Genomic DNA, 60,948 nt, shown 5'->3' on the forward strand with positions numbered 1-60,948 from the left:
ACTGTAGCCTGCAGACTCCTCTATCCATGGGGTTTTCCAGGCAAGAATACTGGAGTGGGTAGCCATTCCCTCCTCCAGGGGATCTTCCTGACCCAGGGATCGAATCCACATCTCTTATGGCTCCTGCATTGGCAGGAAGGTTCTTTACCACTAGTGCCATCTGGGGAGCTAGATATAATGAAATATTATACAGTTATAAAAAGGAATGGTGTTCTGATAAATGCTACAACATGGACGAAACCTGACAACATTATGTTAAGTAAAAGAAGCCAAATTCAAAAGGAAAAATGTTGTATGATTCCACTTACATGTAGAATTTAGTATAGTTCAGTTCATAGACACAGAAAGAATGAAACTACCAGTGATTCTAGGCAGGCAGAATGGAAAGTTAATCCTTAATGGCTACAGAGTTTGTTTGACATGATGCAAAAATTTTGGAAATAGTTAGTTGTAATAGCTGCACAAAAATGAAAATAATTAATGTCACTGAAGTGTATATTTTAAAAGGTTAAAGTGAAAACTTTATATTATGTATATTTTATTAACTAAAAAAAAAGATGTAATATATTAAAAAATCATTTCTGGTAAGTGGATGAACTGAATAGTATATAAATTGCATGCCAATAAACCTTCAGGAACAAGACAAGGGTGCCCACTCTCACCACTACTATTCAACATGGTTTTGGAAGTTTTGGCCACAGCAATCAGAGCAGAAAAAGAAGTAAAAGGAATCCAGATAGGAAAAGAAGAAGTGAAACTCTCACTGTTTCCAGATGACATGATCCTCTACATAGAAAACCCTAAAGATTCTACCAGAAAATTACTAGAGCTAATCAATGAATATAGTAAAGTTGCAGGATATAAAATTAACACACAGAAATCCCTTGCATTCCTATACACTAACAATGAGAAAACAGAAAGGGAAATTAAGGAAACAATAGCATTCACCACTGCAACAAAAAGAATAAAATATTTAGGAGTATATCTACCCAAAGAAACAAAAGACCTATACATAGAAAACTATAAAACACTGATGAAAGAAATCAAAGAGGACACAAACAGATGGAGAAACATACCGTGTTCATGGATTGGAAGAATCAACATTGTCAAAATGACTATACTACCTGAAGCAATCTATAGATTCAATGCAATCTCTATCAAGCTACCAACAGTATTTTTCACAGAACTAGAACAAATAATTTCACAATTTGTATGGAAATACAAAAAACCTCGAATAGCCAAAGTAATCTTGAGAAAAAAGAATGGAACTGGAGGAATCAACCTGCCTGACTTCAGGCTCTACTACAAAGCCACAGTCATCAAGACAGTGTGGTACTGGCACAAAGACAGAAATATAGATCAATGGAACAGAATAGAAAGCCCAGAGATAAATCCACACACCTATGGACACCTTATCTTCGACAAAGGAGGTAAGAATATACAATGGAAAAAAGACAATCTCTTTAACAAGTGGTGCTGGGAAAGCTGGTCAACCACTCGTAAAAGAATGAAACTAGAACACTTTCTAACACCATACTCAAAAATAAACTCAAAATGGATTAAAGATCTAAATGTAAGACAAGAAACTATAAAACTCCTAGAGGAGAACATAGGCAAAACACTCTCCGACATGAATCACAGCAGGATCCTCTATGACCCACCTCCCAGAATATTGGAAATAAAAGCAAAACTAAACAAATGGGACCTAATGAAACTTAAAAGCTTTTGCACTACAAAAGAAACTATAAGTAAGGTGAAAAGACAGCCCTCAGATTGGGAGAAAATAATAGCAAACGAAGCAACAGACAAAGGATTAATCTCAAAAACATACAAGCAACTCCTGCAGCTCAATTCCAGAAAAATAAATGACCCAATCAAAAAATGGGCCAAAGAACTAAACAGACATTTCTCCAAAGAAGACATACAGATGGCTTACAAACACATGAAAAGATGCTCAACATCACTCATTATCAGAGAAATGCAAATCAAAACCACAATGAGGTACCATTACGGGCCAGTCAGGATGGCTGCTATCCAAAAGTCTACAAGCAATAAATGCTGGAGAGGGTGTAGAGAAAAGGGAACCCTCTTACACTGTTGGTGGGAATGCAAACTAGTACAGCCGCTATGGAAAACAGTGTGAAGATTTCTTAAAAAACTGGAAATAGAACTGCCATATGACCCAGCAATCCCACTTCTGGGCATACACACTGAGGAAACCAGATCTGGAAGAGACACGTGCACCCCAATGTTCATCGCAGCACTGTTTATAATAGCCAGGACATGAAAGCAACCTAGATGCCCATCAGCAGATGAATGGATAAGGAAGCTGTGGTACATATACACCATGGAATATTACTCAGCCGTTAGCCGTTAAAAAGAATTCATTTGAACCAGTCCTAATGAGCTGGATGAAACTGGAGCCCATTATACAGAGTGAAGCAAGCCAGAAAGATAAAGAACATTACAGCATACTAACACATATATATGGAATTTAGAAAGATGGTAATGATAACCCTATATGCAAAACAGAAAAAGAGACACAGAAATACAGAACAGAGTTTTGAACTCTGTGGGAGAAGGTGAGGGTAGGATGTTTCAAAAGAACAGCATGTATACTATCTATGGTGAAACAGATCACCAGCCCAGGTGGGATGCATGAGACAAGTGCTCGGGCCTGGTGCACTGGGAAGACCCAGAGGAATGGGGTGGAGAGGGAGGTGGGAGGGGGGATCGGGATGGGGAATACGTGTAACTCTATGGATGATTCATATCAATGTATGACAAAACCCACTGAAATGTTGTGAAGTAATTAGCCTCCAACTAATTAAAAAAAATAAATAAATAAAAAAAATAAAAACAAACTAGGATAACGCACATCAGCATCAAACCCAAGTTTATCAGACCCAGAAATAAGTATCTGGGGTGATTTGCCCACAGGAGTAATTGCTTCGAGCTGCCACACTGGGGATAGAGTAGTCTAGGGAGTAGACTACTCTAGTAGATAGGGAGCAGTAGACTGCTCCCTCTTCTGCCTTTCTGTTGCCTATAAGCTGAACCAGGAAGCATCCTGGAATAAAAATATTAACTTCCTTTTTAAAATATGACACCCAAAACTGAACCCAGTCTGTTCAAGATGGTGATCTAACCAATCCAAAGTTATCCTCATTCAATCCTGCATTCATTCATCCAATCAGTAAGTATTTATTGGGTATAGCATATTAAAGAGCAGAGACATTACTTTGCCAACAAAGGTTCATGTAATCAAGGCTATGGTTTTGCCAGTGGTCATGTATGGATGTGAGAGTTGGACTGTGAAGAAAGCTGAGCACCGAAGAATTGCTGCTTTTGAACTGTGGCGTTGGAGAAGACTCTTGAGAGTCCCTTGGACTGCAAGGAGATCCAACCAGTCCATCCTAAAGGAGATCAGTCCTGGGTGATCATTGGAAGGACTCATGTTGAAGCTGAAACTCCAGTACTTTGGCCACCTCATGTGTAGAGTTGACTCATTGGAAAAGACCCTGATGCTGGGAGGGATTGGGGGCAGGAGGAGAAGGGGATGACAGAGGATGAGATGGCTGGATGGCATCACCAACTCGATGGGCATGAGTTTGAGTGGACTCGGGGAGTTGGTGATGGACAGGGAGGCCTGGCGTGCTGCGATTCATGGGGTCACAAAGAGTCGGACACGACTGAGCGACTGAACTGAACTGAAGGGCAGAAGCCTCTGTTCCAGACTATGGAAAGTATAATGACATAGGATGCCTAGTAACAACCTTCAAGGCATCCTTGATTGGATTGTGTGGGTACCAAATGAATGGAAAAAACATTTATTGGTTAATAAATGTTGACCACACCTGACACAGTTTTTCTGAGTTAGGCTCATACTCTACAGACAGTTGTACATTCTTCTTTGACCACTTTGTTATAAGTTTCTCTCAGATGATTGAAAAATCTTCATAAACATCATTTTCAATGACTACTCCATCTAACCATGTGGTTTGCCCAACACTTTTCCACAAAAGCTGCCCTGGAAGATGGTGAAGCTTGCACTCAAGCCAGTACATGGAGTTGATAACCGGAAATATTCTACAGCTACTTGGAAACATTGGAAAACAGATCAAATTGAAACATCCCCAGGAAAGTTTGGGGGCTGCTGTGTATGAACCAGAGTCTCAACCCAATAATCGTCTCTTAAGTTTGTGGTTAACAGCAAAGTCTCTGAAGCCAGACTACCTGAATGGAGATAAATATGAAAAAATGAGGGTGAGAGACTTGAGGATAAATCTTCATCCCTTGCTCTTCTTTCTATATTTGATCTCCATGACCTTTTGGAGGGCCCACCCAAGGTGTATCCTCCACAGTTAATTAACTCTGGAGGCTTAGGTCTGAGCTCTGCCTTCACCTTCACCCTCCCCCAGGTGGGCAGGGAGATCCTCCCAGACCAAGTTAGGTGCTCAGGAAGGGTCAGCCACAATCAGGAACAGTCAGCAACCCAGAACCCACTGCACCATGAGTGTCTCTGCACTGAGCCTCACCAGAGCCCTGGGCGGTGTCTCTGGGCTTCTGCAGGTGGTCTCTCTTCTCAGCCTGGTTCTACTTCTGCTCAAGGCGATACAGTTCTACCTGCGCAGACAGTGGCTGCTCAAAGTATTTCAGCAGTTCCCTTCTCCTCCTTCCCACTGGCTCTGTGGGCACAGCTTGAAGGTAGGATGGAGCAGGATGGGGGAGTGGGAGGAAAGGGAGGGCCAGGGCTCTAGGGCATGGGCATGGTCAGTTAGTTCATGGGACAAAGCCTCGCTCTGTGACCAGCACTTGACCTCATGAAAGAGCCCAGCTAACCTCTCAGGTCTTGGCTACTCACCCTGTCCAGGGAGCTCACTCCTCCCGGGACCTGTGCTGGTATCCTCAGGTCTGTCAGACATTCTTCCTCAGGGAGATCTCAGGCTGTCCTGGAAGCCCTGCCTCTTGAGGACAATGGCTATTCCTTCCTGAGTCTCCCCACTCTCCAGGCTGAGCACCTTCAGCTGTCCTCCTAGAACAGGCTTCCAGATGCTTCCCTGCCCATTCCTCAATCCCACCCACCCTGCCTGGTCCTGAGCTTGCCTGGGAGCACAGATGTCAGTCTGATGGATCAGCCCTGTTGGTTCGCTGTGTGTGGAAACAACAGACAGGAATCTAAGATGGTGTCAGGTCACAGGAAATGAGGCTCACCTACTCGGTGGTGGTGAAATCAGGGGTAGGACAAAACCAGCTCGATTTGCTTGAGGCTGAGGGATTTTTCAAGGCTGATGATTTCAATGCAAAAACTAGTAGCTGAATTGCATGAGCGAGATTTCCAGGATGGTGCCAGGTAAGGAGTACTGGCAATTGAGTTGCAACATTAAACAGAATCTGTTTACCTCTCAGCTCCCATCCTCCAAACCCCTGGACTGTGAGCTCTATGGGGCTGAGGATATGATCCCCATCCTGTTCCCTAGTACCCAGCACAGAGCCTGACACAAAGGAATGCTTGGCCCAGGGTGTGTGGAGTGACAGAAAGGAGCTGCTTGCTTGCTGGTGAGGGACAGTGCCTACCAGGTAGCTCTGTTAGCCCTGATCGGAGAGGATGGCACAGGACAAGGTGAGGGGCCACATGGAGAGGGGCTCATTAATGGTGGTGGGCTGAACAAATCTCAGGAGGTAGGGCATTGCAGGGAGCTGAAGCTTCTATTTCTCAAAGAATGAGGCCAAGCAATGTTCAGCAGAGTAGAGCCAAAGACAGAGGAAATAATATCAACTCCAGAGAGGTAACCAAAACTCAGTTTGTTCATGCATGTTGTTGTACTAAAGACTTCCCACTTATTTATTGATTCAAGGTAATTGTTACCTTTTGATTGATGCAGTTGTCACCTTTCTGATCTAGGACTTGATATAAGGAACAACCGAAATTTCCTCCAACGACTTTCTCGTCATACTAACGGTCATTGGATGATATGTAGTTTCAGTGAGTAGATGGTTTCTATTTACATAACTAATATTCCTCAGGGTGTCGAATCATCTCTCAACTGCTGCTGATCTAAGAGATATTGCAGCCAAATTTGTCTTACTCTTCTAATATGGTCTGAGATTTCCATTTATTCAATACCTCCGTTACTGGCTAAGTTAGGAATGCCACATGTAATTAGGTTGAAGCTAGTCTTTCAGACCAGATGACACGGGACAAAGTGACAGACAGGGGCAGTGAAGCACATGGGCTCTGGTGCTAAGTCACCTAGATTCGCATCTTACCTCTGTCACACACTTTAAACACCCACCCTACACCTCAGTTTCCTCATCTGTAATACAGGATGACGATGATACTTACAGTATTTAAGTGAAGTACTATACAAGCTTAGAATGGTGCCTGGCACAGACCAAAGGCCACAGTTATACTCACTCTAATTTGTATGAATTTAAAATAACATTAATTCCTGTGAAGGACAAACATTTTGGAAGTTCAACAAACTCACTGCATTAAAAAGGGATATAGGGGTGAAATCCAACAATATGAAAAGGGGAACTAACAACTTTGTGATTCAAATAGCCCCAAACTGCTCCATCTTTCCTCATGTTCTCCATCCTATCTCAGATGTACCTGCATGCCAACAGAGCCCATACACCGGACAATTGCATTATCAGATGGCATTATTACTTGTCCACCTACTCACCTTGTGCCTCTCTTTGGGGAAATTCCTTTGTGGCTACAGTTCCCAGAAGCCACCAGGAGAGGACATTCCACAGAAGCCCTGCCTATACCAGCCTGGAGGCCAGATGGCACTGGGTTTTTGCCAGCAGGGTCGACACCACGGCCACCATGGGCACCATGGCCTCTATGAGAGTCTCAACTGGCTCTGGACAGACATGCTCAAGACAGATGGCAGCCCCAGCCAGGTGACAGGTGGGCTCATAGACCAGTGGGCATCGGGATGACCCTGAGAGGAGAATGGACAGGTAGAACATACTTTGACTTCTTGCCCAGGGGCAGGATTTGGCGGAACTGACTGGTAATAAGAAAGGAAGCATGCTCCTGTGTAGAAATACGACGTCCTCACCCTTGCCAGGTCCCCTACTAGCCAGTCCAGAGGAGATCCAAGAAAACTAGGTAATACAGTTGGGGAGGAAATGGGTTCCCACTGATCAGTCCCTGCACAGGACTAATAAAGCAGGGTAGCCCCAGTGAAGGACAAGATCTGGGAGAACAGAGAAGCCCCCATAATGCGCTCAAGCAGGACGTGTCTCAGTTTAGGGCAAGATTGTCAGCCCCCACTAGAATAGGAGCTCCTTGATGGCATGGATTTTGTCCTTCACTGCTGAATCTCGAGCTCCTAGGATGGCAATTGACCCAAAGTAAGTACTCAACACATAGGTATCAAATAAATGAATAACTGAGTGCATCTAACCACCTACTCATTCATGTACTTGACATTCACTGTGGTGGAAACATTATGGGATGTCTGCCCAGCTCACTTGCTCTGAGATCTCATCCTTCACAGGGGTAGGCCTTTGAAGGCCTATTCACCCCCAGCCACAGTTGATTGTAGCAAGTGAACACCTTGGCCATGATATTAGAATCAGAGTCTTGGAATAGGATTCAACAGGTCCCCTCAGGCTTAATGGTGGCAAAATGGGGAAATGTGCCAACCCCAGAAGGGTAGACATTCCCTTCTCCCCTGCCCAGACCCAGCTGTGCAAGGACAGAGACTATGTCTGTTGATTCATGAAGAAAAGAGCTGCTCCCCTGGACCTCTGGAGGAGCCAACATACTGGGGCTGGTTCGTTCTGCATTGCTGAGGCCTGTACTGTTCTGTACGTGGACTTTGCAAATGAGTAACCGGGCTCCTGACCAGTTCAGGCTGTGAGCTTGGGGTGTGGGATGGGGGTGGTGATGAGAATGGGTGCTGGCGAAGTGGAGGAGGGGTCGAGGAGGAGAGTGAGCTCCAGCGAGCAGGGAATAAAAGGAGAGAGAAGGCTGGGAAGAAGCTGATGGAAGAATCTTCCAGGTGCCAAGAGCTAACAAGTTGCAACAAGAGATTGGGAAGGGCCGTCCCTTCAACCCAAAGGCAGTGATTGTAGTTTGCGCGTTGAAGCTAACAGCTACTTTGTGGTGTGTAGGATGATTTCTGATTGGAGATTTATTCTGATCCTATTTTCTTGAGGAAAAGTTGCAGACTCAGAAAGGGAGGTAAATTGCTTGAGGTCACACAGTCTGGAAGTGGCTTTGGGCCCTGCTCTTTTGACTTTAAATCCATTGTTAATTCTACCTCAATATAGGGTTCCGTGTGTGTGTGTGTGTGTGTGTGTGTGTGTGTGTGTGTGTGTGTGTGTGTATGTGAGAGAGAGATGGGGAGATGAAGAGGAAAATAGAGTGTTTGTCACTATAGCAGTCACAGTCCATTGGAAAGAGGCATCTGGGAACTGGAGAGCGGTCCCCTTAGTAACTAAGCAGATGCTCAGCAGTGGCTACTTCTGCCTCCATCCTGCCTGCTCATTCCTCTACATCTTCCACCTCCAGCACTCTGCCAAATCTGCCCTCACTAGGAGCACAGAATCCTGTCTTCTTGTTGCAAGACACAGTGGCCTGTCTGATGCTTCTACTCTCAACACAATAGGATGATGGCCGTTGTCTCTGGGAGTTCTTCCTGACCACCCTGGTGAATGCTCAGCGCCCCAGGCTCACACAGACCCGTGGACTCACAGCCTCACATTGGTCATGGTGTTGCTCTCTGAACAAGAATGCTGATCTCCGTGAGGCGGAGACCATAGCTGCCGTGTTTGTTGTGATGTCTGAGTGTCTGGCGTAGGTCCGGAATAACGGGAGGTCCCTGGTCAATGGTGGTTGAATGAATGTCATAGGGACCTTATCCTCTCCATTTATTTACATTCTTTCCTATGACGTATCAGCTTCTGTATCAGCATCTTCAGCCCCATCCCCTCTAGGACCCAGTTACCTCCTGCACATCTCTACAGGAACCTCAGACCAAGATGGAATTCTGGGTCTCTTACTCATCTGAGTGTGCTGCTAGGGTTACCCCCACTCATCCACCCAGGCCAGAGGCGGGATGCACCCCAAATCCCCCTCCCTCACCCCACCCCATCTCCCCTGCTTCAGGTCTGCAGCTTGCATGGATGTCTGCAGCAACCCTCTGTCCTTCTCCTTGTTCTCACTCTTGCTTCATGCTCCAACTATCCTCCACACACGGTCACTCGAGAGACCTTTCCCAAACAGAGTCAAGCGGGACCCAGCCCGTCACACCTGTGAGGTGAGCCTCCCTCCTCCAGGAGTGGGCCTGGACTTGAAGCCAGACTTCCCTGGGCAAATCCTTCCCTGCCAATTTTATTTATTTTTTGTTTATTTATTTTTTCCAATTTTATACCAGCATGATGTTGGGCAAGTTAGTAACGTAGGTGCATCTCAGCGTCTGAATATGAAAATTAAGGGTAAATTGATGCCCGTCTTATTGGGTTGCAGTGAACAGTAAATGAGTTAATATATGTTCAGGAAGCAGAGAGTAAATAAATACTTAGTGAGTGCTAGCAACAGACATCTTTCTTTTCCTCTTTTGCCTGCAATGTCTTAATTCGCCACGAGATGGCACTCTGCTGCTTAACTACAAGCTTTCCTTCCTCCCCTACCACAGTGCTTCACATCTCAGTGCCTATTTGTTTATGTTCTGGGCTTATGTTTTCCATTCTGCCAGCCTCACCAACTTCAGGAACGCTTTCTGATACATCGTTCCCACTCCAAACTCACCAGGTGGATTATATTTTCTATCTGCGAGCTCCTGGAGGGCATGACATCTCCGGGTCCCTGGGCAGAGTCCCTACACAGAAGAAGAGCTGTGTCTGTCAGAGGAATGAATATGTGTCAGCCAGTCCCAGCTCAGCCACTTAAATAATTTGCATGATCTTGGGCAAATCACTTTACCTCTCAAGTTTTTTTTTTCCTTAAATGGGCATCAAAGAGGCTCTACAACATATTTCTGAAGACAGTCCAGTGCAAAGCCTTAGTTAAGATCTGACATGGTGTAGACCCAGGGCCACCTTGCCCAGACACCTGCCTGCCAACCATGGAGCATTCTCATTGCCCATCAGCTATTACCCACTTGTGCTTACTCCTGTCCGCTATCCCAGTTGAGGGTATTAGAAATGAGTTTACCTCTTCCTCAAGGTCCTTCTTTATCAAGAATGGTCTGGAGTCAGTCTGCAAGCTGGCTGGGCTGGGTGGGCTGAGGCGTAGTTGATGGTTCAGCTGAGTCCAGTGGGCTCCCATTTGCCTGGAAAGCACAGGCTCAGCCTCTCTGTCCCTGAAAGCCCCACTGTCCTCCTGAATGAGGCTCTCCTGGGCCTTGTTTCCTTCACTCTGGTTCCTGATGTCCCAGCTCTGGCTGGGGTGGGACACTGCCTCTGTTTGGATGACCTTAGTCATTGTGCCTCTCCCATAAAAACCCTGCAAACAATGGTTCTGCCTTAGGACAAACTCCCAGGAATGGGATGACGCCATGAAAGAATATAAGCATTTTTGAGGCTCTTGCAAAGTACATGCTCACCAGTGATTTCTTTAACAGTTGAAGCCTTTTATACTTAATCATGTCACTGTCAACAGTGTGGGTGGGGGAAGATTCCAGTTTGCTTTGGTGCCAAACACTTAAAAATTGTTCACAAAGTACAATACTTTCTTTTTGCCAAATGTCTGTTCTGTCCTTTCTCCTTTCTCCTTATTGCTGGCAGTATCTTGAAAAGCCACCAAATGGCAGCTCTCACACACAATCCTTGGGATGCTTAATGCTACCAGCAACCCCTTTTCCTATTTGTAGAGGGGAATCTGCCCAGGCCGAGGGTCTGAGCGTACTGACCACTGATAGGATCCCTGAGAGATGGGGTGGCCCAAATGGAGAGATCCCTGGTTGGAAGTCAGGTGTTTGGGATTCTAGAACTTGTCCTGTCCTGCCTGAAGTTTAGCTACCATTTATTTCCTGAGGACCATCACATCAGGAGCATCCAGCACCAGGATTTGTGTCTATATTTACAATTCCTTTTCCTGTGCACTGGCTCTCTTAAAAATTGTATGTATCCCACTGCAGATAAGCTGGAATTTCCATGTCTGCAATGGCACCCTCAGGCATGGGGACTAGGTTGTTCTCTGTAGACCCTATCTCTGCCTAAATACCCCATAACTGCCTCACTCCATGTTAAGCAAGAGTTCTACAGGGTATGGTATCCTATAACATTCCAAATGGAAACTCAGATACAGGGCTATCTATATTCAGAATTCCTTGTAAATATCTAGGGTTTTTATATACCCTTATCAATTTACCCATTCCCTAGAGAGTGTAATAAGAGACTATAAAATGATGCAGTTACTTGCTGTTAATCATAAGGGAAGGTAGCTGAGGATAAAGCTGTCATGCAGAGATATGCAGAGATGAAAGTAATCTAGATGTTGAGTTGGAGCCTAGATCAAACTGTGCTTGAAAGCCACACTACGACTAGTTACATGAGCCAATAATTTCTTTTTGCAGTTGAAGTCAGCTTGAGTTTTTGATGTATTTTTTTGTGGGTTACACCAAAAGGAAACCTATGTGATCCAGGAGGATATCAGGATTATTTCTACTAGTTGTTAAAACCAATCAGAAGTATCCTAAATTGTACAATTTATCCCCAAACCATATAGATGTATTTTGGCATTATATTTATCTTCATATTCTTCCTCTGGTAATAAAATTCCTTCATTAATCATTATATGAGGAGACTGAATATTAGAAACATTCTTTAGGAACACATGGATTCCATTCTTAGACTTTAGGATTATTTGGCATGTGAGTATGGGAGGCTTGTAGCAGTCTGGAGTTAGCTCGAAGTGGAGCAGAGTCAGGGCCAGGGCCATTTTGCATTTAGCCATGACAAATGCTGCCCAATGCAGTTCCTGGGGACATCAGGGAGGAAAAGTAATACTTGATAAATCTGTATATTATTAGAAACATGAGACAATCTTTTTATATATGACACCTTTTCCAGGGAAACAAAATCCCTATTCTAAACCAAACCAAGTTTGTGATAAAATCCAGGAAAGGTTTTAAGTATACTGGGATCATAAAGTTCCTTTGTGTCAAGACTGATAGTGAATTGTATCCTCAAGTGATTCTGCAGGATCCATAGAACTAGAAAAATTTTTCCAAATTATGGAGAAGAAACACTAGTTTTACTATTATTCGTTTAGAAATCTGTGCAGTTGAGCATGAGAATGTTTTTTTTTTTGACAGAGACAAAAGAGGGTTTTTAATAAGTAAAATATGGAGCATGTAATGTGTTACATTCACAATTCCGCTCTCTGTTGCCACGACAATTTACCCTAGCTTTGAATTTGCAGTAAAGAGCATGAGAATATGAAACCTGGTATGCTCAGTTGATTACGCTGATTAGTAAAGCAGGTTTTTCTCATACCATATTGGAGCTTCCCTGCGGGCTCAGATGGCAAAGAATCTGGCTGCAATGCAGGAGACCCAGGTTCAATCCCGAGTCAGGAAGATCCCCTGGACAAGGGCATGGCAACCCACTCCAGTATTCTTGCCTGGAGAATTCCACCAACTGAGGAGCCTGATGAGCTATAGTCCACGGGGTCGCAAAGATTCGGACATGACTGAGCAACTGCTATGGGAAAGGGACATTAGGAACTTAGAAGAGGAATTTAGATTGTGCCTGGGTGCTGCCAATGTTGCCTTGTCTGGGGTGGAGATGACTGGCATCAATACATGCCCACTTGCCAAGGAACAGAGCTGTCCTTTATGAAATGAACTGATCTCTTTGGGGGCTCGTCTGAACTCCCTGGCCATAAAAGCAGACAAGCCAGGTAACGTGGTAGGGAGCCGCTGTAGTGCCAGTGAGCTGTGGGGTTAGAGTGAGTGAATTTTGTCAAGCAGGCACCATTGTACACTTCCATCCTGTTTACCAGCTTGAGTCTTTACCTTGATCCAGCTGAGAATAGTAGGAAGGCATAGGAGTGTCTTTTCTTCCACAATTTTCCTTGGAGAATCTCAAGGGGTAAAGATCTGTAATGAGAGTGAAGGTCCTCCACTTCCCCCCACCCCCAGACTCTACACATATCATGAACATTGCAATTCCTAAAGCTAACTCTAGGAACTGACAAAGCCTGGGTACTACAAGCCTAGCCTGATGCTCCTAAAGGCCTGCCATTGAAAACACATCTGGAGCAAGCAGAGACTACAATCTAGGGGCAGATCTAATATGTCCCTAGGGTAAAAAGCAACCATGAGTCATTAGGACAATTAAAATACAATCTTGGCCAAATCTATTGAGTTCATTATTTTCCCTTCAGGGCTTCCCTTGTGGTTCAGACAGTAAAGTGTCTGCCTGCAATGTGGGAGACCCAGGTTAGATCCCTGCTGGACATGGGACAACAGACTGGTTCCAAATAGGAAAAGGAGTAAGTCAAGGCTGTATATTGTCACCCTGCTTATTTAACTAATATGCAGTGTACATCATGTGAAATGCTGGGCTGGATGAAGCACAAGCTGGAATCAAGATTGCCAAGAGAAATATCAATAACCTCAGATGTGCAGATGACACCACCCTTATGGCAGAAATTGAGCAGGAACTAAAGAGCCTCTTGATGAAAGTGAAAGAGGAGAGTGATAAAGTTGGCTTAAAACTCAACATTCAGAAAACAATGATCATGGCATCTGGTCCCATCACTTCATGGCAAATAGGTGGGGAAACAGTGGCTGACTTTATTTTTGGGGGCTCCAAAATCACTGCAGATGGTAATTGCAGCCATGAAATTAAAAGATGCTTGCTCCTTGGAAGAAAAGCTGTGACCAACCTAGACAGCATAGTAAAAAGCGGAGACGTTACTTTGCCAACAAAGGTCTGTCTAGTCAATGCTAGGGTTTTCCCCTGGTTGCTCAGCTGGTAAAGAATCTGCCTGCAATTCGGGACACCTGGCTTCTATCCCTGGGTTGAGAAGATCCCCTGGGGAAGAAATTGGCAATCCACTCCAGTTTTCTTGCCTGGAGAATCCCCATGAACAGAGGAGCCTGGCAGGCTACAGTTCATGGGGTCACACGACTGAGTGACTAAGCACAGCACATGGTTTTTCCAGTGGTCATGCATGGATGTGAGAGTTGGACTATAAAGAAAGCTGAGCGCTGAAGAACTGATGCTTTTGAACTGTGTTGTTGGAGAAGACTCTTGAGAGTCCCCTGGACTGCAAGGAGATCCAACCAGTCCACCCTAAAGGGGATCAGCCCTGAATATTCATTGGAAGGATGCATGCTGAAGCTGAAACTCCAATACTTTGGCCACCTGATGCGAAGAATTGACTCATTGGAAAAGACCCTGATACTGGGGAAGATTGAAGGCAGGAGGAGTAGGCGATGACAGAGGATGAGAGGGTTGGATGGCGTCACTGACTTGATGGACATGAGTTTGAGCAAACTCTGGAAGTTGGTGATGGACAGGCAAGCCTGGCATGCTGCAGTCCATGGGGTTGCAAAAAGCCGGACATGATTGAGTGACTGAACTGACTCATTATCCTTTCACAGTAAATACCTGCCTTTGTCATATACAAATTGACAAGGAATCAAATTATTTATTACTCTTTTTCTTTGTCTTGGGTTCCCAATAGACTGAGCTAGTGACTTGTACAAAGTTCGTGTGTGCGCGCTCAGTTGTGTCAGACTCTTTGTGATCCCACAGACTGTAGCCCATCAGACTCCTCTGTCCATGGGATTTTCCCAGCAAGAATACTGGAGTGAGTTGCCATGCCCTCCTCCAGGGGATTTTCCCGACCCAGGGATCGAACCCATGTCTCCTGCATTGGCAGGCCGGTTCTTAACCACTGAGCCACCTGGGAATCCCTGTGCAAAGTTCAAGGGGTGGCAATTCAAATGATCAAGTCATTCAGATCCTGGCCTCTCCACCTCCCCATCTCTGTGGGAGGTTGTGGGTGAGCACAGCCTGGATTTGGACTGTATGGTGGCTCTGAACACTGGTTCACAGCCAAGAGTCATGCTCTTTCTCTCCCAGACCCTGCAGGTCTCTCCTTCCTTCTCACCCTCATTCAGGTTAACTTTAGGTGTAAATGAGAGTGGGATTTTTGAAGGTCTAAACTCAAATATGCGCTATTTGTTACAAGGCAAAGACTTTATAATGTTGCTACTTTAATGATTTCCCTAACAAATTGTTTGTGATATATATCATAACTCAATGACTAGCTTGACTTTATGAATAAATGAAAGTGGGGTGCAAGGTGGTTAAACGACGTTGTGTCAGTCGACTAATCACATGCCTTTTACTTCCCAAAAGGATATGATGTGTCTCTGTTGAGGAGGAGTCATCGTGGAACAGTGGCAGCTTTATAAATGGGAAATATTTTTCTTTTCTTTGTTTTATTTTTAAATATTTATTTATCTACTTGGCTGCCCTGAGTCTTAGCTATGGCACATGGTATCTTCTGCCTTTGTTTGCAGCATGCAGGATCTTTAGTTGAGGCATATGAACTCTTAATTGTGGCATGTGGGATCTAGTTCCCTGACCAGGGATTGAACCTGGGGCCCCTGCCTTGAGAGTGCAGAGTCTTAGCCACTGGACCACCAGGGAAGTCTCAAAGTAATTTTCTTTTAAAAGCACAGAAATTTTGTTCTGTTTTCTCTTTCCTAACCTAGGGATGGTTGTTCTAACCATGGCCTCAACTGTGAACATCTTCTGTTCCCTCCTATCCTTGCTGACTATCTTAGATGCCACTGGGTAGAGTTTGGGACTGTCATACCTGAGGGTCTTCCCATATAGCAGGGTTGTCATGAAGAGTCCAAATATTGAGAAACAAAGGCATTCCTGAGTAAACAGGAGGAAAAGTAGGCGAGCTAAGATTCTGACTTGAAGAGCCGACTCATTGGAAAATACCCTGATGCTGGGAAAGATTGAAGGCAGGAGGAGAAGGGGATGACAGAAGACGAGGTGATTGGATGGTATCACCAACTCAATGGACATGAATCTGAGCAAACTTTGGGGGATAGTAAAGGACAGAGGAGCCTGCTGTGCTGCAGTCTGTGGGGTCCCAAATAGTTGGACATGACTGAGTGACTGAACAACAATGATTTGTGACACTGAGCATCTTTTCATGTGTCTGTAGGCACTCTGTATGTCTTCTTCGGAAGAATGCCTATTCAGGTCCTCTGCCCATTTTTAAACTGGATTTTTCAAAATATTGAGTTTATGAGTTCTTTATAGATTGTGGATATTAACCCCTTAGTAGACATATCATTTGCAAAAATCTTCCATTCAGTATGCTTTTCATTTTGTTGATGGTTTCCTTCTCTGTGCAAAAGCCTTTTAGTTTGATGCAGTCTCATTTATTTATTTTGGCTTCTTTTTCCTTTACATGAGGAGACAGATTCAAAAAAATATTGCTAAGACCCGTAACAAAGAGCTCACTGCTGTGCTCGCTTCGGCAGCACATATACTAAAATTGGAACGATACAGAGAAGATTAGCATGGCCCCTGGGCAAGGATGACACGCAAATTTGTGAAGCGTTCCATATTTTTGTAAATCCATGGCTGATTCATGTCAACGTATGACAAAACCCACTACAATATTGTAAAGTAATTAGCCTCCAACTAATAAAAATAAATGAAAAAAAAAATAAAGATATCCTGAAACAAAAAACAAACAACAACAACAACAAGAGCTCACTGCCTATAGTGTTCTTCTAGGAATTTTATGGCTTGTAGTCTTCCTTTTAAGTCTTTAATTCATTCTGAGTTTATTTTTTTGAGTATATAGTATGAGAAATGTTATCTAGTTTCATCCTTTTACATGTAGCTATCCATCAAATCTATATATTGGTAAAGAAATTTTGAGTTGTACCAATGGGTGAGTTTTATAAAGGAAGAAGTTTTTTTGTTCAATGTTCTTAAACATGATTGTCAGTGATAACTGCCTAAGGATGAAATGACTTGCCTCCTGAAAGAATGGGCTACCTCCACTACTAGATATATCCATCTGCTAAGATTCTCCAAGATATTAGGGCAAAGGAATGGCTCTCAATAGGGTCCAGAAATGGGCTCAGGGAGTCGACTGGTGTCACAAGATCATAGACAAACTCTTCTACTGGTGCTTGGAAAATGTATATATTCCTGGGGGAAGATTTGCTGTTTTCTTCAAGTTTGTAAAATGATCAGTGATGCACAAAAGGTAAAGAACAGAAACATGACACTTGATATGATTTACAAGTAACTCTGTTGGGTGTACAGTCCTTTACAGGAAAACTTTAAGATTAGCATTTAAGAAGTTGAGCGTTGTTTTTTGCTTGTGTGCCATCTCCCAGTTGAGGGGGACAAGAAGAGAGAGTGACAGCATTTTGTTCAGGTTTATGTGACTCCTTCAAGATAGTTGCCCACATCACCTATTCCTGACTTGAGACTGAATACTTATAGATTCACCTGTATGGCCTGCTGAATGGTGACCTTTAATTCAGTTCAGTCACTCAGTCATGTCCGACTCTTTGCAATCCCATGAACCGCAGTATGCTAGGCCTCCCTATCCATCACCAGCTCCCAGAGTCTACTCAAACCCATGTCTATTGAGTCGGTGATGATATCCAAGCATCTCATCCTCTGTCGTCCCCTTCTCCTCCTGCCCCCAATCTTTCCCAGCATCAAGGTCTTTTCAAATGAGTCAGCTCTTCACATCAGGTGGCCAAAGTATTGGAGTTTCAGCTTCGACATCAGTCCTACCAATGAATACACAAGACTGATCTCCTTTAGGATGGACTGGTTGGATCTCCTTGCAGTCCAAGGGACTCTCAAGAGTCTTCAACACCACAGTTAAAAGCAGCAATTCTTTGGCACTCAGTTTTCTTTTTGTCCAACTCTCACATCCATACATGACCACTGGAAAAACCATAGCCTTGACTAGGCGGACCTTTGTTGACAAAGTAATGTCTCTACTTTTCAATATGTTGCATAGGTAGGTCATAACTTCCCTTCCAAGGAGTAAGCGTCTTTTAATTTCATGGCTGCACTCACCATCTGCAGTGATTTTGGAGCCCAGAAAAATAAATTCAGCCACTGTTTCCCCATCTATTTGACATGAAGTGATGGGACTGGATGCCATGATCTTAGTTTTCTGAATGTTGAGCTTTAAGCGAACTTTTTCACTCTCCTCTGTCACTTTCGTCAAGAGGCTCTTTAGTTCTTCTTCACTTTCTGCCATAAGGGTGGTGTCATCTGCACATCTGAGATTATTGATATTTCTCCCGGCAATCTTGATTCCAGATTGTGCTTCCTCCAGCCCAGCATTTCTCATGATGTACTCTGCATATAAGTTAAATAAGCAGGATGATGATATTGAGCCTTGACATACTCCTTTTCCTATTTGGAACCAGTCTGTTGTTCCATGTCCAGATCTAACTGCTGCTTCCAGACCTGCATACAGGTTTATTGAGAGGCAGGTCAGGTGGTCTGGTATTCCCATCTCTTTCAGAATTTTCCACAGTTTATTGTGATCCACACAGTCAAAGGCTTTGGCATAGTCAATAAAGCAGAAATAGATGTTTTTCTGGAACTCTCTTGCTTTTTCAATGATCCAGCGGATGTTGGCAATTTAATCTCTGGCTCCTCTGCCTTTTCTAAAACCGACTTGAACATCTGGAAGTTCATGGTTCACGTATTGCTGAAGCCTGGCTTGGAGAAATGTGAGCATTGCTTTACTAGCATGTGAGATGAGTGCAATTGTGCGGTAGTCTGAGCATTCTTTGGCATTGCCTTTCTTTGGGATTGAAATGAAAACGGACCTTTTCCAGTCCTGTGGCCACTGCTGAGTTTTCCAAATTTGCTGGCATATTGAGTGCAGCACTTTCACAGCATCAACTTTCAGGATTTGAAATAGCTCAACTGGAATTCCATCACCTCCACTAGCTTTGTTTGTAGTGATGCTTCCTAAGGCCCACTTGACTTCACATTCCAGGATGTCTGGCTCTAGGTGAGTGATCACACCATCATGATTATCTGGATCATGAAGATCTGTTTTGTACAGTTCTTCTGTGTATTCTTGCCACCTCTTCTTAGTATCTTCTGCTTCTGTTAGGTCCCTACCATTGCTGTCCTTTATTGAGCCCATCTTTGCATGAAATGTTCCCTTGGTATCTCTAATTTTCTTGAAGAGATCTCCAGTCTTTCCCATTCTATTGTTTTCCTCTATTTCTTTGCATTGATCACTGAGGAAGGCTTTCTTATCTCTCCTTGCTATTCTTTGGAACTCTGCATTCACATGGGTATATCTTTCCTTTTCTCCTTTACTTTTTGCTTCCCTTCTTTTCACAGCTATTTGTAAGGCCTCCTCAGACAGCCATTTTGCTTTTTTACATTTCTTTTTCTTGGGGATGGTCTTGATTCCTGTTTCCTGTACAATGTCACGAAACTCCGTCCATAGTTCATAGACCTTTAATTACTAAATTCTATATGCTATGACACCCTTCATGGTTTCAGCAGTATCTATGATATAGTTTCTATTTTAAAAACATCTGTCCTAGCCCATAGACAGTAGGCTATTTGTGGCAGAGATGACTCAGTGTCCCTTCAACATCTCTTCTCCACTCTTAGAGAAATATCAATAGATTTAGCTGAGCACATGGTCCCAGTGAAAGACTACATTTCCTGGTCTCCTTTTCAGCTAAAGGAGGAAGTCAGTTATAGGCAGAACTGTGAGCAGAAGGGATGTATACAATATCCAGCTAAGGTCTTCAAAAAGAAAGGTGCATGCCTTCCCATTCCCTCTTATGTCCTCTCACTTGCTCAAAGGCAGATGCGGTGGCAGGAGCTGGCCACTATCTCAGATCATTAACTGAAAGCCAAGTGCTGAAGATGGAGAACAAGAAGACTGAAGGAGCCTGGATGCCTTGACAGTCTTGTAGAGCAAACCATGCTACCAACTCTGGACCATTTGCCTCCCTGAGACTTTAATGTGAGAGAGAAAGAAATTTCTATCTGGTTTAGGTCCCTCTGTCTGAGCATCTTCTTGTTAGAGTGGGTTATTATTGATGTGATCAGTGCTTTCTTTCCACTTACTGCTACCCATATTGTTAAGATTAGTTTGCTTTTACTTGGCAGGGATCATGTTTCAGGGCTATTTAAACTGTCCAGCTACATGCCATAATTTTGCTGCTACGAGGCACATGAGGAAAAGGAGGGCTAACTTCCATTAGCATCTTTCAGGTTTCAACTGAAGTGTCACCTTCTCAAAGAAGATTTTCTAGACAACCCCATCTAAAGTAAATTCCCCTTAAAAATAAATACCATACGATATCACTTATATGTGAAATCTAAAATATGGCACAAATGAACCTGTCTGCTAAACAGAAACAGACTCACAGACATAGAAATCAGACTTGTGGTTGCCAAGTGGAAGGGAGGGGAGGAGAGAGATGGACTGAGAGTTTGGATTTGGTAGATGCAAGCTATTACATTTAGAATGGATAAACAACAAGGTCCTACTGTATAGCACAGGGCATTATATCCAATCTCCTGGGATAACCTAACTTAATGACACCCCTACACAGCTTGAAGGGGCATCCCTGGTAGCTCAGCTGGTAAAGAATCCATCTGAGATGCAGGAGACCCTGGTTCGATTCCTGGATTGGGAAGATCCACCAGAGAAGGGATAGGCTACCCACTCCAGTATTCTTGGTCTTCCCTAGTGGCTCAGCTGGTAAAGAATCTGCTTGCAATGGGGGAGACCTGGGTTCAACCTCTGGGTTGGGAAGATCCCCTGGAGAAGGGAAAGGCTACCCACTCCACTATTCTTGCCTGGAGAATTCCATGGACTGTATAGTCCATGGGGTCACAAAGAGTTGGACATGCCTGAGCAACTTTCATTTCATTTTCCTGGGATAAACCTGGGAAAAGAATTTTAAAAATAATGTATATATGTGTAAAGCTGATACAGCAGAGATTGGTACAACACTGTAAATCAACTATACTTAAGTGAAAAAAAGTAAGTTCCACTGGATTACTGTCTAGCTCAGCCTACTCATGTCTTTCATGGCACTCAGTATTAATACAATTTGTATTTATCTACTTGGTAACCATGTTCCACTTTAGAATAGAAACTCCACGAAGGCAGGGACCATGTCTATTAATCCACTGAGTATCTCATATGTATCAAATATTTGGCACTTACACATCAAATAAGTGGTGAATCTTGAAATCATTAAGAAATTCCTGTTCAGGCTTCACAAGAGTTGTTAGCATCAGGAAACTATGTAGAATATCTTGATAATATTCCAAACAAAAACCTTCTTATCCCAGACTCAAATCCCATAGGCCATAAAGAAAAGTTTACATATCTTACTTCACGAAAATGTAGAAGTCCCATATGATAAAAGACACCATAACTGCAATTTTCAAAAAGCAAAAGAATGGGGGGAAAATTACAAAGAAAAGTTATAATCAAGGATTATTATCCACAATATGTAAAGAACTTACATGAATCAGTAAGAAAAAGATAACTTCATAGAGAAATAAACAGATGACATATACATCACAGAGAACAAAACAAAGATAAACATAAATGGCCAATAAGCATGTTTTGAAAACTAAAAATGACATCTCCAATAATAGGAGCTAAAAAAATTATAGTATATTCACATGACAGAATTTCATGAAGTCATGATTAGAAATGAGATGTATTTTATTGAGTGAGAAAAGCAAGAACAATATGGATATGATCCCATAGACAAGAACACATACATACATATGCATATATGAAATGTACAGGAAAAAGTCTGAAAGAATGCATCCCAAACTATTCTGTTTTTCGGAGAAGCAGTAGGATTGGGCAGGGAGGTGTGGCTATGTGAAATGAGATTTTTACTTCTTACTCCATAGCTTTTCTAGTGTTGTAAATCTTTTATCCTGAGCATACAGTCATCTATGATGAGTGCAATTCTGAAAGAGATTTTCAAACAGCAGAAAATATATGGGAGCCACTTACAAAACTCTTGATTTTTGGCATTAGTAATAACCAAAATCAAACAGAAAAGATGAGAAGATCTCTGAATCATACAGAAACAGATCTAGGTGACACTCTATGTTACCATACTTTGATTACTCTCTATTTTCCTGGACCTTAAGCTGTAATTTAACTTTAAGACAAAATGTGTATAATCATCATATCCTAGGCTCTAACATTAGGGGAGTTTCTTCAGGTGCAGGTAGACCCCCTTCTGGGGTTTGATGAAAACATAAGGCATGAAGACAGGAGGATTGGTGGGCTCTGCTGTCATCTTGAAGCGGAGCAGAATCAAGGCAACGATCACTTTCATCTCAGCCATGGCAAAATTCTGCCCGATGCAGTTCCTGCAGACACCAAGAAAAAGAGAGACTTGAAGAACTGACACTCCTTCTGACTCTTTAATAAGATACTAGAAAAACAAGTCTGATGTTAACAATACATTTTCACATGAAATTCCATACCAATTTTTGGACTTTGGACTTACCTTGTTCCCTGAAAGAATGTGAGCTGGAAGATTCAAGTTGACAACCTTCCGAAACAAGGGGGCACTTGGAGCTGCTCACAGAATTGTTCCTCCCCTCCACACCCCGACCCACCGTGAAATTTTATTGTATAATAAAACATGATGACCATAGTTGGTAACACACTGTATTGTAGAACTGAAGTTTGCTAAGAAAGAAGAACTTAAATGTGCTCTCACACACAAAAAAGGACAGGTATGTGAGCTGAAGAATATGTTAATGAACTACATGGGAAGGAATCTTCCCACAGCATATATCGAATCATCATGATGCATATTTCAAGTGTCTTACAATTTAAGATTCTAATATAAAGATGAAATAAAAGATGAAATAACTGTTTTTCTGAAAAAGAATCATCTCATCTTTATTGGGAGTGAACCTGCATCGAACCCGTGAGCAACAGCTTGCCTTGCTGTTTAGCCTTCTGAGCCATGGCTGTATAGGATGCCATAGCAAAGGGTGTTGCTCTTCGTGAAACTAATTGACCCTTTCAGTGGCTCAAACAGGCACTAAGATCTGCCTCATGGTCAGGTGAGAAGATAAGTTTCTATAGAAGAACTTACAGAGCTGGGGGGCTGAAGAGAGAAGGCTGTTCCCAAGTAAACATTTGTGTGTGTTTTTAAAAACTTCAAATAGTCCTCACCTTGGTCCAGTTGAGAATGGTAAGTAGGCATGGGAGTGTCTTTTATTATTTTCCTGGGAGAACCTCAAGGGGTCAAAGACCTGAAATGAGAGGGTAACCCCACGACCATCCCCAAAACACCACCATTAACACATTTCTGAAGCTACTGCTTAGCCCTGATCAACAGAAATATCCATGCACCACATATATAGTTTCAAATGTTCTGGTATCCACATTTTTACAAGGGGTAATGAATTTTATAAAACAATTTATTTAACAGAAAATATGATCATTCCAACATGAATTCATATACATAATTACTTCAAGAAAATATTTCCTATTTTTTGTACTACAGCTGCAAAATTTTACTTTCCCAGCACATCTCAGTTCTAAGCAGCCACATTTCAAGTGCTCCACACCACATGTGGTTAGTGGCTACCAAGAGTGAGATACGACTGAGTGACTGAACTGAACTGAACTAAACCCTGGACAGCACAACTCTAGACCTGCCGACCTTGTCTGGTCTCCCAGGTGATTAGTCTGCTACCCAGACTAGGCAAGAGGAAAGCAGAAATACCATGACTGGTGGTAGTATTTTCACTTTGAAGGTACGAGTGCATCTACTTAGAAGTCAAGCCAAGATGACCTACGTGATCAGTTGTGCAACTTCCCATTACACATAACACGTTTGAAACAAGCAGCATATAAAAAAGGAAGCGTCTGCACACATTGTATTTGGAGTTTCAAGAGACTCAGGTGTGCTACAAAACTTCTTTTTGCCTCTTCAGATCCTTTCTCCTCCCTTCCCCACCTTGCTCTGGGTTCCAAACTGACCCACGGGCTTTCCTGTTGGGTTTGACCAATAAAAGGCATTGAAAGGAAATCTGGAGAGTGGGACAGTCATACCTCTGGGTCTTCCCAGACGGCAGGGTTGTGGTGGAGACCCCAGATACTGAGAACCACGGTCATTCCTGAGAAAGGAAGGAAATAAAAGAGATTGCAGAAAAAAGAGCAAGTTGTAAGCTCCTTTTATACAGCTCTTCAGTAACACTTTTCTTTTTGCAAGGAACGACTTAGTTCCTGGCAGAGTTCTGTGGGCTGTGATAGCTGATGCCAGCAGTGAAGGACCCATAAAAAGATGGGGTTTGGTGGCATCTTAGTTTTCAAATCAATGATCTATTTAACACCTGATTCTATCTTAAGGAGCTCTTGGTATCATGTCAAAATGATAGCCTGTGTTTATGTTTTCCGCTATCCCTAGACATTGTTTATATATTTATTTACGGACTATAAAGTATCCAGACACAACAGCTTAGGTACATTTAGGAACAAGATTGTACCTCCACTGTGCAGATCCAATGACAAGTTTCTGTTGGTGCAGGTCATACAATGGAAGTAGGGAATTTTGGCAAGTGTTCATGTAGTATGAGGATTTTAAAAAAGACAGAAGAAACAAAAATAAAATTTAAAAAACAAAAAAGGAAAAAAGAGGTGAGATAATTTGAGGATTATTTTGTTGTCAGAAATAATTTTGGTAAAGTAATTCTAGATCTGTCAACAAAGGGACAGTAAGTGACAGGCTGTTGGTACTGATACAAGCAATCCTGTTGGCTTGATCCTAAGGGCAAGAGTTAATTGAACACTGAAGCAGATTAAGTGGAGGGTTTCTCATGTGATCTCTCTGCATCCCACTTGCCCTGCTCAGATACTTGTGTTGTTCTGAAGAGCACTGGGCTCCAGACGTGGAACCTCTGAGCAAGTTCTAGCTCTGCTCAATGCACTTTGGGATCCCACAGTGGGTTTTGGCTATAGCAAAAGCATCTGAAAGTGCTCTGTAAACTGCAAAACACATATAAGCGTCTGCTAAGAGCATGTTCCAAGGTGAAAAAGATGAGATAATCTATTGGAAGGCTCTATGTAAACTTTTAAGTGCTGCATACTTACTAGAGTAATATTACTATGATGATGAAGACAAAGACCCTCTCTGGGTCTTCTAGATAAAGATAAAAGTGTTCACCTCCCATGAAGTCTTGCCTGGTCTCAAATGCAGCCAAGCCAGGATTAGCTTAGAAACAATGTCCCATAACAGAAGAAACCCTGAGTTGGGATTCTGGTGATAAAGGTTCTGTTCATAGCTTTGCTTCAAATGACTATGGGCCTTTAGGAAAGTCTCAGAAACCCACATCTGGTCAAGGCATTACCCACTGAGAACTTAACAGGTGCCCAACCCTAAGCCAGCTATCCTGAGGTTTGTCTTTTGACTCTTCCAAGAGTTGAGAATCCCTCTGGTCTTTCTCACTGTGGTCCCCAGGAGTCAGTGGTCTTTAGAAACTGCTTAGGAAAAGAATGCAAAGACCTGCAGGCAAAGAGCGTCCATCTGGAAAGGTCATGGGCTTGGTGAGTTCTCTGGAAATGGACACAGCTGGAGGTGCCAAGCGGAGTGACTCCTTAATGCACATTGTGGTGTATGACATCTCACTCAGTTGGTCCCTGTGAGTACAAGAGAGGGAACACAGGGAACTCAGACTCCATATTCAGTATGTAAATACTGACATATTTTTTCTATTCAACCTTTGCCCCTGGTCAAAGTTCTTTTACCCATTGGTTTCTGTAACAGAATGTTAAAAAGGAACACTTTCTGCCTCAGGATCAGCTGAGGTCCCAGAGGACAAGGAACAACACAGGTGCCACACATCCTCACCACGAATGTGGAGAAAAGGGAGGGAACCTCCTACACTGATGGTGGGAATGCAAACTGGCATGGCCACTGTGGCAAACAGTATGGAGGTTCCTCAAAGAACTGAAAACAGAGCTACCATATGATCTTGCAATCTCACTCCTGGGTATATATCTGGAGAAAACTCTTTTTGAAAAGATATATGCACCCCAATGTTCATAGCAGCATTATTGACAAGAGCCAAGATATGGAAGCAACCTAAATATCCATCAACAGATGAATGGATAAAGAAGATGTGCTATATATACACAATGGAAAACTACTCAGTCATAAAAAGAATGAAACAATGTCATTTGCAGCAACATGGATGGATTTAGAGATTATCATGCTCAGTGAAGTAAGTCAGAAAGAAAAAGACAAATATATATCATTTACATGTGAAATTTAAAACGTGATATAAATGAACTTATTTGCAAAACAGAAACAGACTCACAGTCAAAGAAAACAAATTTATGATTGTGTGTGCTAAGTTGCTTCAGTCATGTCCCATTCTTTGCGACCCTGTGGACTGTGACCCAACAGGCTCCTCTGTCCAAGGGATTCTCCAGGCAAGAACACTGGAGTGGGTAGCTGTGCCCACCTCCATGGCATCTTCCTGACACAGGGATCAAACCCGCGTCTGTTTACCTCTCCTGCACTGACAGGTGGGTTCTTTACCACTAGCACCATCAAAGAAAACAAAGTTACGGTTACCACAGGGGTCAAGTGAGGGGAAGAATATTAAAAAGTAAAGTCACTTTGTTGTACACCAGAAACTAACACAACATTATAAATCAACTCTACTTGGAAAAAACGCCAAATATCCTCATAATAAAGTGAAGCACTAAACTACTGGTAAAGGATTTGCTGAGAAGATTTCTGAAAATGTTTTGCAACACTTAGCTCATCATATAAATCAAGGAATGGCTAAGGAATGAAGAGAGGAGGCCTCCAAGTTTTAAGAGGGAAAAAAGATCCTTCCAAAGAACTGCTGAATGCTGGAGTGCTGTGGAGAATGCTGGAGGGGGGTTCCCTTCATATTTAGCAAAGAGGGGATTAAAGAAGATAACAGTAGATGCTCTGACATGTGCTCCTTAGAGGCTGGGAAGACCAGAACTAATAGGAAAGGCCATGACTCACAACAGACAGAGAGGCAGGGAAAGGAGCAGGGACAAAGCAATAACCCTATAGTGAGTCCTATGGGCCAGTGAACCACCAAGAGGGAGAGCTTCTGAACCAGCTTGAAGGACACTCTAAGGACAAGAATTTCTTTGCCTCGTGAATCATCATCATAAAGTCCCAGTGAGAAAATCTCTAAAAACCTCACTGAGAGTTAAAGGAAGCACCAAGTTTAAAGGGCAAGATGGCAACAGTACCAGCTGCCTTCTCCTCATCCTTTCTCCCTCCCAGGACCATTTCTAGAAGGGTCAGTGAGCAGAAGCCAACCACAACCTCCTCTTTATTTCCTTGGGCTACAAAATCACTGCAGAGGGTGACTGCAGCCATGAAATTAAAAGACTCTTGCTCCTCGGAAGAAAAGTTATGATCAACGGAGACAGCATATTAAAAAGCAGAGACATTATTTTGCCAACAAAGGTCTGTCTAGTCAAAGCTATGGTTTTTCCAATAGTCATGTATGGATGTGTGAGTAGGACTATAAAGAAAGCTGAGTGCTGAAGAATTGACGCTTTTAAACTATGATGTTGGAGAAGACTCTTAAGAGTCCCTTGAACTGCAAGGAGATCCAACCAGCCCATCCTAAAGGAAATCAGTCTTGAATATTCATTGGAAGGACTGATGCTGAAGCTGAAACTCCAATACTCTGGCCACCTGATGTGAAGAACTGACTCATTGGAAAAGACCCTGATGCTGGGAAAGATGGAAGTCAGGAGGAAAAGGGAATGACAGAAGATGAGATGGTTGGATGGCATCACTGACTCGATGGACATGAGTTTGAGCAAGCTCTGGGAATTGGTGATGGACAGGGAGGCCTGGTGTGCTGCAGTCCATGGAGTCACAAAGAGTCAGACATGACTAAGCAACTGAACTGAATTGAACTGACTGACAACTGCTTCACCCACCTCTGGCTTCCAGACCCAGAGAAGTCCTGAGCTGAAATAGATGGAGATGCTCCAAGTGGATAACAATTTGAAGTTTTTATTATTACACTGGACCAGACAGCTTAATCATTGAAATGAGACTGCTCTTGTGATTTAAATGGATGGGAACACTATGAGATTCACTCACAGTTTCACCCCAGTGATGAGAAGTACTTGCTCACACAAGTTTGAAGTATCAGTGGGAGAAGAGTAAATTTTTTATTTGATCATAGATAGGTTGGTTCCGTAAAATGACAGTGTACATTTGGTCTTTTTGCTTCAGGTGTTTTTATTTATTTCTCTGATTATTTATTTTGAATGCAGGCTTTGGCCATTCATTAATGTGAAATTTTAATTTTGAACTCTTGCCTCCTCGAGCTCGGAATAAAAAGAAGAATTCTGCTTAACCAAGCACTTTTCATACTTAAGAAAGATAATGTTGTCCGTCTCAGTCCTGTTGCAAAAAGATGAGAGGCCTTTTAACCCAATGCAGAAATAGGTTGACAAGCAGGCAAATGGAGATGCTGAACAACTTTCTAACTTTTTTAGAAATTTGCTCTTTGCAGTGTGGCTTTATTAGAATTATAAATTTTTGGACTGTTCTGTACAAATTTCATTAAATGTAATGAAAGGCCATTTTTTATTCTCTATAATATGGTTGCCATTTCTCTCATTAAAATAAATGGTAGCAAACAGATCCTCTGGAGTTTGTTGTATCACCTGGCAAAGATTTCCTTATAGTTTTCACATTTCACATAGGCCAAACAAGAATAAGAAGGCCAATATTTGAGTTGTGTATATACATCTACCCTAATCGAGGTTAAAATATCTGATTAATATTTGGAAGTGATATACACTGTTTCTAAATTCAGTGAGTGAATAAAAACTTATTAGTCAACACTGCATCTGGTGCTATGTAGATTAGACCTTTGACTTATGGTAGGAAATGACTAGTATTTCATTATACAAAGTGAGATCTCTGCTATACCTATATCAATTCATATTTTCCTTTACAAATGTTCTAATTGAGCTAACTTTTGCATTTGAAACATGGCGTTTTCCCTCTAGTCACTGGGCTGGGTTGTTAGCATCTCTTTCTTTGACCAACAAAACAAATACAATGGCTGCATTTTCCTGGCAAACAGTATGTCTGAGGAGCAAATCTGTAACCCGGGCTTCACTAACAGAAAGATGTGCTCAAAGTCTAGCCAAATGGAGTCGAAGTTTTCCACCTGACTAACTCCTACCCATCGTGTAAGAGGCAGCTTAAATGTCCGATCTCCCAATAAGTCTTCCTGAGCCTCCCATGCCAGATTAGGTTCTGGTCTTCTAAATCTCTGTGGTCACTAATGTGAATCTCTCTCCTTACCCTCACCATGTTATACTGCGATCAACTATATGGGGATCAGACTTCCCTGGTGGTGCTGTGGATAAGCATCTGCCTGCCAATGCAGGGGACACAGGTTTGATCCCTGGTTTAGGAAGATTCCATATGCCATGGATATGGAAGATTTCATAAGCCCATGTGCGTCACAATGACTGAGCCAGTGCTCTAGATCCTGCGAGCAGCAACTACCGAAGTCAGCTCAGCGCAATGGAGAGTAGCCCCTGCTCGCTTCTACAGAAAGTCCGTGAGTAGCAACGAAGACCTAGCATAGCCAAAAAGAAATAAATAAATATTTTTTAGAATTAAAAAATATATATATATATGTATATATATGGGGAGCAGTCTTCTGTACTAGAACATGAGCTCATTGAGGGCAGAACCCACATCAAATCTGGCACCTTTTTATAGTGCCTCAGTACCTAAAGCTTCCCTGGTGGCTCAGCTGGTAAAGAATCTGCCTGCAATGTGGGAAACCTGAGTTCGATCGCTGGGCTGGGAAGATCCCCTGGAGAAGACAATAGCTACCCACGGTACTCTGGCCTGTATAGTCCATGGGGTCACAAAGAGCTGGACACGACTGAGTGACTTTCAGTTGCACTTTCAGCACTTAAATGGTACACACTGTACTTGAGTTTGGCAAATATGCACTGAGGATGTTTATTGCTTTGCTTTAAGTCCAAAGTCCATCCTGAGAAGTGAACAGGGGATGGGAGAGACCGTCTCAATGGGGCTTAGAAATACAGATGTTCTCTCAGGTCTTTCAGAAACACAGCCTCACTTGAGTCCTACCATTCAAGCTGTGGATGCAAATCTAGGGAGATCATATCCCTATTTCCAAAGCACCAGGGCCTGAGAGAAAGAAAGAAATAGGACCATTTACACACACACTGACTAAAAAACAATGAAATAGAAAACTTACAGATAAGTGACTATAAAAGAAAAAGGGATAATTTTGGGCCCTCTAGAATAACAGAATAGTAGCCTGCCTCTTCTACATACATATGTATGGATGTATATGAAACACTATGATCACCAAGAGGAAAGAATAAAGCAAAATCCCAGGAGGAAAACAAGGAGGAAATGTTTATGGATGCAGATCTTACCAGGTAATGGAAGACCCATCCCCCAGGATGGCTCTGATCTCCTCCCGGCATCTCTCCTGATGCTCAGGGTGCCGAGCTAGCTGGTAGAGGAGGCAGGAAATGCCTGCTGATACAGAGTCATGCCCTGCCACCATGAATGTGTTCACCTCGGACCAAACGTCTGAATCTGTGAAGCTATCATTTTCAGCCTAGAAAGAATAGTAGAGATAGTTTTATGCAGTGTCAGCTTACAGATGTTTGAAGCCCCAATCAAAATAATGGTTTTAGGGGGAAAAACTGACTATCAAATAAGAGCTTTCATTTTTATTCAGTTTAACAAATATATAGAGTCATGCTTTGTCCAGAGCATAAAGGAGAACCAAAGACAGATAAGAAAAGCAGGCCCCGCAGTGAGTTCCTGCAATCATTTTGTCAGATTTATCCAGACTTTTCAGCATCTCTTCCTCATTGTTTTATCAGCTTAACCTGTGATTCACTTTCCCGTGTTTCCCTGAACTACCATGTATCTTTATGATAATCACCAAATCCTGCTGAATTTGTAAAAAATGTAGTCTTATCTGACTCCCTCTAGTGACAGAATTGTAGAATTCAGTTTTTAATCTCAAACTGTACAGCACCAACCATCAGTTCAAAAGTACTGTTAAATTTAGTTGATCAATTTTGCTTTTGTCTTCCATCCTCCCACTCATCTAACTACCCACACAATTAACTAGATACATAAGTAGGCTCAGAATTTGAAAGATTTTGGTTTTTGTCTTCCGTCCTCCCTCTCATCTAACTATCCACGCAATTAACTAGATACATGAGTAGGCTCAGAATTTGAAAGACTTACCTGAGCAGAAAGGACAATATCCAGTAAGTCCCGGTACTTCCTCTTCTGGGTGTTAGCCTGCTTATTCTCATCCTTGGGAGAATTCCTTCTATCCTTGATTAGCCTGTCTAGGGTAGAATAAATATTCCCCATTGCGAAAGTGACAGAAAAGTCAATCAAAGTAAAATAAATCACAGAACAAGCCATGACCCCCTGGATAGTTTCAAATCTTGCCTAATTTCCTGAAGTTAGAGTGAGTACATTAATTTACATAGATTTAATTTGTGCAGGGGGGCTTCCTCGGTGGCTCAGACGTTAAAGAATCCACCTGCAATGCAGGAGACCCAGGTCAGATCCCTGGGTCAGGAAGATCCCGCCTAGAGAAGGAAACGGCTACCCACTCCAGTATTCTTGCCTGGAGAATCCCATAGAGGAGCCTGGTGGGCTACAGTCCATGGGGTCACAAAGAGTCAGACATGACTAAGTAATACTTAATTTATGCAGATGTGTATTTTACCATCAAATGACAACTTTTGTTCAAAGTTCCAAAGACAAACACAACAGACAAAAATATACTTTATATAACTAAGTAGGCAATGTAATTAAAATAATAAAAAAATGTAGGTGCAAGTAACCAATCATTCTTTTCTTTCTCAGTCTAATCTTTCATTTTCATGGAAAAATTATCCCATGAAATGGAATGAAAAGAAAAAGACCAGCAAAGAAATGCCAACCTATATATAACTGAAAGGGCTGAAAGGAAAAAAAATATGGAACAGAATGTATAAAGTTATAATCCAAGAAAACTTTCTGGGAATAAGAGAAAAATCAAATCTACATATTAAAGGGTTCATACTATGCCTGGAAAAATTGGAACAGAATAACCAATTCCTATATATATATATATATATACATATATATCTATATAGATATGTATATCTCCTAATAAAACTACTTGACATGAAAGGCAGAGAAAAGGAAATTCTCAGAGATTCTAGACAAAAATATCAAATGACTTTTAATGATGACAAATTAAGCTAGCATCATACTTCTCAAGAACAATAAGAAAAACCAAGGCAAGGTTAGAGTACTTAGGAAACACTCAAGGAAACAAAGTGTGAGGCAAAATTTTTATCCAGGAAAACTATCCTTCATGTATCAAGTGTACCAAAAAACTGTTAGAAACTTATATGAACTCAGAAAATGCTTTGCTCATGAAGCCCATCTTGAGGAATCGATAGGGGATGAGTTTCATCCAACCAAGAAATTACTGGAAAAATTTTATTAAAATAGCTGAGGTGGGCCTTTCAAAGATTTAATTCTAGATATCAGAATAAAATAAGGATAAAGATGTGGACAAAAGAGTAACACATAAGCATTAAAAGTGAAAATAATGCTACTAAAAATAGGAGGAGTAGGGAGGGAAAAATCTGGCTTAAAACTCAACATCCAAAAAACTAAGATCATGGCATCTGGTCCCATCACTTCATGGCAAACAGATGGGGAAATAATGGAAACAGTGACAGACTTTATTTTCTTGAGCTCCAAAATCATGCAGATGGTGACCGCAGCCATGAAATTGAAAGACAGTTGTTCCTTGGAAGAAAAGCTATGACAAACCTAGACAGCATGTTAAAAAGCAGGGACATTACTTTGCCAACAAAGGCCCGTATAGTCAAAGCAATGGTTTTTCCAGTAGTCATGTGAGAATTGGACCATAAAGAAGGCTGAGTGCCAAGGAATTGGTACTTTTTAACTCTGGTGTTGGAGAAGACTCTTGAGAGTCCCTTGGACTGCAAGGAAATCAAACTATTCAATCCTAAAGGAAATCAATCCTGAATATTCACTGGAAGGACTGATGCTGAAGCTGAAGCTCCAATACTTTGGCCACCTGATGCGAAGAGCCAACTCATTAGAAAAGACCCTGATGCTAGGAAAGACTGAAGGCAAGAGGAGAAGGGATGACAGAGGACAAGATGGTTGGATGGCATCACCGACTCAAAGCACATGAGTCTGAGCAAGTTCAGGGACATAGTGAAGGACAGGGAAGCCTGGTGTGCTGGAGTCCTTGGAGTCCATGTGTAAAGAATCGGACATGACTGAGTGACCGAGCAACAAACATCAACAATCACTTTAAACATCAAAGGTTTACTACACCAATTAAAAGACAAAGAAGGTCAGAATGCACCTAAAAAACAAGATCCAACTGTATGTTGTCTACAAGCCCACCTTAAATACATAAAGATACACAGAGATTAAAAGTAAAAGGATAGAGAAAGATATACCATGCTAACTAATCAAAAGAAAGCTGGAGAAGCAATATTAGCTTCAAACAGAAGAGATTTCAGAGAAAAGAAAATATTAGGGATAAAGAAGAACATTACATAATGATAAAGGGGTCAATTATCCAAGAAGACAATGATCTTTAATGTGCATGTGCCTAACAAAGAGTCTCGAAATGCATGAGGTAAAAAGTAATAGGACTCAAGAAGAAATAAATAAATCTACTATCATAGTTGGAGACTTCAATATCCCTCTATCATAATGGACAGATCCAGCAGGTAGAAAACAAGCAAGGATATAGTTGAACTGAACAATATCATCAATCAACCGGATCTATTTGACAACTATAGAATATCTCATTCAACATGAGAACACTGACCAACATAGACCATATTTGGGGCCATAAACCATAATCTAGACTTCAAAAAATAGAACTCATAGGATGTATGCTTTCAAACCACAGTGAAATAGAAATCAGTAATGGAAAGATAATGGGAAAACTCCAAATTATTTGGCAAGTAAACCACACACTTCTAAATAACACACGAGTCATAGAAGTAGTCTCAAGAGAAACTTAAAAAATATTTTGAATTAATGAAAATTCAAATACAACTAATCAAAATTGTGAGATGCAGTGAAAGCAGTGCTTAAAGGGAAAAGTATAGCATTAAAAGAATTATCAGAAAAGAAGAAAGATCTAAAATCAATAATCTAAGCTTCTCCCTTGGGAAACAAAAAAAGAAGAAAAAAATTAAGTCCGAATTAACTAAAGAAATAAATTAAGGAAAAGAAATAATAAAAATCTGAGTAGAGAGCAATAAAACTGAAATAAGAAATAAAGAGACAAAATCAATGAAACCTATAAAGTGTTAAGTGCCCACTTGCTATGTTACCTTTGTATTAATAAAAACTGCATATAATAAAGATGGTGTCATATATAGAAAGGGCTTCTCTTGTGGCTGGTAAAGAATCCGCCCACAATGTGGGAGACCTGGGTTCAATCCCTGAGTTGGGAAGATCCCCTGGAGAAAGGAAAGGCTACCCACTCCAGTATTCTGGCCTGGAGAATTCCATGGACTGTATAGTCCGTGAGGTCGCAAAGAGTCGGACACGACCGAGTGACTTTCACTTTCATCTATGTAGAAAAATTCAGATAAGACTATTACTGTGGATGTAGCACACTCTTGTACACGAATTGTTTCATTTGAGCAGTGTTCCTATAAAAGCTCCATTAAGACAAGAATTCTTTCTCTTTTCACACTGAGAACTGTTCCTCTAGAGAGACACAATACAACTATGACAGTGTATGGACTTGGACAATCCAAACTCAAGAAATACCTGTATGCTGATGCAATATCTTGTTTACCTTCCGCAAGCGGTGGCCCACAGGGCTTAATTTGAAAATTAGGTCATAATGATAAAAGAAATTGTAAACGCGTTGCATAATGATATTGCTGCCATCACTTGTGGCTTTTACATAATCTTCATGGGAGCTAGAAGAGAGAGTGGGGAAAATATGTCAGTAAATGACTTAGATAATGCGAACAAGGCTTCTTTTCCCCCCTTCCTGTAACTGACCTGTCTGTTTGGCAGTTGGTTTCCCAGCTGAAAATACATTTCATGAGAACGTCCAGGGTCATCAAGTCGATGTGCTCATAGATATCCATAAGTGTATCCTGAGAGCCACAAATCTTCTCCCACTTATCCTGGCACAGGAGGTCAAGATCAACATCATCATCATCAAAATGCTTTTATCTGAAGGCTTCTCCCTGACGCTTCCCTTACCATGTGACAGAGACAATTCTGACTTAGCAGGGGTCGAAGGTCATATAGGTAAATGTTAACCTGAAATAGCTGCCCCTTATTTCTCCAGTAAAATGGGTTTATTTAGGCACAGCAAAAAACTGAAACTCAGGACATGCAATCATGGTGCGTGCGTGCTCAGTTGTGTCCAACTCTTTGCGACCCCATGGGCTGTAGCCCACCAGGCTCCTCTGTCCATGAGATTTCCCAGGCAAGAATACTGGAGTGGGTTGCCATTTCCTCCTCCAGGGGATCTTCCTGACTTCAGGGATCAAACCCGTGTCTCCTGCATCTCTTGCACTGCAGGTGGATTCTTCACCACTGAGTCCCCTGGGCAAGTCAGGAGAACTACGGACAGGAACAGTTATAGAGGAGAAGGGGGAGTTGGGGGGAGCTGTTATAAACAAAGAGTCCATTGAAGGAAACTGGGAAATTAGAGTGCAGTGGTTTTTCATTGTCCAAGTTGTGATAGTCTCATTAACCAGGCTGTTGTGGGTAAGGAGAAATTCTTCTCTTCTTTTGCTGGAGGGTAAAGTAGTAGCCTTCTTCCTGTTGGACATGCAAAGGTAGGTTTCTTCCGATTGGGTCTGCAATTGACCTCTAGTGGTAGGATGTGAGAGCTCCCCTTTCTGGCCTCCTGACTCCATTTTAAATGAGATTTCTGTTTACTAATTTTCACATAAATAAGCCAAGTGCTTACTTGGCATGAGGAAGGGAAAAACGCACCCAGCCAAATGAGAAAAAGCATGGAACAGACCAGGTATCTGGTAAATGGCTGAGGTAAGTATCTTTGGCCTTCCAATTATTATCACCACTCTTGTTTTAGAACAGATCAGGGTTCCAGTAAAAGAGATCATCTCACACAAGACCCATAATAACAAGGTTCTCCCCAGGGCTTCCTCCTTCTTCAGTCCCCAGATTGCTAGATACCCCACCTATCACTACTCTTACCCATTATAGCTACACTTGACAATAAACTAGGAATTAAAAATATTTTTTTTGGATTTAGAAGTGGAGAACAGAGGTAAGCAGTGAATAGGAGCAGCTGCTGGGAGGTGGCTCTCAGCCAAGCACTGCCTGTGTTCACTCTACTTCTGCCCCCAAATGACCCACTTCCACTACCCAAGATGTTTTATGGCTTAAACTGTCTCAAAGTTCCCTGCTGAAAATGTATTCATCATAATAAGCATTCTTTGTGTAAAAAACACAAATAAATCTACATGTTTTAAGTTTAGATCAAGCTCGATTTGTTGAGCACCCATGCCTACAGCTGGGTGCTAAGGATTTGGAGGCCACAGAAAAAAGGGCAAAGAAATTTAAAAAAATCTTTTACCCAAGTGTCAATTGTTTAGTCAGTTGCTTTCATCCTGAGGGCTTCCCAGGTGGCACTAGTGGTAAAGAATCCACCTGCCAGTGCAGGAGATGCAAGAGACACGGGTTGGATCCCTGGGGTGGGAAGACTCACTGGAGTGAGAAATGGCGACCCATTCCAAGATTCTTACCTGGAAAAGTCCACGGACAGAGAAGCCTGGAGGGCTACAGTCCAGGGGGCTGCAAAGAGTCGGACATGACTGAGGATTATGTAAGTTTTACTGAGTACAAAAAGTGAGCTTGCTAATACAATATTGTTAATCAATTATATTTCAATGAGAATTCTATAAAAATAAATAAAAGAAAATGAAAGCTACAGGAATACCAAAAAAAGGGAGTCTAGAAGAAATGAGAACAAAAGAGGCTCTCCGGAGATACCTTGCGACAATTCAGCAGGGGAGGGGCTGTAAGAGGAGTCTTGGGGAAATATGCAACTGAGAAGCAAGAAAGATAGAAATGGTTCATCAAACTGTTGATAAACTCAATATCACCACAGGCTGATTTGCAATTGTGCATAAAACTGCACAGCACCAGACTTAGAAAGCATGTCCCCTTCCTCTCTAGCCTGTACTTCTAGGCTTCTGCCTTGAGAAAGCACAATGGACATTTTCATCACAATCCCAGTCAATTTCAGGTTAAATCTGCTTTTATGAGTTTGGCTGAGGACCCAGCCAACCAGGTAGCAACAGTGGTTCTCTTTTGGGAAAGGGATAGGTTTGCAGATGTAGGTGGAGGGCAACTTTGGCTCTGTTTGTGGTGTTTGAAGCATTATGATGAAACTGTATTAATGAATTACTTGTCTTATTTTCAAGTGTGTACAATTTAAAAATCAAAAATATGCCATGTACAAGGGGAATTTTGGAATGGAACTCATTTATAAATCAGGGACCACCCACAGGAATATTCTGCAACATCCTTCTGCCCCTTTGGAAGAGCACAGGTCAGCTCCTAATGATAACTCCACTACCTGCAAGAGGAAACTCACATCTGCGACTTCAATGTAGACACATTCTTTCTAGGTCCTTTATGACCTTCAGGCAAGTCTATTCCAACCTTCCAACTTTTACTCCTGCTAACTCATTGTGCCTAAAATGCCCTCATCCATGTTATCCACATGTTCAAGTCCAGCTCATATTTCATAGTAAATTTGAGTCTCCTCTGAATCTGAAGCTAATATAGCTGCTTCCAGTTTCCTTACTTGTCACCACAGCACTTATCATCTGAATCTTACCACTTGGTACTTGGTTTACTGCCATAAGATCTCAGAATATGCCTAAGACGGATGACCAGATCTTCATCTTCTTTTATCATCCAAAGAGCAACAGCAAAGGCTTACACGGACACTCATTGCTCAGTGGGTACTTCTACACTGGCTAATTTCTAGAAATCATCCCTATTTGACTCTCACTACCCAGTAAACAGATCTCTGATACATTCACTGTAGCATTTTGCAACATGCCAGAGCACTTTTATCCCTTCACTTACCAGCATGATGTTCACAGATTGAGCCATCACCTCAACAAACGATTTCAAGGTATTAAAATGGAATCCAGGAGTTAGTAGGCGACGGTGCTGAAACCATTTGGGTCCATCCAAATTCACTAGTCCTTTTCCTTGAGAAATAAAAGGCACAAAACCACATGCCATTTTATTAGGTGAGATGGGGAAGGACAGGTGGGGAACACAGACATCATGGAGTGCCCGTTGGTACACTGACAGTGGGGACACAGTGGAATGGCAAAGGAGTGCTCGCACATTAAGGAGGAAGTGAGTTTTGATGCTTACACCTGGGATGGATGTATTTAGCACTGTAAGAAAGACCCTGAGCTTTGAAGCCGGATAAGCATGCTAACCCTGAAATCACCAGTTACCACCTGGTAGGAATTAAGTCATGTAACCTCCCTGGAGTTTGGTTTTCTCAATGAGAAACTGTGATAATAAATACCTACTTCACTGGGCCACTGTGCAGATTAAATAAAGGCATATACATAAGGTGTCTAGCTTGGTCCCAGTAAAGGCACAACAAATATTTATCTCCTCTCTATTCCAAACCAATCCATAAACTGCTGTCTGAACACAAAGTTCACAAGGAACTAGATAAGAGGTTTAAGTCTGTCTTCGGCTATCCTGTCCTTCAGTGTTGGTCTGTGCTTCACATCTGTAAGTGATACAAAGTGAAAATACTCATCAAACCTAAGGCCTCATAATCTTCTGTTACCAGAGAGGTAAAGATTTGGCTTTAAAAGGACCTTAAAGTTTATTAATATACAATTGCCGTCATTCGTTGCGTGCTTATTACATGCCAGGCTTGCAATAGATACATGCTCCAACACTGATACAATGCCAGCCATTACACTAAAATGGCTAAAATGAAAATATGTGTTTCATTCAATCCTCACAATAGCCCAGAGATGTTACTCTCATCTTCATTTTCAAAGATGAGGAAACAGAGGTTTAGAGAAATTAGATGACTTCCCCAAGATCACTCAACTAGTAAGTAGGGATAGGGGAAGGGCAAATTCAAGTCGCTTTGAATCCAAAACCTATATTCTTTCATTTAATTCCTTGCTTGTCTAACATAAATGCCAATTATAGAACTAAAACACTTAATTTGTCTGCTCATGGAATATTTTCAAACTGCAGTTGGAAGCAAAACTTTACTGATTTGCATATGGAAATACAGAAACTCCAAAAAGAAAGGGAAAGATCTGAGAAAACAAGAGAGAAGAAAGAATAAAATAAAGAATGTGGATGGTAAAGCTGCAGTTTTAAAGACAAGAGATGGGACAAATTTACAGACAGGCTGTCTTGCAAATGAGACTTTGGCAGAGAAATTGACAAGGAGGATTCCTAGGAAGTTGCACTGTGCTAACCTTAGGGCTTCCTCTTGACCTTCCCCCTAGAAAACTTGTAGTATAGATCTACCATATTCTCAATACTTTTGAACCCTAATTTGAGTTTTCTTGGCAAGCTCTACTATACAAATGGGCTTCAAGAAAGAGTGGGTCACCCCCTTCACTTGCACATACATACCAAGGCTTGGAATCAGGAACTTATACAGGAAGTTGGCCTTGGGATCTGCAGAGTCAAGCAGAGGAAACAAAAGAACATTAGAGGAAAATCACCAAAGTTGGGGAAGGTTCTCTTTGTTTGCCTAAACCAACCACAAACAGTGAGCAAAAGGGAGCCCGGGGCTCACTCCCTACAGCCCTTGACTGTCTTGGCTCAGGAAGCTGACAACAGCAGCTCCAGGAGGCAGACAGGTACACAAATCCAGATTCTTTCCTTGTTTCTGCTTCCTCCAGCAGAAACAGAGATTGCCCAAAGGTTGCAAAGTGTCCAGGATGGGAGTTGGGACAATATATCACATCTTTTTTGGAAAGCAAATTAACTATTAGAGCCGGGACTTGCAGAACCCGGAGAAGGAGAACCCTAGGGTTCTCCTGAACTCTAACATGAGGGTGTTTTACAGCTCTTGTCCTTTACAAGATGAGACAAATCAGAGCTGTGGGACTGGGAGACACGGAGGTTTTCAGTGAAAGGCTGTTTTTATCAGGTTTTACTAAGAGTAAGGGAGGTAACGGGGCTTCCCAGGTGGTGCTAGTGATAAAGAACACACCTGGCAATGCAGGAGACTTAAGAGACGTGGGTTCAATCCCTGGGTCGGGAAGATCCCCTGGAGAAGAACATGGCAACCCACTCTAGTATTCTTTCCTGGAGAATCCCATGGACAGAGGAGCCTGGCAGGCTACAGCCCATGGGGTCGGAAAGAGTCGGACATGGCTGAAGCGACTTAGCACATGCTTGCATGCAAGGGAGGTAATAGCACAAAGAAGCTGAGCTTATCATTAGCTTTACAAAGTTGGGAGAGCAAAAACTGGACATTTGAATTTTGTGGTATTAGATAATCTACCCTGGGAACATTTCTCCTGGAGACTTTATACTCAAGAAAGGGGCTGAGATGGGGAGTATTACTGATGCTGAAGTCACAAAACCAAGAAAGGAAAGGAAGGCCCTGGAGATTTGATGGTATCTTCTAGGCTTTAAGATACACTGCCCTAAAACAGTCCATGGAAGTCTGAACAAGACAAGGGACAACGGGGACGTGGGAATCCCCTTCAGGATTGGTGGGAAACCTCTCCACACTTCTGCCAGTGTCTCTTAAAGGCCCAGTACCAATCTTTGCTTCAGAAATCCTTTAGAATCCTGCCTGTGGGTTGTGTCATATCACTCCTAGGAGGATTAGGACCCTGAGATTCATCTCTTTTCTTACCTGTTCTGCTCAGAAATGTCTTTGCATAGTCTGGATCATAGATATAGAAAAATGCCTGAAAGGGCCCAGCCCAGCGAGGAAACGCACAAGGATATTTTTCTACAATCTTCTGAAGGTTCTCGATTTTACCATCTTTAAATAACTGCAATGAACAAGTGAAAGAAATGTAAGAAGTCAGCCAGTCTGGACTCATCCCCCTCTTATAGACACAAGTTGAGCTCAGGTCCTGAATGAGGTTCCACAGGTAGAGGGGCTTGATACTTTTTCTGGAGGTAAGTGAACACACTTTCCTTGGGATTTCTAAGCCTAGAGTATAATTTTCTAACCAAACAGTATATTCATCTTTTCAAAATAATATATTGTATCACCAGATAATGTTCCTGTTGAATGATACATATTGTGAACTGTTTCCCCAAGTGAGAAGGTGCAGTGAATAGAGTCACACACTCTGCCTCACCTGCCAGCATCACACACTTAGATTAGGAGTGGAGTCCAGAAGCTGATAAAAAATGTTTTTAGGTGGGAAGGAAAAAACGTTAGTAGATTGAACACGACCCATCATCCAGCTCACCATTCCATGTCTATAAATACTGATGACTTATTTTTTCTCATGAGTTAATAGTAAATGCTCTCTAAAAATCTGCCAACTCCATCTGCAAAGAAAACCCAATTCTTTTCCCTTGTAATAGTAGAAGGCACATTTATATAGGTGTGGAAATCTTGCTGCTGCTGCTGCTGCTAAGTCGCTTCAGTCGTGTCCGACACTGTGCGACCCCATAGATGGCAGCCCACCAGGCTCCCCTGTCCCTGGGATTCTCCAGGCAAAAACACTGGAGTGGGTTGCCATTTCTTTCTCCAATGCAGGAAAGTGAAAAGTGAAAGTGAAGTCGCTCAGTCGTGTCCCACTCTTAGCGACCCCATGGACTGCAGCCTACCAGGCTCCTCCGTCCATGGGATTTGCCAGGCAAGAGTCCTGGAGTGGCTTGCCATTGCCTTCTCCGGTGTAAATCTTGAAGCAAGCTCAAAAACAAAACTCTCAGCTTCCAACATTTATACATTAGTGGACAAATACTGCCATCAGAGATGAAATTCTTGCCTTGATAAACAGATTACTACGGCTTATTTAAATAGTTCTTCTGAGGGAGGGAAGTAGGTGGTCCTCGGGCTGAGCCACTGGAGCTTGTCTCCTGCTGACATTTCAGAGAAAAGACAGGGGCAGAGAGGAGCTGAGCTCTGCTGGGACAAAAAGATAAGGTGACAACATATTTTTTGGAATCAAGAAGATCTTCTAGACCACACATGTGCAGAAAAGATCCTTAGGGGTCAGGGAAGGGAGGAGGCACCAATCCATAATATGTCCTGCCAACTTCGCAGAGACTCTTGCGTGAATCCATCTTGGCTAAAAGATATGCATGCACATCTGAAGGACCTTGAATCTGACCAGATAAGAGCAACAAGCAAGATGATTGGCCAGAGGAAATCTACAAGGTGACTGGCCAGAGGAAACCTGGAAAATCCACACCCTCATATAAGCAATTTATGTCACCCCCAAAGCATGCCTCTATGAGCCCACCCATGTGTTCTTTTCACATGTTCTCTGCTTCTAATAAACGCTTTACCCACCTTACTATCTTTTGGTCTATGATGAATTCTTTCTTCAAAGAAGACAAGGACTGAGGTCCCATTTTAAGCCCACTGGCCCTCAGAGTCTAGTGATTAAAGATTCAACACTCTAACCACCATGGCCCAGATTCGTTCTTGACCAAGGATCGAAGATCCTGCTTCAAGCTACTGCACCCTAGAGCCCCCCAAATTACTTCTAAATCCATGACAATAAGATCCATTCACATCTGTTTGTTGTATAAAGTGTGAGGGTAGAGAGGCACCTCTGTGTGTGTCTGGATGTGCCTAGCTATGCATTTGAGCAGAAATGTGGGGGGCCTGACTTGCCAAGAAATCTTAAAAAAAATTTTTTTTTTAAATTTTTATTTATTTATTTAAATTTTTGGCTGTGCTGGGTCTTCATGGCTATGTCCAAGATTTCTCTAGTTGTGGAGAGCAGGGGCTACTCTTCGTTGCAGTGTGCAGGCTTCTCATTATGATGCACTTGCTTCTCTAGTTGCAGAGCATGGGCTCTAGGGTGTGCAGACTTCAGTAGTTGTAGTACACGGGCTTAGTTAGCCCTCAGTATGTGGAATCATCCTAGAGGAGGGACTCCTCCTCTGCATTGTGTCCCCTGCATTGACAGGTAGACTCTTAGCCATCATACCCCAGGGAAGTCCTGTAAAGAAATCTTAAAGCTGGCAAGTTCCTTCTTGTGTGACCAATCAGAACTCGTTGTGTGATTGTGAAAATGTGGAAAACTTCAGCTCCCAATTTCCTGTTACCAGTTAGTAGCTCTAACCCATGAAATGGTCCCTGGATACTTTAGGGCCCCGAAAACATTTGAGACTCCTGAAATCTAGTTCCTGAAATACTGCAGACCCTGTTTTGCTAACATTCCCACAATCAAGCCAGTGATAAGAGCCCACTGACAGCGCAAATGGAGTTTCCCAACAACAATTCATTTGCAAACAATAAACAGATAAGTATTTATTAAGTGCCTATTATATGTGCCAGGCCACAGAGATGCAGAGAAATATAAAACAGGCAAGTTATTTGCCCTGGTGAAAATAGCAGCTTAATATGAGGATTATTTTTTTATATTTGAAATTGTCATGGACATCCTCAGCCATGCTTTCTGGTTATACTTTTAGTAACTCTTGTCTGGACAAAAAGGAAAGAAGGCTATTGTGAATTCTGTAATATATGAATTTATATTTCTTCATCCACAAATGTAAACACATTTGAAATTAGTATCACATGTATTTAGGAAAGATACTCAGAAATATTAAAAAAAAAGCTTAGTCCCCTGAGATAGAGTAATAGCTAACATTTACCAAGCACTATGACGAGCTAGGTGCTGCTGCCAACAGAAAAAAAAATGCAGAGCCTGAGAGTTGAGAATTATGTTTTATATGGTGGACAGAACTGAGGACTTAAGCCCAGGATGCAGCCTCTCAGATAGCTCTGAGAGACTGCTCTAAAGAGGTGAAGGAGAAGTCAGGATATATAGGAGTTTTTACAACAAAGACCAGGTAGTCAAAACTTCAAAAGATTACTGTTAATTAAATAAAACCAGATATCTTCAGTTAAGGAATTTAGTGCTTTTCTATGCTTTATATTCTTTACTCTTTACATCAGGAACCCTATAAAGCAGATACAATTGCAATCCCATTTTACAGATGAGGAAATTGAGCCTTAGAGAAGTTAAGTAATCTCTTCCAGATTGTGTAAGAAACGAAACTGGAAGTGGTCCATTTTCAGAATCAAGTAGCTGGCCTTGGGTGGAAAATTATTAACAAACGGTTTTCCATTCAGAGCTACTAGTTTTGTCTTGAAAATTACTGGCAAGCTAGTCTTGCCTAACAGCTTACACCTGAAGAGTCCCTAAGCTAACAGGATGTCTGAGAAGGGATAAACAAAAATCCTTGTTGAAAAATGTAAACCTAGGGTGGGAAGGGAGAAGCAAGAATACCCTATGAGACTTGGGCAATTCTGGGAAGATTGTAACTGTATAGGACTCACCTAATGAGGAACCAGGGAGGGATCTGCAAGCCAGGGAATAAGTGTTAGCTGTAACTGTCCCGGGTGTGCCTGCCCACCAGACACCCGATCTTGCAAGACTGTCATTATAAGTCTTGCTTTCACTGTGCTTCGTGTCTCTTGAGTCCATCCCTTGGTTTTGGGCTGGTTGAGTGTGTTTCTCACAGACTATATAGCCAGCCACTAGTAGTAAGGATTCAAACTTGCACTGAATTATGGAGCCCAAGAACTACTTAGTTACACAGACCTTCCCTGAATTATGTATAAGGATACACACATACACACCCCCGCATAAACTAGGGGTGTTTGTTTACCTGCATAAACACTAGGTCCTCCACACTGACTGGCATACACTGGTCTACTGAATAAATGTCAGTCTACCTAGTCGGTTCTTTATAGTCAACAGATCTTTGAATGAGTCAGTTTATTTAGCATCTAATATATGTGTGCATTCAACCAAGTAGCTTTTTAAAATTAAAGTATAGTTGATTTACAATGGTGTGTTAATTTCTGCTCTTTAGCCAAGTGACTCAGTTTTATATATATATATATATACTTTCTTTTTTCTGTTCTTTTCCATTACAGTTTACCTTAGGATACTGAATATAGTTCCCTGAGCTATACAGCAGTACCCTGTTGCTTATCCACTCTGTATGTAATGGTTTGCATGCACTAAACCCAAACTCCCAGTCCATCCCTCCCCCATAGCAACCACAAGTCTATTCTCTATGTCTGAGTCTGTTTCTGTTTCATAGATAGGTTCATTTGTGTCATATTTTAGCTTCTACATACAAGTGATATCATATTTTATTGTCTTTCTCTTTTTGACTTACTTCACTTAGTACTGTAACAAGGAAGAGCAAAATCTGGTTCCATATTGGATCTGTTTCTCTTACTTTAACCTCTGCTTTCCATTGCTTTTGTTACTATAATCACTAAAAGGACGATATCCATAGCTACGAGCCTACATAACACCTGTCTTAGGGAACCCTGCCCCTCTGCCTGAATGTTAAACTAAAGTGTCTTTGTTGAGCTCACAGGCAAACAACTTGACCCCGCCCACCTGTGAACAGCTGCAGGAAAGCAGAAATTTACACATCCCCTCCTGGGGCTGGCCAAACTAGGAGATATTTTGCAAGACTTGTGGCCTTTTTACTTTATTTCTTCACCTCCTCCCCATCTCTGTTCTATAAAAAAGATAAGTATCCAGACCTCTATAAGATGGGACTCTAGAACTCTAGTCTGCCACCTTCTTGGACAGGCAGTTTTTCTACTACTCCTTGCCTCAGCGCCTCGCCTCCTGATTTATTGGCCTGTGTGTGGCGAGCAGACTGAGCTGGGACTCAGTATCAGTATGATAATCTCTCGTTCCATCCGTGTTGCTGCAAATGCCTTTATTTCATTCTTTTCTTGTGGCTGAGTAACATCCTATTATATAATGTACCACCTATTTTTTATCCATTCATCTGTTGATGAACAGTTAGATTGTTTCCATGTCTTGGCTATTGTGAATACTGCAGCTATGAACACAGGCATGCAATATCATTTGGGATTATACTTCTGCTCGGATATATACTCAGGAGTGGGATTGCTCGATCCTATGGTAATTCTATTTTTAGTTTTTGGAGAACCCCCATACTGCTTTTTGAAAATTATTTATTTAATTTTGGCAGGTTGGGTCTTTGCTGCTTTGTGGGCTTCTCTCAAGTTGCAGTGTGTGGGCTTCTCGTTGCTGTGGCTTCTCTTGATGTGGAGCATGGGTTCTAGGCATATGGGCTTCAGTGGTTGTGGCACAGGGGCTCAGTGGTTGCAGTTCCTGGGCTCTAGAGCACAGGCTCAGTTGCTCTGGGGCATGTGGAATCTTCCCCTGCCAGCCCCCCGGACCCCAATATTGTTTTCCATAGTGGCTGCAGCAACTCATGTTCTCACCAACAGTATAGGTGGGTTCCCTTTTCTCTATATCCTCTCCAGCAACGAAGTAGCCATTGAACACCTACTGTGAGTCAAGAACTGGGTTTATAGTGGTGAACAAAGACTCTCCTCTCACAGATCCTATATTCTAGTGGGGAGAAGGGGAGTATGGATGAAAAATGTTGCCTGCTCCATCAGCAAACAAAGACTGTTTCGGCCATCAAGCCATCAGTCACTGCTGCTGCCTCCCCACCATAAGCCTAGGGGAACTCAGGATGGGGAAGAACATGATACTAGCTGTAGATAGCTAAGTACACATCAAAGGAATAATTTCAGTGAATCCAAACTCTTGCATTTTCCCATACAGAGAAAAGCACTAAACTCCTTAAGTTGAGATACTCAGTTTTTTTCCTTTTATTATTATTATTATTTTGGCCACACCACACAGCTTGTGAGATCTTAGTTCTCTAACCAGGGATGGAACCCATGCCCCTTGCAGTGGAAATGCAAAGTTCTAATCACTGAACTGCCAGGGAATTTCCTTGGCTTTCTTTAATTAATAGTAATCTTTTGATGTTCCAACTACGTGATCTTTATTGCAGAACTCCTCCATACCCTGGCTCCTTGCTTACCTTTTTGGAGCAGTCTCAGAGCTATGTGGTGTGAAGTCCTCAGAAAGTCCACCAAATTAAACATATGGAACTTACATTTCATTTAACACTTACATAGCACTTACAAAGTGCCAGACATGGTCTCAGTTCTTTTCAAATATCTCATAAGTTTATCTTCTGAAAAAGTCAATAAAATATCAGTAATTATATTACATGTAAATAACCTAATTATTTCAAGTAAAAGACAAAAGGTGTCAGATTATATTTTTTAAAAGCCTAACTATACTACTGACAAAAGACACAAGGTAAAAAGTTCAAAAAGTTAAAAACAAAGGATTAAAAAAGTACCATTTCAATACTAGGAAGAAAGTTTGCATAGTTACACTAGTATTAGATACAGTAAAATTTAAGGCAAGAAGTCTTACTAGATACAAAAAGGAACAATTCTTATATGAAAAGGATTAGTCTACCAGAAGATACAGTAATTCAAAACCTGTATGCACACTATATTATAGCTTGAAAATTGATAAAACAGAAAAGGACATTAGAACTAAAATGAGAAATAAAGAAGTTCACAATGAGACTGGAAGACTTTACCACAATGCTACTCCAAGTACGATCCATAAACCAGTCCATGATGAGTTAATTATAGAAACTGAGCATAGCACTTACAAATTTTTATAGTAATTTAACATTGCTGAAATGTCTTACTTTTTTTAAAAAATGAAAACAATTGTCTACAACAGATTAGAAAGAAAAATGGCTCTTCACCACAAATGCTTTGAGAAGTACTATGTTAATATATCATTCTTAATAACTGATAGAACACATCTCTTGGGCCATTTTTAGTTTTCCCAATTTCTGATTGACAGCTCCTTCTCAATTCTGGTTTGTGGAAGGTGTAGAGGTGAAAATTAAACTCTAATGAGAAACAAAGGAAATGGAAGTTGAGAATGAAAAGTTTAGAAAAAGTTAATCAGGTTAAATGAAAAAAAAATCTAGATATAAAGCAATAACTTAAAGGCTGGTTCAATCCCAAATCTCTGCCTTCTCCCCGTACAACACCCTCTCAGGTTCCACAACAGATCAGAGCTTTTATTTTCTAGAAAACCTAAAACAGAGAGCCTCTAAGACTTGAAGAAACCAGACACTGTGGAGGGCAGGGATGAATCAGTGGACTAAAAATAGAGAGATTCAGTGAAAGGCTGCATAACAAATGATTAGATTCCCAACTCCCTTCCTTTTTCTGCTTCTAGAATGCCAGGAGTCCTGGCAATCTATGTAACAGAAAGGCAGGTTCACCTCCAAGAAAATGAAAAATGAACAAATAGATACTGACAGGTTGAGTCCTCCAACAGATTTGCTCTCAGGGAAAGTTCTCGCCATGTACACAAGACTTCAAACATCTTTAGAGCCTCACTCTAGAAAATGAAATGACAGCTAAAGACCATCTCTCATTTTTGGAGATAGCCTCCAAGAAAGGCATAAAGCAAAACTAACAACCTGTGGTAGCCAGCCTCCAACATGGCCTCCAATCATCTCCCATCTCTTTATATTGTCTCTTCCCACATTGTACACACATTTGTCAATGTGACTGATTGCTTACAGTAGAAATGATGGAATAAAAGTTTCAAGATTAGGTGATAAAAGACTGCAGTTTCCATCTTAGATTCTCTATTTCTCACTCTTGCTCTCTCATATCTTACTCTGAGGGAAACAAGCGGCCATGTTGAGAGCAGGGTGACTAATCTTTCCAGCTTGCCTGACTGAATGGGTTCCCAGATGCAAACCTTCAGAACTAAAATCAGGAGTCAACCAGGAAACCCGGAATGAGTTGGTCATCCTGGTTGTGAGCAGCCTTATGGAAAGGTCCGTGTGGGAAAGAACTGATGCCTCTGGCTAATAGCCAATGAGAAACTGTGGCCTGTCAACAACTCTGTAAATGAACTTAAGAGTGGATTCCCTAGCCCCAGTGGAGCCTTGAGATGACTACAGCCCCAGCCAATCCCATGCAACCTTGGAAGAGATCCTGAGTCTCTCACAGAGAGATTCTCACAAACTTCACAGATTGTGTGAGATAAAACCGTGTGTTGTTTTAAGTTGCTAAGCTTGAAGGTAATTTGCTAGACTATAGTAGATAACTAATACACAACAGAAAAAAACAAAAAACACCTGAAAAAGTTAATACTTCAAAAAAAGATATGATATAGTATTTCAACAGCAGGATTCTGTAACAAAGTGGAATGTGTTAAATTGACTGTAGTAGTGGCCTCAATTTGTTAAAGCCTCCCTGAATTCAGTACTTTGATTGTCAGTTCTCCATACTGATTTGGCCATGTGTCTTGCTTCGGGAGAGTAGCAAACATGACTCAGAGACTTAAAAAGCACCTGCACTTTGAGACTTGCTCTCTTGCTATTCTCGAGACCCTGATACCACGTGGGCAAAGCTAGGCTAACCAGCTGAAGGATAACAAACCAGATGGAAGAGAATGAAGGCACCCAAGATGACAGTCAGCCTTTATCTGTCCCAGTAGCTGACTGCAATTGCATCAGTGAGCCAAACTGAAGTCAATTGAGACTGGCCATGAGAGCAGAACCTCATAGCCTAGTCTAGCTCAAATTGCTGACCCACAGAATCATGAACTAAATAGCTGGCTGTCATCTTAAGCCACCAAGCTTTAGCTTTAGAGTGTTTTTTAAATTAATTAATTTATTTTTGGCTGCACTGGGTCTTCACAGCTGTGTGTGGCTTTTCTCTAGTTGCAGCAAGCAGGGGCTACTTTTTGTTGTGGATCACAGGCGTCTCATTACTGTGGCTTCTGTGTTGCAGAGCACAGGCTCTAGGGTACACAGGCTTCAGCAGTTGTGGCTCATGGGCTCTAGAGTGCAGGCTCAGTAGTTGTGGCACACGTGCTAAGTTGCCCCAGAGCATGAGTATTCTTCCTGGACCAGGAATAGAACCCATGTCCCCTGCATTGGCAGGCAGATTCCCAACCTCTGGGCCACCAGGGAAGTCCCTTAGGGAGTTTTTTGAAAAGGCATCATAAGGTAACTGATGCAAAAGTAGATGGAGAGTAAGATAGAGCTCTTGGAAATCAAAATTATGACAGTAAAAAATTTTTCAATGTTTTAGTAGAAATTCTAGGAAGATAAAATCAGAAGAAAAGATTAAAAAAATAGATCTAGAAGGTTTATATACAACCAATAGGAGTTCCAGAACTCCTATCTTTCTAGATCTATCCAGAAAGAGAGAAAAGAGAAATTGAGAGAGGTGGGGGATGTGTTGAAGAAATTGTAATATTCACTGTTAATGTCCTGTCCTTAATTCTTCATCCTTACCACCTTAATATATACCATAATTAGCTCTTGTATTTATCAACCTAAGGGTTTTTCCCCTGGGCATTTGAGCCTGCTTTGATACTTGACTATCAAAGAAAAATTAATAACTTAGGAAGTGAAGCCTCCTTCTTTCCAAGTATTGGAATTACGTATTTCCAAACAAAAGTGAAAGACTTATTCAGTGAAAATTATAAATCATGTTGAAAGAAATTTTAAAAGGCATAAAGAGCCTCCTGATGAAAGTGAAAGGGAAGAGTGGAAAAGTTGGCTTAAAACTCAACATTCAGAAACTAAGATCATGGCATCCGGTCCCATCACTTCATGACAAATAGATGGGGAAACAGTGCAAACAGTGAGAGACCCAATTTTCTTGGGCTCCAAAATAGCTGCAGATGGTGACTGCAGCCATTAAATTAAAAGATGCTTGCTCCTTGGAAGAAAAGCTATGACCAACCTAGACAGCATATTAAGAAGTAGAGACATTACTTTGCCAACAAAGATCCGTCTAGTCAAAGCTACGGTTTTTCCAGTAGTCATGTATGGATGTGAGAGTTGGACTATAAAGAAAGCTGAGTGCTGAAGAATTGATGCTTTTGAACTGTGATGTTGGAAAAGACTCCTGAGAGTCCTTTAGACTGCAAGGAGGTCCAACCAGTCAATCAGTCAATCAGTGCTGAATATTCAATGGAAGGACTGATGCTAAAGCTGAAACTCCAATCCTTTGGCCACCTGATGCAAAGAGATGACTCATTTGAAAAGACCTTGATGCTGGGAAAGATTGAAGACAGGAGGGGAAGGGGATGACAGAGGATGAAATAGTTGGATGGCATCACTGACTTGATGGACATGAGCTTGAACAAGCCCCGGGAGTTGGTGATAGACAGAAAAGCCTGGTGTGCTGCAGTCCATTGGGTCGCAAAGAGTAGGACACGACTGAGCAACTGAATTGAACTGAGGTAAAACACATCTCGTGTTCATGGAGTGGAAGATTTAAGATGTGAATACTACCCAAAGCAATCTAAGATTCAATGCAATCCCTATCAAGATCCCAGCGATGTTTTTGCAGAAATAGAAAAATTCTAGAAAATTCATTCTAAAACTCATGTGGGATAACAAAGGATTGTGAATGGCCCAAACAATCTTCAATAGGAACAAAGTTGACTCATGTTTTTGGGTTTCAAAACTCACTACAAAAGTATACTAATCAAAATAGTATGGTTCTGGTTTAAAACAGACATATTGACAAACAGAAAAGGATAGAAAGACCAGAAAAAAACCCTTCAAAATACGGTTAAATGATTTATGACAAAGGTGCCAGGACCATTATATGGGAAAATGTGCTGGGAAAAGTAGATATTCACATGCAACAGAATGAAGTTGTACCCTTACCTAAAATACAAAAGATAACCCCAAATAGATCAAAGACTTCAGTTCAGTTCAGTTCAGTTCAGTCACTCAGTCGTGTCCAACTCTTTGTGAACCCACAGACTGCAGCATGCCAGGCCTACCTCTCCATCACCAACTCCTGAAGTTTACTCAAACTCATGTCCATTGAGTCAGTGATGCCATCCAACCATCTCATGCACTGTCGTCCCCTTCTCCTCCCGCCTTCAATCTTTCCCAGCATCAGGGTCTTTTCCAATGAGTCAGTTCTTCACATCAGGTGGCCAAAGGATTGGAGTTTCAGCTTCAGCATCAGTCCTTCCAATGAATATTCAGGACTGATTTCCTTTAAGATGGACTTGTTGGATCTCCTTGCTGTCCAAGGGAGTCTCAAGAGTCTTCTCTTGAGAGAAGACTTCAAACTATAAAATTCTTAAAAGGAAACATAGGACTAAAGCTTCACAACTTTGGATCTGGCAATAATTTCTTGGATATGACATCAAAGGCATAAGCAACAAAAGAAAAAATAAACAAATGGAACTTAATGAAATTAAAAAATTTTTGTACGTGAAGAGACAGTATCAACAGAGTAAAAAGGCAACTCAAAGACTGAGAGGCAATATTAGCAAATCATACATCTGGGGTTAATATCCAGAATATATAGAGAACCCCTAAAACTCAACAACAAAAAACAACCTGATTCAAAATCAACAAAGGACTAAATAGACCCTTTTCCAAAGAGGAAATGCAGATGTGAACCAACAGGTACAAGGATGTTCAACATGACTGATCATCAGAGAAATGGAAATCAAAACCATAATGAGAGATCACCATATGCCTGCCAGAATAGCTATCATCAAAAAGAAGAACAAATAACAAATGCTGGCAAGGAAATGGCAAAACCTGGAGAATCCCTATGGCCACAGTGGCGGGCTATAGTCCATGGGGTCACAAAGAGTCTGTCACAACTGAGCAACCAAGAACACCACAGCACAGCAAACAGGGTACCCTCACATACTGTTGGTGGGAACTGTAAATTAGTGTAGCAACTGTGAAAAACAGTATGGAAGCTTCTCAAAAAACTAAAAATACAACTACTGTATGACTTTTCCACTCCTGGGTATATAGCCAAAAAAATCCCAAAAATACTAATTCAAAAAGATATGTGCACTGTGATGTTCATAGTAACATTGTTTACAACAGCTAGGGTATGGAAGCAACTTGTGTCCATCAACAGAAGAATGGATAAAGAAGATGTGGTGTACATATATATAACAAAATACTACTCAGCAATAAAAAAGATGAAATTTTGCCATTTGCAACAACACAAATGGACTTGGAGGGCATTACGCAAAGTGAAATAAGTCGGTCAGAGAAAGACACCTATTGTATGATATCACCTAAATGTGGACTCTAAAGAATGCAACAAACTAGTGAATAAAACAAAAAAGAAGCAGACTCGCAGATATAGAGAAGAAACTAGTGTTTACCAGTGGCGAGAAGAAAGGGGGGTGGGAAATATAGGGGTAGGAGGAAAAAAGGGTTATTACGGATTATATGAAATTATATGTATGAAACTCTTGAAAATTGTAAAGCACTACAGAATTTAAAAATTGTAAAGCACCCCTTCATGGATCACTGCCCTGTTGTGGTAAGGGGGCTCATGTAACTCGATGAAGCTATGAGCCATGCCATGGAGGGCCACCAAAGATGGAAGGGTCATAGCAGAGAGTTCTAACAAAACATGATTCACTGGAGGTGGAAATGACAAACCACCCCAATTTACTCGCTATTGAGAACTTCATAAACTGCATAAAAGGACAAAAAGATAAAATACCAAAAGATGAGTGTTTCCAGGTCTGAAGGTGTCCAATATGCTACCAGGGAGGAGTGGAGGAGAACTACTAATAGCCCCAGAAAGAATGAAGCGGCTGGGCCAAAGTGGAAACAACACTCAGCTGTGGATATTTCTGGTGATGAAAGTAAAATCTGATGCTGCAAAGAACAGTATTGCATAGGAACCTGGAATGTTAGGTCCATGAATCAAGGTAAATTGGACATGGTCAAGCAGGAGATGGTAAGAATAAACATTGATATCTTAGGAATCAGTGAACTAAAATGGATGGGAATGGGTGAATTTAATGCAGATGACCTTTATACCTATTACTGCAGGCAAGAATCCCATAGAAGAAATGGAATAGCTCTGAAATCCACAAGAGAGTCCAAAATGCAGTACTTGGGTGCAACATCAAAGGTGACAGAATGATCTGGGTTCATTTCCAAGGCAAATCAATCAATATCACAATAACCCACGTCTATGCCCCTACCAACGATGCTGAAGAAGCTGAAGTTGATCAGTTCTATGATGAACTAGAAGACCTCCTAAAACTAGCACCAAAAAAAGATGTTCTATTCATCATTGGCGATTGGAATGCAAAAGCAGGAAGTCAAGAGATACCTGGAGTAACAGGCAAGTTTGGCCTTGGAGAACAAAATGAAGCAGGGCAAAGGGTAACTGAATTCTGTCAAAAGAATGCATTGGTCATAGCAAATGTCCTTTTTCAATGACACAAGGGACGACTTTACACATGAACATCACCAAATGGCTAATATTGAAATCAAATTGATTACACTCTTTGTAGCTGAAGATGGAGAAGCTGTATACAGTCAGCAAAAACAAGATTTGGAGCTGACTGTAGCTCAGATCATCAGCTTCTCATGGCAAAATTCAGGCTTGAACTAAAGAAAGTGAGGAAAACCACTAGGACAGCCAGGTATGATTTAAATCAAATCCCCTATGAAAATGCAGCGGAGGTAATGAATAGATTTAAAGAATTAGAACTTGTAAACAGTGTGCTTGAAGAATTATGGATGAGGGTCCATAATATTGTACAGGAAGCAGTGAACAAAACCATCTCAAAGATAAAGAAAAGCAAGAAGGCCAAGTGGTTATGGGAGGAGGCCTTACAAATAGCTAAAGAAAGAAGAGATGTGAAAAGCAAGGGAGAAAGGGAAAGGTATACCAATTAAATACAGATTTCCAAAGAACAGCATGGAGAGACAAGAAGGCCTTCTTCAAAGAACAGTGTATAAAACTAGAAAAAACAACAGAAGGGGAAGACTAGACGTCTCTTCAGGAAACTTGGAGATATCAAGGGAACATTTGCCCAAAGATGGGCACAATAGAGGACAGAGGTGGTAGAGAACTTAGAGATGCTGAAGAGATCAAGAAGAGGTGGAAAGAATACACAGAAGAACTGTATAAAAAAGATACAGATGAACTGGATGACTACGATGGTATGGTCAGCCACCCAGAGCCAGTCATCCTGGGACAGTAAAGTCAAGTGGGCCTTAGGAAGCTCTGCTGTTAATAAAGCCAGTGGATGCAATGGAATTCCAGCAGAACTATTCAAAACCCTAAAGGATGATGCCATCAAGGTGTTGCATTCAATATGTCAGCAAATCTGGAAGACCCAGCAGTGGCCACAGGACTGGAAAAGGTCAATCCTCATTCCAATTCCCAAGAAGGGTAGTACTAAAGAATCTGCTACCCATCAGACAATTACACTCATCTCCCATGCTAGTAAGGTCATGCTTAAAATCTTGTATGCTAGGCTTCAGGATTATGCAAATCAAAAACTTCCAGATGTCCAAGGTGGATTTAGAAAAGGAAGAGGAACCAGAGATCAAATTGCCAACATTTCTGGATCATAGAGAACACTAGGGAATTCCAAAAAAAAAAAAAAAAAACTACCTCTGTTTCATCGACTATGCCAAAGCCTTTGACTGTGTGGATCATAATAAACTGTGGAAAGCTCTTAAAGAGATGGGAATACCAGACCATCTTACCTGTCTCCTGAGAAACCTATATGCGGCTCAAGAAGCAACCTGTATGCAAAGGCAAACCCTGTATGAAACAACTGATTGGTTCAAGATTGAGAAAGGAATACAACAGGGCTGTCTGCTGTCACCCTGTTTGTTTAATCTACATGCTGAGCACATCATGAGAAATGTTGGGCTGGATGAGATACGAGCTGGAATCAAGATAGGCGGGAGAAACTTCAACAACTTCAGATATGTGAATGATACCACTCTAATGGCAGAAAGCGAAGAGGAACTAAAGAACCTCTTGATGAGAGTGAGGGATGAGAGTGAAAAAGAGCCAGCTTAAAACTAAATATTAAAAAAAAACACCTAAGATCATGGCACCTGGCCCCATTAACTCATGGTAAATAGAAGGGGAAATGGTAGAAGTAGTGACAGATTTCCTCTTCTTGGGCTCTAAAATCACTGAGGATGGTGACTGCAGCCATGAAATCAGATGTTTGCTTCTTGGAAAGAAAGCTATGACAGACCTAGACGGTGTGTTGAAAAGCAGAGACATTACTCTGCCGAGAAAGGTCCTTTATAGTCAAGCATATGGTCTTCCCAGTGGTCATGTACAGTTGTGAGAGCTGGACTATAAAGAAGACGGAGCGCTAAAGAATTGAAGCCTTTGAACTATGGTGCTGGAGAAGACTCCTGAGAGTCCCTTGGACAGCAAGGAGATCAAACCAGTCAGTCTTAAGGGAAATCAACCCTGAATACTCATTGGAAGGATGCTGAAGCTGAAACGCCAGTATTTTGTTCATTTGATGTGAACAGCCGACTCATTGGAAAAGTCCCTGATGTGAAAGATTGAGGGCAGAAGGAGAAGATGGCGTCAGAGGGTAAGATAGCTAGATTGCATCACCAATGCAATGGACATGAACTTGAGCAAACTTTGGAGATAGTGAGGGACAGAGAGGCCTGGTGTGTTGCAGTCCATGGTGTTGCAAAGAGTCAGACACGACTGGGTAACTGAACAACAACAATGGATTACATGAAATCATATGTATGTAACTTCTGAAAATTGTAAAGCACTATAGAATTTAAAGAATCTTCCATTCAGTAAAAATTTTCAAGTTAAAAAAGAACAAAAGACTTAATTAGACATTTCTCCAAGTAAGATATACAAATGGAAATAAGCACATGAAAAGATGTTCAGTGATACATCAGTTCAGGATCACTGATCATTCAGTTCAGTTCAGTTGCTCAGCCGTGTCCAACTCTTTGCGACCCCATGAATCGCAGCACGCCAGGCCTCCCTGTCCATCACCAACTCCTGGAGTTTACTCAAACTCATGCCCATCGAGTCGGTGATGCCATCCAGCCATCTCATCCTCTGTCGTCCCCTTCTCCTCCTGTCCCCGATCCCTCCCAGCATCAGGGTCTTTTCCAATGAGTCAACTCTTCGCATGAGGTGGCCAAAGTATTGGAGCTTCAGCTTCAGCATCGGTCCTGCCAATGAACACCCAGGACTGATCTCCTTTAGGATGGACTGGTTGGATCTCCTTGCAGTCCAAGGGACTCTCAAGAGTCTTCTCCAACACCACAGTTCAAAAGCATCAAATTTTCGGCGCTCAGCTTTATCATTAGGGAAATGCAAACCAAAATTATGAGATACTACCTCACATCCATTAGGATGGCTGCCATTCAAAAAAAGAACAGAAAATAAACAAGTTTTGGCAAGCATGTTGAGAAACTGGAACTCCTGTGTACTTCTGGTGAAAATGTAAAATGGTATTGCCACTGTGGAAAACAGTACAGTGGCTCCTCAAAAAACTACAAATAGAATTACCATACGATCCAGCAATTCCATTTTTGCACATTTACCCAAAAGAATTGAAAGCAAGGTCTCAAAGAGATATTTGTACACTCATGTTCACAACTGCTAAAATGTGGAAACAACCCAAGTGTCCATCAACGAATGAATGGATAAAGAAAATGTGATATATACATACACTGGGATATTATTCAGCCTTACAAAGGAAGGAAATTCTGACACATGCTATGATACGGATGATGTGATATGACTGGGAATCTGTGTGCCAATGCAGGGGACAAGGGTTTGGTCCCTGGTCTGGGAAGATTTCACTAGCTGCAGGGCAACTAAGACCCCGTGCCACAACTACTGGCCCACACGCAGCAACTACTGAACCCCCCGCCCCAGCCCTAGAGCTCATGGTTTGTGACAAGAAAAGTCACCGCAATCAGAAGTCCGTGCAGGGTACAACTAGAGAGTAGCCCCTGCTCACTGCAAATAGAAAAAGCCTATGCACATCAATGAAGACCCAGCACAGCCAAAAATAAAGAAAAAAAACAAAACAAAACAAACCCATGTTGTTTAGGATAACAAGACTATTTTTTAGCAATGTATGTGGAAGTCTTTTTAAAACGCATACATAAATGCAAGAGATGAGTGAAGCAGTTTAGACAGACCTGAATTACACCACAGCTTTCTTTTTCCATATTGTCTCTTTAAACATCCCCCATCCTACTCCCACCCCCTAAATATCCCTTCTGGTGGCTCTAGGGTGTTTCATGGAGTAATGTAATTGCCGGGTGCCACAGGCTGGGCAGGAAAGGTCGGTGCAGGACTGAGGGATGGGAGGAAAATAAGGAAGTAGCCGCTTCTCTGCGCGATCGGGTTTCCAGCATCCTCCTTCACCCCTCCCTCGTCTGTGTCTACCTTTTGATGCCCGTAGAGCCAGTGAGTGGGGGGCGAGGGGAAGGGACGCAGGTCCCGAAGCAACCTCTGCCTCTGCAGGTAGAGCCTGATGGCGTGCAGCAGCCCTAGGGCCAAGCAGAACACCAACGTCAGGTGAAAGGGCCTTGCCCAGTGCGTCTCAAGCCAGGAGGACTCCATCCAGGAGGACGCCATCGCTCTGTGTTGCGAGGATTGCCTTGCCCGCCGGGAGCTTTGTTTAGCCGGCTCTTGCGGGAGGATCCACCCACTCACTCCAGGGCAAAGCCCGCCCACTGTTTCTCTGTGCCCTCAGGCAAGATCCCCGCTTCCTCTCCCCTTCTCCCTCTCCCCCGCTTCCCCCTCTCGTCGCCAAGGGTGCTGAGGAAGAGGTGAGAGAGGCAGTTCCCTCTTGGCTGGAGGAAGCAGGCGCGAGTTCCCGGATTTCTTGCCCTTTATCAATGGATGCAAACCTGTATTCAGGACGACTTCTCATGGAGTGTCATAGTTCATGTGTGACAGTTTTCAGTCACAGAAGATCTGAATTTTAGGTTTTGAAGTAATGCCAAAGCTAAAGTCGTTGGTTTTCGTCTTTGCCACAAAGCGGTTGTAAACTGAGCTGAAAAAAAGAACTTGTTCCCCTCTGAAATGCTGTCAAAACCCACAAGAGTCTGGGGGCTGGTAATGCGTGAGTAGGATTATTACCCTTATATAGGTACCCTGTCCAGTGGTGTGCCAGTAATGTCTTACAGCTGGTTCTCACTCTGGTTACTTGTGCTTGCCAGTGTCCAGCAAGTCTTATTTCAAGTCTGCCAGCAGAGGACCCTGAACACTGAGTTGGGAAGAGATGCAAAGTTGCTACCATCATACCAAAGTTCCACCACACAGATTCAGACGGGGCCAGTTACAGGATTTGTGGATCCAGGTGCAAGATGAAAATGTGGGGTTCCTTGTTAAAACTTATTAAAAATTTCAAGATGATGACAGCAGAGCATTAAACCAAGCACACACCCTTTTGAGTGCAGGGCTTAGATCTCAGGCCCATGAAGCCAGCCCTGGATACAAGAGACATCAGTTCAGTTCAGTCACTCAGTCGTGTCTGACTCTTTGCGATCCCATGAATCGCGGCACGCCAGGCCTCCCTGTCCATCACCAACTCCCAGAGCTTACTGAAACTCATGTCCACTGAGTCAGTGATGCCATCCAACCATCTCATCCTTTGTCCTCCCCTTCTCCTCCCGCCTTCAGTCTTTCCCAGCATCAAGGTCTTTTCCAATGAGTCAGTTCTTTGCATCAGGTGGCCAAAAGATTGGAGTTTCAGCTTCAGCATCAGTCCTTCCAATGACTATTCAGGACTGACTTCCTTTAGGATGGACTGGTTAGATCTCCTTGCTGTCCAAGGGACTCTCAAGAGTCTTCTCCAACATCACAGTTCAAAAGCATCAACTCTTTGGTGCTCAGCTTTCTTTTGAGCCCAACTGTCACATCCGTACATGACTAGTGGAAAAACCGAAAAACCGAAGCTTTGACTAGACAGACCTTTGTTGGAAAAGTAACGTCTCTTCTTTTTAATATGCTGTCTAGGTTGGTCATAACTTTTCTTCCAAGGAGCAAGTGTTTTTTAATTTCATGGCTGCAGTGATTTTGGAGCCCCCCAGAATAGTCTGTCATTGTTTCCCCATCTATTTGTCATGAAGTGATAGGACCAGATGCCATGATCTTAGTTTTCCGAATTTTGAGTTTTAAGCCAACTTTTTCACTCTCCTCTTTCACTTTCAAGAGACCTAATTATTAATAATCTCAAGAGCATAGATAATGGTAAAGTATAGTAAAATTAGAAAATTATGCATTTTCTTGCCTGGAGAATCCCAGGGACGGGGGAGCCTTGTGGGCTTCCGTCTATGGGGTCGCACAGAGTCGGACACGATTGACGCAACGTAGCAGCAGCAGTACTTATTAATCATCAGATATGGGCCTCACTGGTGGTTCAGTGGTAAAGAATCCACCTGCCAATGTAGGAGAGGCAGGTTCGATCCCTGGTTTGGGAAGATGCCCTGGAGAAGGAAATGGCAACTCTCTCCAGTATTCTTGCTTGGGAAATCCCATGGATAGAAGTGCCTGGTGGGCTACAATCCATGGGGTCACAAAGAGCCAGACAGAACTGGGTGATTAACACAATGACAACAGCAAAACCATCAGGTGGTAAACTAGGATTCAAGAGACCTAATTTCTCAAGCTGCTGTCCCTCACATCTAGCCTTCTTTTATACATCCATTTATTTATGCTAAAACAGGCAAATGTAAGGTGTTGGACTCACAGCCCAGAATAATAAACCCAGTCTCTGCTGCAAGCCCCTACTCCCCGCTCCTTGGTACCACCCACTCCTCAGGCTCCCACCCCAGTCTCTGGAGCCAGGTTTTACTTGGCAAGGTAACGGCAGGACAGACTCCAATGAAGACAATTTCACCTGGACCAAGT

At 42.0% G+C, this 60,948-nt stretch overlaps 1 protein-coding gene and 2 non-coding genes across 3 annotated transcripts; 1 reads left to right on the forward strand and 2 right to left on the reverse strand.

The window, feature by feature from the left end:
* Positions 1-15,563: 15,563 nt before the first annotated feature.
* Positions 15,564-15,636, reverse strand: TRNAE-CUC. Its single transcript has one exon. It is a non-coding gene; the product is annotated as a tRNA-Glu (tRNA).
* Positions 15,637-16,474: 838 nt separating this feature from the next.
* On the forward strand, positions 16,475-16,581 carry LOC122678448. The gene has a single exon (XR_006336121.1). It is a non-coding gene; the product is annotated as a U6 spliceosomal RNA (small nuclear RNA).
* A 5,465-nt stretch (positions 16,582-22,046) lies between these two features.
* LOC122678018 (cytochrome P450 4X1) lies at positions 22,047-58,692 on the reverse strand. Its single transcript, XM_043878444.1, has 12 exons — positions 58,477-58,692; positions 41,038-41,179; positions 39,798-39,842; positions 38,250-38,377; positions 35,169-35,296; positions 34,929-35,083; positions 31,329-31,435; positions 30,497-30,684; positions 25,548-25,681; positions 24,098-24,162; positions 23,213-23,292; positions 22,047-22,392 (listed from the first exon to the last, which is right to left on the reverse strand). The coding sequence occupies exons 1-12, from the start codon at positions 58,666-58,668 to the stop codon at positions 22,224-22,226; spliced, it is 1,533 nt and encodes a 510-aa protein (XP_043734379.1). The 5' UTR covers positions 58,669-58,692; the 3' UTR covers positions 22,047-22,223.
* Positions 58,693-60,948: the final 2,256 nt, after the last annotated feature.

This window comes from Cervus elaphus, chromosome 20, assembly GCF_910594005.1.
Source record: "Cervus elaphus chromosome 20, mCerEla1.1, whole genome shotgun sequence".
Taxonomy (NCBI): domain Eukaryota; kingdom Metazoa; phylum Chordata; class Mammalia; order Artiodactyla; family Cervidae; genus Cervus; species Cervus elaphus.

Excerpts from the sequence above, each read along its gene's own strand:
- LOC122678018 (XM_043878444.1), bottom strand. The coding sequence starts at position 58,668 with ATGGCGTCCTCCTGGATGGAGTCCTCCTGGCTTGAGACGCACTGGGCA. Across the intron at positions 35,297-38,249 it reads AATCTGTGAACATCATGCTG|GATAAGTGGGAGAAGATTTG; the intron begins GTAAGTGAAGGG and ends CTCCTGTGCCAG. Across the intron at positions 22,393-23,212 it reads CCATTCTCAACTGGACCAAG|GAACTGCATCGGGCAGAATT; the intron begins GTGAGGACTATT and ends TGGTGTCTGCAG.